This window comes from Aotus nancymaae, unplaced genomic scaffold, assembly GCF_030222135.1.
Source record: "Aotus nancymaae isolate 86718 unplaced genomic scaffold, 86718_ANA_hifiasm-v0.15.2.pri h1tg000049l, whole genome shotgun sequence".
Taxonomy (NCBI): Eukaryota; Metazoa; Chordata; class Mammalia; order Primates; family Aotidae; genus Aotus; species Aotus nancymaae.
The window spans coordinates 23,345,519-23,416,862 of NW_026988463.1; the positions used below are offsets into that span (position 1 = coordinate 23,345,519).

Genomic DNA, 71,344 nt, shown 5'->3' on the forward strand with positions numbered 1-71,344 from the left:
TGACAGAGCCAGACTCTGTCTCAAAAAAAAAAAAAAAAAAAAAAAGGGTATGTCTAACTCCCCAAAGTCTCCAGGAAAACTCCCAGATTGGCCTGATTCTGACCACACGCCCATCCCTGAAGAGGGGACAGACATTTCCTGGGAGAGGAAATGTCTGGTTGCTGGACCTGGGTCTGAAGTGCAACCTTTGAAGGAGTAGGGAAGATAAGGTTGGGGAGCTGAATGTTGCTGGGGAAGGGGGTCTGCGCTACCCAAGTCATGTGAACCTAGAGTGGAGGAGTGGTGACTTCCCCAAGGAAAATCAAGATGCTGTCACCTAAGGAAGGAGGAGTGAGATCTTGAGCAGATATTTATGCGAGATATCCATGGACCATGGGACATAGCCAGAGAGATAGCATCAGAGAGGGAGAGGGAGAGTTAGGTGGACCATTAGGGAAGCCAACCAGTAACACGGGAAAAAAAGAGACGTTTGTAATTTTAAGAAGAAAAGTGATTTAACAATCCAGAAACAGAGCTGGGTGTGGTGGTTCATGCCTATAATCCCAGCACTTTGGGAGGCTGAGGCAGGAGGATCACTTGAGCCCAGGAGTTTGAGACTAGTTTGGGAAACACAGTGAGATCCTCATCTCTAAAAAAAAGTTTTAAATTAGCTGGGCATGGTGGTACATACCTTTAGTCCTAGCTATTCGGGAGGCTAAGGTGGGAGGATTACTTGAGCCCTGGAGTTCACGACCAGCCTGGGCAACATAGGGAGACCCCATCTCATATTTTAAAAAGGAGAGAGAGAAAAAAAGAAACAGTTATTACACGGATGTTCATAGCAGCATTAATCACCACAACCAAAAGGGGGAAACAACCCAAATGTCCATCAACAGATAAATGGATAAACAAGGGCTGGGTGCGGTTGCTTACGCCTGCAATCCCAGCACTTTGGGAGGCTGAGGCAGGTGGATCACGAGGTCAGGAGTTCAAGACCAGCCTGGCCAATGCGGTGAAATCCATCTCTACTGAAAATACAAAAATTAGCTGGGTGTGGTGGTGGGCACTTGTAATCCCAGCTACTTGGGAGGCTGAGGCAGGAGAATTGCTTGAACCCAGGAGGCGGAGGTTGTAGTGAACTGAGATGGCATCACTACACTCCAGCTTGGGTGACAGAGCAAGACTCCATCTCAAAAACAAAACAACAACAACAACAAAATGTGGTCTATACATACAATGGAATATTATTCTGTCATCAAAAGCGAGGAAATTCTGACATATGCTGTGTTGGAAATAGATGCTAAGGGCCACAAATCAAAATCAGCACTGAGACAAAGGATTTTTCAGCAATGCAATTTTTACTTCCTGGACTGCAGGAAGGGTACTCCTGCTAACCATCTTGCCATGAGAGTACAATGAACAAAGGAAAACACACAAATTTATCCCTTACACGTTTGGGGTCGTCCTTACTACTGTGTCTGATCTCCATTGGCTGGAGCCAGACCTCACAATCTAAACTAAAACCTGATTGGCTAACAACTTAAAACTTTTCTAAACAGATAAAAGCAATTGAGAGTTGGGACATGCCTGTGAGCACGTCCAGCACAGATACCTTGGTTAAAGTACAAGGACATAGAAAGTACTACATGCCTGTAAGCATGGCATGTCTAACAGCTACATAGGATAGGGCTTAACAAAGTTATTAGCACACTTATTCTTTAACAAGAAAGGAAACTTTAAAAAGGAACTTTTCTATTTCCCACATGCTGCAACATAGGTGACCCTTGAAGACATTATGCTAAGTAAAATAAGCTAGACTGAGAAAAGTATGTATCATGTGATTCCCTTAGAGTAGTCAAATTACTGGGGACAGAAAGTAGAACAGTGGTTCCCAGGGCCTGGAGGAGGAGGATTGGGGGGTTAACAGTACAGCATTTCAGTTTGGGAGGATGAAAAGTTCTGGAGGTGGATGGTGGTGATGGCTGTACAGCAATGTGACTGTATTTAATGTCACTGACCTGAACTTAAAAATGGTCAAAACAGTAAATTTTATATTATGTATATTTTCCCACAGTAAAAATTAAATTAAAAGAAAGAAACAGTTGCTATTGGGACTGAGAGGAAGGAAGCCATTTCGCCTCACACCTTGACAATATACTTAACTCAGACTTTGCCTAGTGCAGTGCCCTGCAAACAGAAGAAATAAATAAAAATTTCCTGGATATATCAATGAAGCAACTTGAGATGTTCTGGCCCCATCACCAAGCCAGCGATAATTTATTTTCTTTCTTAATTTCTTTTTTTTTTTTTTTTTTTCCGAGAGAAAGTCTCACTCTGTTACCCAGGCTGGAGTGCAAATGGCACGATCTCGGTTCACTGCAATGTCTGCCTCCCAGGTTCAAGCAATTCTCATGTCTCAGTCTCCCGAGTAGCTAGGACTACAGGCATGTGCCACCATGACTGGCTAATTTTTGTGTTTTTTGTAGAGACAGGCTTTCACCATGTTGACCAGGCTAGTCTCAAACTCCTGACCTCAGGTGATCTGCCTGCCTCGGCCTCCCAAAGTGCTGGGATTACTGGCGTCAGCCACCATGCCTGGCCACCAGCAATAATTTCTGAGCAAATGTTAAAATCACCATCCTCTGGCCAGGCGCGGGGTTCACACCTGTAATCCCAACACTTTGGGAGGCTGAGGTGGGCGGATCACCTGAGATCAGCAGTTCAAGACCAGCCTGGTCAACATGATGAAACCCCATCTCTATGAAAAACACAAAAATTAGCCGATCATGGTGGCACATGCCTGTGGTCCCTGCTACTCGGGAAGCTGAGGCAGGAGAATCGCTTGAACCCAGGAGGTGGAGGTTACAGTGAGCCGAAATCACACCACTGCACTCCAGCCTGGGTGACAGAGTGAGACTCCATCTCAAAAAAAAAAAAAAAAAAAAAAAAATCATAATCCTCCACATGTCACGTTACAGCCCTGAATCCTTGAGTCCATGTGGGGACCTCAGCATTGTCTCACGAAGACTTGATCATCACCATGTGTCTGCCAGCCTTCCCCAAATAGCCCAAATCCCTTTCAGTTCTCAACCATTCTTGCCCCTAGAGCACATCAGGCAATATCTTGTTCTGTCGCCAGGCTGGAGTGCAGTAGCACCATCTCGGCTCACTGCAACCTCCACCTCCCAGGGTCAAGCAGTTCTCCTGCCTCAACCTCCAAGTAGCTGGGATTACAATTTTTGGTTGTTATAACTGGGGGAGCAGGGAGATTTCGTAGATGGAAGCCAGAGATGCTGCTAAACATTTCAGAATGCACAGGACAGATCCCTATGAAAAAGTTATTCAGTCCTAAATGTTGATAGTTGCCAAAGCCAAGCCCACCTGGGAGGTCCTCTTACCTGTCCAAAAGCTCAAACACGCACATGCACACGCACATGCCCAGGCACCCACACACATGCACACCCTCACCTATGTCCTCCTAGGTACCTTCCTGGTCTGTGTTAACTTTAAATGAATCACATGAAGTTTACAGCATAGAAATACACTTCTAAAATTAACTTCTTGCTCAATATCCTTTACAGCAAAGGATCACGCAATAAATTTGCCTTGGATTTAATTCTGTGCCTGGGATTTTGCATGACAGGGTGGAGGCAGGAAGAGAAAGGGAAAGGGAGGGGCATTGAGATGTGGTCATAGCCCAAACAATAAGGCTCGATGCCCTCTCCTGCCCAGCTGGGCCCATCTGAACCCTCCTGACCTCAACACACAGATGTAAGTCACCAATCAAGTGTAACACACAAAACGGACTTTCTAGAGGTGGCAAGGAGGGTTAAGGGCTAAGGAAGGGAAATGCATTACTGTTTGAAAAAAATACGTTTAATATAATCATACAGCCAGGCACGGTGGCTCAAGCCTGTAATCCCAGAACTTTGGGAGGTCAAGGCGGGCAGATCACCTGAGGTCAGGAGTTGGAGACCAACCTGGCCAACATGGTGAAACCCCATCTCTACTAAAAATACAAAAAATTAGCTGGGTATGGTGTAGTTCTAGCTACTCGAGAGACTGAGGCAGGAGAATCACTTGAACCCAAGAGGCAGGGTTGCAGTGAGCTGAGATCATGCCATTGCACTCCAGCCTGGGTGACAGAGCAAGATACTGTCTCAAAATATATATATATACATACATACATATATATGTATAAATACATATATGAATATATGTACATGTTTGTATATATAATCATACAGTTTTATTTTTAAAAATAAACACATATGGCCCGGCGCCATGGTGCACGCCTGTAATCCCCGCACTTTGGGAGGCCGAGGTGGGCGGATCACGAGGTCAAGAGATCGAGACCATCTGGCCAAGGTGGTGAAACCCCATCTCTACTAAAAATACAAAAAATCAGCCAGATGTGGTGACAAGCACCTGTAATCCCAGCTACTCAGGAGGCTGAGGCAGGAGAATCACTTGAACCCAGGAGGTGGAGGTTGCAGGGAGCCGGGATTGCGCCACTGCACTCCAGAGGGAGACTCCGTCTCAGTAAATAAATAATAAAAAATTAACACATATTGGCCTTTCTGTGTTTCTCGAGAGACAGGTTAACTTACAGAATGTTGCAGTTTGACACTTTTTATCAGGTCAGAAGTTAAACTTTCTACTTGATTGACAAAAATTCTTTTTGTGAAGCAAAGTCAGAAAAATCAAAACAAAAGCAATGAAATTTAATTACTTTACATATTCCTCCCCTTGTTTTTAAATGTTTTATATCCAGCTTGCTTCTGGGTGGATGAGTTAGCCTAAGCACATTTTTTCTCCCTAGGTTTTTTTTTTTTTGAGACAGAGTCTTGCTCTGTCTCCCAGGCTGGAGTGCAATGGCGCAATCTCGGCTCAGGCTCACTGCAAACTCTGCCTGCTGGTTCAAGTGATTCTTATGCTTCAGCCTCCTGAATAGCTGGGATTACAGGTGCCAGCCACCTCACCTGCTAATTTTTGTATTTTTAGTAGAGACAGCATTTCACCATATTGGCCAAGCTGGTCTTGAACTCCTGACCTCAGGTGATCCACACACCACGGCCTCCCAAAGTGGTGGGATTACAGGCATGAGCCACCACACCCAGCCAATCCCCTTAGGTTTTAAATGTATACTATTGCATTTAAATTTTTTTTTCTGTTACATTAGATATAATAGAATTACAACATTTAACTAATGGATGACTATAGAACTTCGTTTTAAAATCCCACTCCATTAGACCAATGCCTAGAAGTAGAAGAGTGATAGTTATTCAATAGGATTCCAACAAAACATGCCCAACTGGCCAGTCTTTTCTATAATTTTTCAAAGAACAGAATACATATGGCTCTGATTAAGCAAGATGTGCATTCTAATTCAACAAATATGCATTGAACATATACTATAAACAGCTATTAAAGTTCTATGCTAGGTGCTGTCATATGTATTTAGCTTAGTAACCAAAACAATAAAACATCTTATACAGAATATTTTAAAACCCACAGAAATAACCCTTGGAAACAACTAGGAGCACTGCATCATGACTGGACAGGTTTTCCTTTTTTTTTTTTGGAGATGGCGTCTCACTCTGTCACCAGGCTGGAGTGCAGTGGCATGATCTCGGCTCACTGCAGTCTCTGCCTCCCAGGTTCAAGTGATTCTCCTGCCTCAGCCTCCTGAGTAGCTGGGACTATAGGCATGCGCCACCATGCTGGCTAATTTTTGTATTTTTAGTAGAGACGGTTTCACCATATTGGCCAGGATGGTCTCGATCTCCCAACCTCATGATCCACCTGCCTCAGCCTCCCAAAGTGCTGGGATTACAGGCATGAGCCTCTGCATCCGGCATCCTTTATTTTTTTTTTCCTGTCTTTTCTTTAGCTTAGAGGGTCTCAAATGTAATGTTCATAAGAATTGTCAACATTAGGGCTGGCACAGTGGCTTACACCTGTAATCTCATCACTTTAGGAAGGCAAGGTGGGCAGATCACTTGAGGTCAGGAGTTCAAGACCAGCCCGGCCAACATGGCAAAACCCCATCTCTACTAAAAATACAAAAAAATTAGCCAGGCGTGGTGGCACATCCCTGTAGTCCCAGCTACTCCGGAGGCTGAAGCAGGAGAATCACTTGAACCCGGGAGGCAAAGGTTGCAGTGAGCCAACATCACGCCACTGCACTCCAGCCTGGGCGACAGACTGAGACTCCATCTCACTTGATCATCTCTTATTGATCATTTGGATTTTTTCTTCTGTAGAGTTATTTAATTTGGATGTAGATAAAAAGGATACAAGAGATAGAAAAAGAAAACTGAATGCCAAGCTCTTAGTAGGTTCTCAAAAAATGAGAGTCATTTTTATTGTTCAAAACATGCAGATGAAGAGAAGCTGGATCCTTGCTGATGAGAGTTGGAGTTCTTCCTTAGTTCAAGGAATTTCTGGCTGTAAAGCATTCTGAAATAGTCAACATAACTGGTTACTAGTGACTCAAAAGACATTGAACACCTTGACCCTGACACTGCAGGGAAGAAAAGAAAGAGCTGGTGACTTCTATGAGGAAGGAAGTTGCTCAGGTGCAAACTAATCTTGCAATTTGAGAAGACAGAAAGGTGAACACTGGACTTAATGCCCTGAGCTCCAAGTGGAGCTCATTTGCACAGCCCCCCCAAAATTGTGTAAGAAAGTGAGACCCCCATCTCTACAAATTAAAAATTAAAAAGCTGGCCAGCCTTGGTAGCATGTGCCTTTAGTCCTATTTGAATACAATTGCAAATCTCCTTACACAGAAAGAAAGCATTTTCAGGAGAGAATGAGAGGTTCCGCTTTAAGTTTCTGTGGCTGTCCACAGAGCACAGCCTAAATGATCAAGTCTCTGCATTATAAGTGGTGTCCAGTTTTGAGAAGAAATTATTAAGCTGAAACCCAGTATCTCTGGAATTTTGGGGATGATGTATCTGCAAGAAGTGTTCTCTTCTGCAAGTACTTGAAATAGAAGAACATACATTCTTTAACTCAGAGGCCCCCAAACTTTCTTGGTTCACTCTGTGCAGAGGCCCCCCCAAAAATACCCAATAGTTTTTATTTATTAAGGAGTTAGGTTCAAAATACTTAAAAAGTTCTTATGTTCTAACAACTTAGTAGTCATTTGAAAAAAAAAAAACCCACAGGTACAAAAAAAATTCACATATATTGTACACACAGACAATAATACACATACACTGAATAGACATGTACATTAAAACACATATTTTATTTATATTTGTATTCCATTCTTAAATAATGTATGTAACCTCCCAGCAACAGAGACTCCACCTCAAAAAAAAAAAAATTACGATTGTAGAACCTAAGACCAGTGCTTGAGATATTTTGCAGACCCTGCACTTGATGGATCAGCTGGCCCCACCCAGATGGATAAACTGGCTCATCTGATTTTGTGGCCCCCACCCAGGAACTGACACAGCACTGCAAAATATCTCAAGCACTCTGTTGCCCAGGCTGGAGTGCAATGGAGTGATCTTGGCTCACTGCAACTGCCACTTCGCAGGTCCAAACAATTCTCTTGCCTTCCTCCCGAGTAGTTGGGACTACAGGTGTGTGCCACGATGCCCGGCTAATTTTTGTATATTTATTAGAGACAGGGTTTCACCATGTTGTCCAGGCTGGTCTTGAACTTCTAACCTCAGGTGATTTGCCTGCCTTGGCCTCCCAAAGTGCTTACAGGCATGAGCCACTATGTTGGGCCTATATATATGGTCCAAGATGGCTGCCACAGCACCAGCATTGTATCTGGCACAACAGTGCAGCTATCGAGGCAAGAATAAAGGGAAAGGTGAGATGCCAGGGTAAAATGTGACCTGCTTCTACACTCCATCTGGACCTGGTGGGGGATGGCAGACTGAAAAAGATGCAGAGACATCTCGCCAACCAAACAGGGATAAACATTAGAAGCCTTAGTCATGTCAAGAATACCTGGGGTTGGAAAACTAGGAAGTTTGCCAGCCAAAGAATTTCTTAGGAAGACAGTATCTCCTTAGCCCACTGGGTTTTTCAGTGATTTCAAGAGACCAGTATATTGTATATGAGGACACAGGACATATTCCAAAACTCTCACGTAGTGGAAATATGTTGTTTCGCCTAAATGGCTTTCAGGTTTTTCCCGGAAGCCACAAGTTTTGGAGCTATGGAATCAAACTTTACCTTGAATGAGGGAAGGGTGGGTGTAGAGGGCTAATATGTGTTGGCCCAGGCATCAGGGAGGATGTAATATCTGATCTGAGATCTGAATAAGGAGTAGAAGTTGACCAGGAGGGCAAACAGGGACTCCAAACAGAGAGACTGGCATGGACAGGGCCGGGTGAGGGAACATGGCTTATCTGATAAATTGTTTGGGTTCATGTGGAGATGATTCAGGGGCTAGGAATTGAAGAGAACTGGAGAGTCTGGTTTTGTCTTGAAACCATGGGAGACACTGAATCATTTAATTCACCAAAAAAACTCAACTAGAACCAGGCATGGTCTCTAGGAAAGCAACAGTTTTTACTATGTGGCAGAAATTGCTTGATATTCATATAATGCCTTTCTTTTTCCTCCTGGGCACATGGCTAGACTACAATTCCCAGGCTCAACTGCAGTCAGGTGAAGCCATGTGACTGAGTTTGAGCTCATCATATATAGATGAGAGGGAGATTTAGTATTTCTAGGTCCAGACCATAATAGTCTCCTGCACAGCCCTCCACATTCTCTTTTTCCCATTTTGCTGGAGAAGATCTGAGGACCTAGATGGGGCAGCTCCAAGATGGAAGTAGCCTGGATCCCTGAGTCACCATTTGGAGACGAGCCTGCCATGGACTATTATTGAGCAAAGAATCCTTTTTCTTTTTTGAGATGGAGTGTCACTCTGTGGCCCAGGCTGGAGTGCAGTGGTGTGATCTCAATTCACTGCAACCTCCGCCTCCCAGATTCAAGAGATTCTCCCGCCTCAGCCTCCTGAGTAGCTGGGATTACAGGTGCACACCACCACTCCCAGCTAATTTTTGTATTTTTAGTAGAGATGGGGTTTCATTATGTTGGCCAGCCTGGTCTCAAACTTCTGACCTCAGGTGATCTGCCAGCCTTGCCCTTCCAAAGTGCTGGGATTACAGGTGTGAGTCCCCGCGCCCGGCCAGATTCTATTTTTAATATGTGAAGATGTTGAAATGTTGAGGTTATTTCGCAGGGCAGTTAGCCCGCTCTGACTAGTAGAGACCATAGTAAGAGCTACTATTTATTGGGTACTTGCTCTGAATTGGATGCTGTGCCAAGCACATTGTCTTATTTCATCCACACAGCAACCCTATGAGGATGGGTATCACCATTAGCTCATGTTCATAGAAGAGGAAACTGAGACTGAGAGAATGCACAGCAAAGGGACAGAGCACTTGGATTCTCAAACCTAGACTCAAGTGCAGGCTCCCAGTGTTAAAGGAATGGATGACAGGTGAGGCCAGGAGACCAGAAGAGGATATTACCATAGCAACACCAGCAAGGGGTTCCTGCCTGTGCAATGGGGAACATCATCGGTTATTGTTAATTATTAATTGAGAGAATATGTTGGAGTATCCAGTGCAGGGTCTAGCACCTGGCAGGTGTATAATGAGGGTTGGTTAGCTTTTTTGTTGATTTTTTTTTTTTGAGGGAGGGTCTCAATCTGTTGTCCAGGCTGGAGTGCAGTGGAATGGTACAAACGCAGCTCACTGCAGCCTCAGCCTCCTGGGCTCAAGTGAGCCTCCCACCTCAGTCTCCTGAGTAGCTGGGACTACAGATGCCTGCCATCACACCTGGTTAATTTTAAATTCTTTTAATTGAGATGGGCTCTTCCTATGTTGTCCAGGCTGGTCTTGAACTCCTGGCCTTAAGCCATCCTCCCACCTTGGCCTCCCAAAGTGCTGGGATTACAGGTGAGAGCAACTGCGCCCAGCCTAGTTTGTCTTTGTTCAAGGGACTAAGCAAGAACAGATGAAGGCGTGGGTGAAAACAAGAGAGAATTATTCTGGAAGCAGCACTGGCACTACTTGAGCAAATAATGAGGAAGATGGGGAAGCCTTGGGTCAGACTGTGTTATGTTGCTATTTACAGGGACGCGGAAGGAAGGGTCTAAGAAACATCTTGTACTATGTGCTGTGGGATGTGCGGGACATGGAGGAGGGAGAGAGCAGGGCTAAAGATAGCCTTCCCAGAGGTGCAGATGTCCAGCAGAGACGCTGTATTCCTGGGCCTCTCGCTGACATGGGCTGTCAACAAACTGTCCACTCTTGTCTAGATGTATCCACTTCTGCCTGAAGCAGATACTTTTTATGTACACAAGCCTGGGTGAGTTCTTAAGCTTCTTTGTGCCTCGTTTTTATCATCTGATGATGGTGATAAGTGATAGGACTTCTCTCATAGGGGGTTATGAATATATACAGCGTTTAGCACGGTGTTGGAGATGTAGTGAGTAGTTGAGAAATGTCAGAAATGATCATTAAAATTCCTTTAGCTCTAGCATTACTTTTCTGTCAGTGCATGCAAACACTCAGAGACAGAGCTACGAGCGCAGAGCAGAATCTTTGCCTGTCTTGTTCACTGCTACATCTCCAGCCAGCCCTTAGAACTGTGACTGGCTTGCAGCAGCTATTTAAGTGTTTGTTAAATGAATGAATGAATGAATAAGGAACTCATTTCATCTTTATTCCTTCCTTCTTCCTCTCTCCCTTCCTTCCTCCCTCCTCTTTTCCTTTCTTTCTTCCCTTCTTTCCATCCATCCATCCACCCACCCATGTATCCATCCATCCACCCACCATCCATCCATCCATCCACCCACGATGTATATCCATCCATCCACCCACCATCCACCCACCATCCATCCATCCATCCATCCACTTACCCATTGATTCATCCATGTATCCATCCATCCACCCACCCACCCGTGTATCCATGCATTCACCCTCCATCCACCCACCATGCATCCATCCATCCATCCATCCACTTACCCATCCATCCATCCATCCCTCTTAGAAAGGCAGTAGAGTGTAGTGGGTTAGCCCACAAGTATTTTTTTTTTCCAACTGTGGCAAAATACATAAAATAAAATATGCAATTTTAACCTTTTTTTTTTTTAAATAGAATCTCGCCCTGTCACCCAGGCTGGAGCATAGTGGTGCGATCTCAGCTCACTGCAACCTATGCTTCCCAGGTTCAAGCGATTCTCCTGTCTCAGCCTCCCAAGTAGCTGGGATTATAGGCCTGCGCCACCACACCCAGCTAATTTTTCTATTTTTAGTAGAGACAGGGTTTCACCATGTTGGCCAGACTGGTGTCAAACTTCTGAAATCAAGTGATCTGCCCACCTTGGTCTCCCAAAGTGCTGGGATTACAGGTGTGAGCCACTGCGCCTGGCCAATTTGAACTATTTTTAAGTGTACAGTTCAGTGACATTAAGTACCTTCACATTGTTGTGGCACTATATCATCCATCTCCAGAACGTTCCTCCCGAACAGGAAATCTGTACCCACTAAACACAAACTATTCATCCTTCCTTCCCCTTAGGTCCTGGAAACCACCATTCTGCTTCTGTCTCTATGAATGTGACTAGTCTATGTACTTCATACAAATGGAATCATATACAGTATTTATCCTTTGTGACAGCCCACAAGTTCTGTGATCTTATAAGCTGTATAATCCTGGGAAACTCAACCTTCCTGACACTCCATTTACTCATCTGTGAAATAGCTGTAATAGTAGTACCTGCTTCACAGGGTGGCAGTGAGGTTTAAATGAGATAATGGAAGCCACTTAGCCCCAGTGCCTGGCACATAGAAGGTGTTCACTATTAGCTATTAGTTATAGCTAAGCATGTATTATAAATTAGTGGACGCTGGTATTGTGCGTCTAGCACTGTCCTGAGCATTTCACCCATATTAGCTCCTTTAAACTTCCCGACAACCCTATGACATGGGTGCAACCACTAACATCCACACCTAACAGACGAGAAAACAAAGGGCCAGAGAGGCCAAGTCATGTGCCCAAAGGTTACAAGGCTAGTTTACAGCAGAGCTGGGATTGAACTCCAGGCAGCCTGTTTCCAAAGTCCATGGGTCTTGCCGCTGCATTGCCTTACTTGTCGCTAGTCTCCGCTGCCTCGCTCAGTGAAGGATCATCATCTATACACTCAGTCCTGGCTCGGGCTGTCAGGGTGACTGCAGGTGTTTGAGGCCGTGGGAATCAGTGGAAAAATAATTGAAGATGAGTTTGCTGTTTTTTTCTTTCTTTCTTTCTTTTTGTTGAGAGAGGGTCTCACTCTGTCGTCCAGGCTGGAGTGCAGCGGCGCTATCTCGGCTCACTGCAACCTCTGCCCCCCGGGTTCAAGTGATTCTCATACCTCATGCTCCTGAGTAGCTGGATTACAGGCAAACACCAAACATCGTGATTGCCCCTCTAATTCAATCCTCCCTCCCTCCCTCCTTTCCTTCCTCCCTCCCTCTCTCCCTCCCTCCTTCCCTTTTCCTTCCTTCCTTCCTTCCTTGCTTGCTTTCTCTCTTTCTCTCTCTCTTTCTCTCTTTCTTTTGGCAGAGTCTTGCTCTGTCGCCCAGGCTGGAGTGTAGTTGCACAATCTCGGCCCACTGCAACCTCCGCCTCCTGGGTGCAAGTGATTCTTCTGCCTCGGCCCTCCGAGTATCTGGGATTACAGGCCTGCACCACCACGCCCGGCTAATTTTTTGTGTTTTTAGTAGAGACAGGGTTTCACCATGTTGGCTAAGCTGGTTTAGAACTCCTGACCTCAAGTGATCCACCCGGCTTGGACTCCCAAAGTTCTGGGATTACAGGTGTGAGCCACCGCCCCTGGCTGAGTTTGCTGTTTCTTAACATGTGAGGTTCCAACCTGATGGGGCCCACTTACGTGCGCTGGTCTGCTTTGGGCTGTGGGGAGCTGGGGTGCTGGACCCATCTCCCACTTTTTGTGGCATGGAGTGTGCCCCCAGATGGCACAGCCAAGTGGGGGTGTTTTTCCCTCATTCGCAGAAAGTTTAGCAATCTCTGACTCCCTCACCCTGCCCCGTTGAGATTTAAAAAAGTTTCCTCTTCTGAGCCTCAGAGCCACCTCCTACCTGGGCTTTATTGCTTTCTCTGCACGTGCACTGAGCCTCTGCAGCCCTTTAAAAGGGGCAGAGCCTGTAGTGTGATCAGCAGGTCCTGTCCCTAGGAGATAAGAGCGTCTCAGACGGCAGGTGCGGATTTCCCAGCAGCTCAGGCAAGAGCTCGAGGCTTGTGCTGTCCGATCCCAATGTCCGGAGAGGTGAGCCTTCTGCTGGCATCCTCCTTTCCAGGCTGGCAGAGCAAGGGGGGCTGTGAATTAATTCAAGGTTGGGGGCCGGGCCCTTCTAAATCTGGGCTAGCCTCCACCCGTGTCCGCTGTCCCTTTTTCCCTACGGCAGAGAGCCATGTGCGAGCTTGAATTTGGCAATGGCAAGGCCAGGGAGCCGAGCGTGGGAGGCAGATGGCGAGCGTCCTGGTACGAACGCTTGGTGCAGCCTTGCCTGGTTGAACTGCTGGGCTCTGCCCTCTTCATCTTCATCGGGTGCCTGTCGGTCATCGAGAACGGGATGGACACTGGAGTGCTGCAGCCCGCCCTGGCCCACGGGCTGGCTTTGGGGCTCACGATTGCCACGCTGGGGAATATCAGGTGAGACTGGCTCCGAGCATTCAGCCTGGTGCTGACTAGGGGCGCTGTAGGTGGAAAGCAAAGCGGTTGTCAAGGACCCCTGGGTGCATACCTATTCAGGATTTGAAGAAGCACTGTGGATAACTATGGGGTTGGGAGTCATACTGTCTGGGGTCAACTCCGGACCCCGAAGCCTGTGAGCTCATGACTTTGGGCAAGTCACTCTCTTTTTGAGTAGCTGGATCACAGGCATGCACCACTGTACCCAGCTAATTTTTAAATTTTGTTGTAGAGATGGGGTCTCACTGTGCCCAGGCTAGTCTTGAACTCCTGGTCTCAAGTGATCCTCCTGCCTTGGCTTCCCAAAGTGCTGGGATTACAGGTGTGAGCCACCATGCCTGGCTGGTAAGTCACTCTAAACCCCGAATTCCCCATCTATAAAATGGGAATAGTAGCTTGCTTGCTTATTTATTTATTTATTTGAGATGGAGTCTCTCTCTGTTCTCTCTGTCACCCAGGCTGGAGTGCAATGGTGCCATCTCAGCTCACTGCAACCTCTGCCTCCCGGGTTCAGGCGATTCTCCTGCCTCAGCCCCCTGAGTAGCTGGGACTACAGGCACACACAACCACGACCAGCTAATTTTTGTACTTTTAGTAGAGATGGGGTTTCACCATGTTGGCCAGGATGGTCTCGATCTCTTGACCTCGTGATCCGCCCGCCTCGGCCTCCCAAAGTGCTGGGATCACAGGCGTGAGTCACCGTGCCCGGCCAGTAGTGTACTTTTAAATGATTTTTTTTTCAAACCAACATGTCTATATTGCTAACCATGTACCAGGCACTAGTCTAATTACTTTATAGATATTAGTCATTTAATCCTCATAAAAGCCTTGTGGGGTAGGTCCTGTTACTAGCCCCATTTTGCAGCTGCAAAAGACAAAGACTGTGTAATCTGTCCAAGTTTAGAGGACCAGAAAGTGGCAGAGCGGGAGTCAAGAACAAGCTGTCTGGCTACAGCGCTCAACTCCAAGGACCGCATGGGGGAGGCATGAGAATTAAATGAAGTAGAGCACCTGGCGCACACCAAACACTCAATAGGTATTGGTTGCTGCTGATTGTTACCGCTAGAAGGGGGTTTTAGGCAAAGCAGAGATGTGCAGAAGACCTGAGCCAGGTTTTCCCACCTGGGTATACAGGGATCTGCAGTGGTCCCGGATTGTCAAGAGGTGATCAGGAAGGAGGGGCAGGGAAAGGGACAGGCTCTCTGGCTTAGCTCTCGTCTGCGTAGAGGCTCCATGGGGAGATCTGCTAGTTCCCAGGAGAGCCAGCCATCACAACGAAGATCTTGAATGGGGCGCCTGGCAGGGTGATCTGGGACATGGTTGGTCTGTATTAAATCTCACTCAAAAATAGATCTGAATGAGGAAACGGAAATACTGTTTCTCAGAAAATCAGAATGGAAAAGAGCTTTAACATCTCTTTATGCCGGTGCAGTGACTCACACCTGTAATCCCAGCAGTCTGGGAGGCCGAGGCGGGTGAATCACCTGAGGCCAGGAGTTTGAGACCAGCCTGGCCAACAGGGTGGAGCCCTGTCTCTACTAAAGATACAAAACTTAGCTGGTCGTGGTGGCAAGGACCTGTAGTCCCAGCTCCTTGGGAGACTGAGGCAGGAGAATCGCTTGAACTGGGAGGGGGAGGTTGCAGTGAGCCGAGATCATGTCACTGCACTCCAGCTTGGGTGACAGAGTGAGACTCCATCTCAAAAAACAAAAAACAAAACACCATATCTCTTTAGACATCCAAGGGAGGTTGCGAGTGAATCAAAAAGTACATGATCTTCCCTTTGGAAGGATCTGAGATTGAATGGAACCTCTATCACTTCTTAGCTGGGTGACCACAGCAAGTTGCTGGAGCTCTGTGTGCAGGGGTACACATGTGAGCAATAATAATGGCTGATGTTTACTGAGTGCTAACTACATAGATAGTACTATGGGCTCTGCACATACTAATTCTTTATATCTTTGCAATAGCTTTATCAGGCAGAGATCCTTGAGGTACAGAGAGGTTATGTAACTTGGCCAAGGTCACACTGCTCTACAGTGGCAGAGTTGGGCCTTGAACCCAGGCCAGGGTTCTCAATGCCATTTCCAGCCTGAACTCCGAATCTGCATTTTACGCCCATCACACTTTCAGACCACAAGTAGGGTTTTCATTGGCTGAGCAGTTCAACCGATCGATCAGAAGCTCTGATTCAGGGCCTAGCTACTCATGAAGGGAGGCCTGGGCCAGGCGCGGTGGCTCATGCCTGTAACCCCAGCACTTTCGGAAGCTGAGGTGGGTGGATCACTTGAGGTTAAGAGTTCGAGACCAGACTGACCAACATGGCGAAACCTCGTCTCTACTAAAAATACAAAAATAAACTGGCATGGTGGCACATGCCTGTAGTCCCCAGCTACTTGGGAAGCTGAGCCAGGAGAATTGCTTGAACTCAAAAGGTGGAGGTTGCAGTGAGCTGAGATCACGCCCGTGCACTCCAGTCTGGGTGACAGAGCAAGACTCTGCCTCATAAAAACAAACAAATCATAAGGGGAGGCCTGGATACAGCTCTTGGGCTACTAACTTGGAGCCTTGGTGTCTCAATCTGAACTGTGGCCACATCTCTAGAGGACTGGAGGGAGGCTCAGAGGGAGCCGGGGAGGAGTTAAGGGATGGTCTCCCTACACGTTCCTCCTCCAGGGCCATCCTGGGGGCTGGGCTTAGGGCTTAGAGCCTGCCTTTTATTTCTTACCCCTCACCTGGCATCTCAGGGAAAATGGAAGCAATCTGGTGCCTCTTTGTATGTGAGCTGGGCCCTAGACTGACTCTCACCCTGCAAGGCCAGCCTGATGGGCTGGCTGGGACACGTTGTCTCAAGCGCCAGTCACGTTGTCAACCCTGGGCTCATGACTTCCTCTGCTCTTGTGGGTTACAGTGGTGGACACTTCAACCCTGCGGTGTCCCTGGCAGCCATGCTGATCGGAGGCCTCAACCTGGTGATGCTCCTCCCGTACTGGGTGTCACAGCTCCTCGGGGGGCTGCTCGGGGCTGCCTTGGCCAAGGTGGGTGACTCCCAGGGGCTAGTGACTTCCTCTCTGATGGGGCTGCTGGAGGTGCATGTGTGTGTGTGTGGGGGGGGGGCAGTGGGGAGTGGGGAAATGCCCAGTCCTTTGCTCGTTTCTGCCAGTGGAAATTGTGGACCCTTTTCTTCTCTCTTTCTTTCTTATTGCATTTTATTTTATTTTTTCATTTATTTGTTTTTTTGAGACAGAGTCTTGCTCTGTCACCCAGGCTGGAGTACAGTGGTGTGATCTTGGCTCACTGCAGCCTCTGCCTCTCAGGCTCAAGCAATGCTCCCGCTTCAGCCTCCCAAGTAATTGGGATTACAGGCACCTGCCACCATGCCCGGCTAATTTTTGTATTTTTAGTTGAGACAGGGTTTCACCATGTTGGTCAGGCTGGTCTCGAACTCCTGAGCTCAAGTGATCTGCCTGCCTTGGCCTTCCAAAGTGCTGGGATTACAGGCGTGAGCCACTGCGCCCAGTCTCTCTTTTTTATTTTAGAGATGGGGTCTCACTCTGTTGTCCAGGCTGGAGTGAGGTGGTGCAATTACAGCTCACTGCAGGTTTGACCTACTTGGCTCAAGTGATCCTCCTAGCTGGGACTATAGATGTGTGTCACCACATCCAGCTTACTTCTAAAATTTTTTTGTAGAGATGGGCTATCACTATGTTGACCAGATTGGTCTCCAACTCCTGGCCTCAAGTGAGTCCTGCCTTGGCTTCCCAAAGTGCTGGGATTACAGGCGTGGGCCACCGCGCTTGACCAGTCACAGAGTTTTCATAGCCCAATGCATAAATCTATGGATAGACTTTCTCCCTCCATCTCTCGCTTTGCTTTGCCCTTTCCTTTCCCTTCCGTTCCTTCCTTCCTTCATTCCCTCCCTCCTTCCTTCCTTCCCTCCCTCCTTTCTTCCTTCCTTTCTTTCTTTCTCTCTTTCTTTCTCTTTCTCTCTCTTTCTTCTCTTGTTCTCTCCCTCCCTCCCTCCTTCCCTCCATCTCCTTCTCTCTCTCTCTCTCTCTCTCTCTTCCTTTTGCCCTTAAGTCTCAGTTCAGCCAGGGACCCTTCAGCTCTTCCAGATGTGGGCCTTGCTTGGCATGTGTGTGGGTGGTGGTGGATGGGAGAGCTCAGCCATAAGTGCTGACCCACTGCACTTTGTTCTCAAGCCTCACTTTGCTGTCATCCCCTGCCCTGGTCTCTCCATGCCTCGACTTGAGAGCCACAGCCTGTTACCCTGTCTGTGGAATGTGCCTGGGACCTTCCTGCTCTGCTTCTTTATGAAAAGCAGTGGCCAGACTCTAGCTTAAGTCCTACCACTTAAAACCTGCCAAATGTGGTTCTGACAGTTTCGGGGCAGCAGGGTTCCCTAAATGCATTCTTCCTGCCAAGCGCTTCACACATGTTCTCTTACTTCATCTCCCAGCAATTTTATGAGAAACCACAGTCAGTTCATAGAGAGCACTTACCTTGTGCCAGGCACACCAACAGCCTTGTCTGTGAGCTAGGAGCTGTTAGTATCATCCCTATTTTACAGATGAGAAAAAAGAGTCACAGAGAAGCGGTAACTTGTTCGAGTTCAGACGTGCTTGGAAGCAGCACGGCCCCATTGGGTCCAGAGTCCAGAAACTTGTGCACTGCCCTGGCTTTCCCCTTGGGGACTGTGATAGACCTGAGGCCGATTGCCTGCAGAAATAATTGAGCTCAGGCTTCAGGACTCTCTGGCACATGCCCCTTCCAAGGTCCTATGGGGACCTAGCGAAGAGCCACCTGACCGTATGTGTTTGCAAAGTTTGTAAGAGTAAGGTATTTTTAGTTGCATGTGGTGGCTGATGCTTGTAATTCCAGCATTTTGGGAGGCGGAGGCGAAAGGATCACTTGAGCCTAGGAGTTTGAGACCAGCCTGGGCAACACAGTGAGACCCTCCATCTCTACAGAAAATTAAAAAGAAATACAGCGGGCATGGTGGCATGTGCCTGTGGTCACAGCTACATGAGAGGCTGAGGTTGGAGGATCACTTGAGCCCAGGAGGTCAAGATTGCAGTGAGCTATGATCATGCCAGTGCCCTCCAGCACGGGTGACAGAGCAAGACCCTGTCTCAAAAAAAAAGTAAGACAGTTTATGTTCTTTTTCTCAAAGAGGGTCATCTAAGTTATGTAACATTTAGACCTGTAACTTGGAGCCACGACTAGGTTATCCCATTTTCCTTCTTTCCTTCCTTCCCTCCCTCTTCCTTTCTTCCTTCCCTTCCTCCCTCCCTCTTCCTTTCTTCCTTCCCTCCCTCCCTCCCTCTTCCTTTCTTCCTTCTTTCCTTCCCTCCCTTCCTCCCTCCCTGCCTCTCTCCTTCCCTCCTTCCCTCCTTCCTTCCTTCCCTTCTTCCTTCCTTCCTCCTTCCCTCCCTCTTTTCTTTTCTTTCTTTTTTTCTCTTTCTTTCTTTGACAGAGTCTCGCTCTATTGCTCAGGCTGGAGTGCAGTGATGCAATCTCACCTCATTGCAACCTTGGCTTCCAGAGTTCAAGTGATTCTCATGCCTCAGCCTCCTGAGCAGCTGGGATTACAGGTGCCTGCCACCATACCCTGCTAATTTTTGTGTTTTTAGTGGAGATGGGGTTTCACCATGTTGGCAAGTCTGGTCTTGAACTCCTGGGCTCAAGTGATCCACCCGCCTCGGCCCCTCAAAGTGCTGGAGTTGCTGGCATGAGCCACAACACCTAGCTCCATTCTCATTTTTCAGCTGAGCAAAGTGAGGCCCAGAGAGGTTCAGTAGCTCACACAGGGTCACACAGTAAATCTGGCAGAGCTGGGATATGGTTCCAGGTGTATCTGACTGAAATTGGACATAACCCTTCACCTGGCCCTTAAGGTGGGAGGGTATGCGTTTTTAGGCCCTCTCCCCTCAGTTTCCAGCTGTCTCTGCTCCACTGTGAGGCTGAGCAGCTTCTCTGTGCAGGCGGTGAGTCCTGAGGAGAGGTTCTGGAATGCATCCGGGGCAGCCTTTGTGACGGTACAGGAGCAGGGGCAGGTGGCAGGGGCATTGGGGGCAGAGATCATCCTGACGACGCTGCTGGCTCTGGCTGTATGCATGGGTGCCATCAATGAGAAGACAAAGGGCCCTCTGGCCCCGTTCTCCATCGGCTTCGCCGTCACCGTGGATATCCTGGCCGGGTGAGTGTCCCTTAGCAGTGGGGTGACCATGCCCGGATCTGCGCTGGTCAGCTCTGGAGGAGTTCAGGCCTGAGGGCTGCAGATTCAGTTGCTATTAGGGGCCAGGGAGGTGCTGCAAATGGGGAGGTGGGCTGGCATTAGGCAGACAATAGGGAGTGGTGGGGACTGCAGTGTCAGAGGCGCTCCAGCCAATTCAGCTTTCAATGATTGCTGTGTGGGAACATGGGTCTGGGGTTTTGCTGCTTCTGATTTCATTCAAGGGAAGTCAGAAATTTAAATCTGCATGTGACGTTTTCCAATTTTGGTAGTGAAAACATAACATTTCTGTGTACGGTGTTCATTTGGTGGCGGGTAGCCAGGTTTTAGCCTCAGGCCCTCAGGCTTACAAAGAGCATCTGTAGCTGTTGTCTAATTTATTTTGAGTCTCCCAGGAGGCTTTGGAAGGGATTAACTGGACAAGATTGGGGTGACAGCTCCTGTTTTATTTCTTTTTTTTCTTTTCTTTTCTTTTTTTTTTTTTTTTGAGACAAAGTCTCACTCTGTCGCCCAGGCTTGGAGTGCAGTGGTGTGATCTCGGCTCACTACAACCTCCGCCTCCTGGGTTCAAAATTCTCCTGCCTCAGCCTCCTGAGTAGCTGGGATTACAGGTGCGTGCCACCACGCTAGGCTAATTTTTGTATTTTTGGTAGAGACGGGGTTTCACCATGTTGGCCAGGCTGATCTCAAACTCCTGACCTCGTGATCCTCCTGCCTTGGCCTCCCAAAGTGCTGGGATTACAGGCATGAGCCACTGCACTCAGCGATGTCTCCTGTTATATAGGTGAGGAAACTGAGGCTCAGAGAGGACAGAAGTGACTTATTTAAGGCCAGTGAGCAGTGGCAAACTAAGTGACAAATTTGGGACAAGAAGATGAATGAGCCCTTTCCTTTTTATTCTTCTTGTAGAGATGAGGGGTCATGCTATGTTGCCCAGGCTGGTCTTGAACTCCTGGCCTCAAGCTTCTCCCCCTCCCCCGACCCCGTGTTGGCCTCTCAAAGTGCTGGGATTACAGGGATGAGCCACAGTACTTGGGCCAGAGAGTCTCTCCCTCATGTCTGACTGTTTCCTTTGTTTTGGACACAGGACCAAGTCTAACCTTTCCCCCGGTCAGCTCTCCCTCAACTTCGGGAGGTAGAGCCTGGGGTAGGCTGGGGAATGTGTGTGTAAAGCGGCGGCCGTGCTTTGCTGCCCCCTAGTGGCCTTTGATTCACTTTTGAATCAAAGTCTTTTGACTTTGAAGCTGGACACAGGGTGGGGAAGACGTCTACAGGACCCCAGCTTGAGAGATAGGGCCCCAGAACGAGAGAGGGAGACCTGGGGAAGAGTCTCCCTGTAGGAGATTCTGGGCCTTAAGCTTGTGGTGCAACAAGGGCCTCCTCTGGGCCAGCTAGATTAGTTAATGCTTTTTGTACATTCATTATATTCAAGGTGTGGGCTCCATTTGCTTTTTCTCATTCACTCCTGCCAACAACCTATGGGCTAGTCACTTTCACCTCAGTTGAACACAGAGAGGTTCAATGAAGGTTCCCACAACTAGAACTATCTGGGCTGGTGTTTTCTTTCTTTATATGTTTTTAAATTTTTATGAGTGACCCCAGTAGGTGTATATGTTTCTGGGTTACATGAGATATTTTGATACAGGCTTGCAATGCATAATTATCACATCAGGGTAATAGGGTATTCATCTTCTCAAGTATTTATTCTTTGTGTCACAAACAATCCACTTATACTCTTCATTATTTTATTTTAATTTTTTGAGACAGAGTCTCGCTCTGTCACCCAGGCTGGTGTGCAGTGGCGTGATCATGGCTCACTGCAACCTCCAACCCTTGGGTACAAGCAATTCTCCTGCCTCAGCCTCCCCAGTAGCTGGGATTACAGGCACGTGGCACCACACCCAGCTAATTTTTGTATCTTTAGTAGAAACGGGGGTTCACCACGTTGGCCAGCCTGGTCACGTACTCTTGACCTCAAGTGATCTGCCTGCCTTGGCCTTCTAAAATGCTGGGATTACAGGCATGAGCCACCGTGCCTGGCCGAGGTTACATGAAATGTTTTGATACAGGTATGCAACGTGTAATGACCACGTCAAAGTAAATGGGGCATTCATCCTCTCAAGCATTTATTCTTTGGGTCACAAACAATCCAGTTATACACTTTTCATTATTTTATAGTGTGTGGGTCGGATTTTGAATCTAGGTCAGCTTGACTTGAAACTGATTGACTTTGCTTTGTAGAGTTTAGAGCAGACGTAGATCAGCTTCTCTTCCTGACATCGCCATGCAGGCATTTTTGCTGGGCATTCTTGAAGAGTTTGTGGGGAGTCCCTGACTGCACGCCCGGCAGGGAGCCACGCCTTATGCTTCCTAGTGCTAGCAGCCTCTCTACCTTCTTTAGGATCTACCCAGGAGCCCATGATGTGGGAGTTTAAAGAGAGTTTCTGGGTGGCGTGTGACCAGGCCTGGTTGGGGACATGAGTGTGAGGTGAGGTGGGGCCTGGCTGGGATCCTGGTGACCGGGGTGCCTGGATGTTTGCAGGGGCACTGTGTCTGGAGGCTGCATGAATCCTGCCCGTGCTTTTGGACCTGCGGTGGTGGCTGGCCACTGGGACTTCCACTGGATCTACTGGCTGGGCCCACTCCTGGGTGGCCTGCTTGTTGGACTGCTCATTAGGTAGGAGGGTGACACAGGGTCACTGGCCCATCGGATGGGCACTTGGCAACATCTCCCGGAGAGTCCAGGGCTGGAGGGCTAGGCTGTCACTTGGGTTTGGGAGAGGAAAGAGGAAGCCTCTTCAGAGGCAAAGAAAACACCTCAATCTAGGAGCTTTGGTTGCAAGTGACAGATCTATTTCAAAACAGCGTATGTCATAAAAAGGAATTTATTTGCTCACATCATCAAAAACTTCACAGGTAGCAGTGGCTTCAAGGGTGTTTAAACGTCTTTAGGACTTGGTCTTTCTCCTTTTTTTTCTTTGTTCTTTTTCTGTTGAGACAGAGTCTCCCTCTGTTGCCCAGGCTGGAGTGCAGTGGTGTGATCTCAGCTCACTGCAACCTCCACCTCCTGGATTCAAGCAATTCTCTTGCTTCGGCCTCCAAGTAGCTGGGATTACAGGTGCCTGCCACGATGCCTGGCTGGGTTTTTTTGGTATTTTTAGTAGAGATGGGGTTTCATCATGTTGGTCAGGCTGGTCTCGAACTCCTGACCTCAAGTGATCCTCCTGCCTAGGTCACCCAAAGTGCTGGGATTATACGCATGAGCCACCGTGCCCTGCCTTAGTCTTTCTCACAGGCTCTGTTTTCCCCTGTGTGGATTTCATGCTTAGACTCTCCAATGGAGGTAAAGATGCTTACTAGCCACTCAAGGCTTGGATCTTAGCAGCTTGATAACTCTAGAGGAAATAGAACAACAAGCTCTAGCAAAAAGCCAGGGTCTGATGTTCACTGGTTTGAACTGGCCCACTGTGTGTAGGTTATTTGCCCATTTCAGAATCAATCACTGAGCCATGGGGGTCAGGCACTGTTTTTTTTTTGAGACAGAGTCTCACTTTGTCACCCAGGCTGGAGTGTAGTGGCTCAATCTTGGCTCACTGCAACCTCTGCCTCCTGGGTTCAAACAATTCTCCTGCCTCAGCCTCCTGAGTAGCTGGGATTACAGGTACACGTCACCATGCCTGGCTAATTTTTGTATTTTGGTAGAGATGGGGTTTCACCATTTTGGCCAGGCTGGTCTTGAACTCCTGACCTCAAGTGATCTGCCCACTTTAGCCTCCCAGACTACCTGCATGAGCCACTGAGCCTGGCCAGTCAGGCACTCCTATTGGCTATGTCTGGAGCATGAGCCTAAGCCTGAAGTTGGGGTGAGGTCAGCCTTACCCAAACACTGCCAATAGGACTGAGAGTAGGGGAGGAGTGTTCTCTGTGGGGGTACTGTACAACTCCAGGAGATCCCATTTACATGGGAAAGTCATGTAAATGGCACCCCCATGAGCATGCATGTTGGAAGACGCCATTCACAAGAAATACAATGTGAACGGTGCTTCCCGGGGTGCAGCAGTGGATAAGAAGGTTGCTATTTCCAGAAGGGTAAGTGTAATCCACGTGGAAAAGTCTGGAGTTCCTCTGCATCCCGCTTGCCCTCTTCTCCGTGGGCTCTCTTTTCATGTTCCATTCCTTCTGGACTCTCAACTCCAGGAGTCCAAAGATCACTGTCTGGATTTAGTAAACAAAGTTGGGACAACCTTGCACTGTCTGGGCAAGGACAGGTACTGGGCCAGGCCAATCTAGACTACTTGCTCCACTGCTCACCAGCAGTCCTGGGGTCTACAGGACCCAGTCTGTAGTTCAGTGAAAAGCATCACTATTTTCTTGAGATGAAGTCTCGCTCTGTTGCCCAGGTTGGAGTGCAGTGGCACGATCTCAGCTCACTGCAGCCTCTGCCTCCCGGGTTCAAGCTATTCTCCTGCCTCAGCCTCCTGAGTAGCTGGGACTACAGGTGCATGCTATCATGCCCAGCTAATTTTTGTATTTTTGGTTTTGTTTTTTGAGATGGAGTCTTGCTCTCTCGCCTAGGCTGGAGTGCAGTGGCATGATTTTGGTTCATTGCAAACTCCCCCTCCCAGGTTCAAGAGATTCTCCTGCCTCAGCCTCCCAAGCAGCTGGGACTATAGGCGCCTGCCACTACACCCAGCTAATTTTTATATTTTTAGTAGAGATGGGGTTTCACCATGTTGACTAGGCTGGTCTCGAACTCCTGACCTCATGTGATCTACCTGCCTGGGCCTCCCAAAGTGCTAGGATTACAGGCATGAGCCACCGCGCCCAGCCAATTTTTGTAATTTTTTAGTAGAGATGCGGTTTCACCATGTTGGCCAGGCTGGTCTCCAACTCCTGACCTCAAGTGATCTGCCTCCCAAAGTGTTGCATTATAGGTGTGAGCCACTGTGCCCGGCCATCACTATTCATTTTTTTCTGGGCTTTTAGAGTGGCAGCAATGGGCATCTTCAGGAAAAGTGTTAGAAGCCAAGCAGGACCCAGGCATGTGGCTCATACCTGTAATTCCAGTACTTTTGGAGGCTGAGGCGGGTGGATCACTTGAGGTCAGAAGTTGGAGAACAGACTGGTCAACATGGTAAAACCCCGTCTCTACTAAAAATACAAAAATCGGCTGGGTGTAGTGGTGCCTATCTGTAGTCCCAGCTACTCGAGGGGTTGAGGTACAAGAATTGCTTGAATCCAGGAGGTGGAGGCTGCAGTGAGCCAAGATCATGCCACTGTACTCCAGCCTGGGTGACAGAGTGAGACTCTGTTTCAATTTAAAAAAAAAAAAGATAGAGACCATCCTGGTCAACATGGTAAAACCCTGTCACTACTAAAAATACAAAAATCAGCTGGGTGTAGTGGTGCCTATCTGTAGTCCCAGATACTCGGGGGGCTGAGGTACAAGAATCGCTTGAATCCAGGAGGTGGAGGCTGCAGTGAGCCAAGATCATGCCACTGTACTCCAGCCTGGGTGACAGAGTGAGGCTCCGTTTCAATTTAAAAAAAAAAAGATCAAGACCATCCTGGTCAACATGGTGAAACCCCGTCTCTACTAAAAATACAAAAAAAAATTAGCTGGGCACGGTGGTGCGTGCCTGTAATCCCAGCTACTCAGGAGGCTGAGGCAGGAGAATTGCCTGAACCCAGGAGGCGGAGGTTGCGGTGAGCCGAGATTGCGCCATTGCACTCCAGCCTGGGTAACAAGAGCGAAACTCCGTCTGAAAAAATAAAAAAAGGAAACCAAGTAGGAAGAAACAGTGTCTTCCTCTCCCCAAGGGGATCTGGCTATTAAGGCTGGGGAGTCTCAGGAAGTCATCTCTCTGGAGACTTCAGAGCCTGGAGACATAAGACAAAGGGCAGGGTCTCTCCTCCGGGGCTGAGACCTTTCTGGGTCACCTTTCTTGCAGGTGCTTTATTGGAGATGGGAAGACCCGCCTCATCCTGAAGGCTCAGTGAAGCCGAGCTCATGCTTGTGGAATTCCTGCTCAGGCGAGTCCTCAGCTCTTCTGTCCTGGACTGAGAACAGGAGAGTTCCTGCACTTCCTGCCATGGCACAGGCCCAGAGGAGACACCCACTGCTTCCACTGCGTGGGCCTGGTTTCTCAGATAGACAGACTGCTGAGGAGGCTCTGGGTTCTTGGAATTCCTTTGTGCTCATCAGAGACCCCAGCCTGGGGAACAGGTTGCCTGTGCTGCCCAGAGAGCGGTGGAAACGGCATGAGAATTTTTCTCAAGAGGAAAGTCCTGAGTTGGAAGAGGAGGCTGTTTCTGTACATCAGCTCATTTCCTGCACCCCGTTTCTTTCTCCTTCTCTTGTTTCTTGATAGCTCTGTTGTACAAGGGCCTTCTGGGGTCCAGCCACTTCCTTGCTTCTCAAGTTGACAATTCTCACTTTGTAATAAATAGTCCAATATCTCCTTCCATGCGTTCACTGGTTTGCCTTTCATTTGAGAAATGGGCACTACTGAGGAGAAAGCAAGCAAAAAAGAAAAAAAAAAAAAAAGGCCTAGGGTTAGGCCTTGGCTGTCCAGAGAGGCTGATCCTACAGCCCAGCTTGGAGTCCTGGGTCATGGCAGGCACTTGGAGCTCAGGCCAGCCCAGAGCCTGTCTCTACTTGGACAGGCCCATCCTGGAGCTCTGTCTGGAGCTCAGAGTGCATTCTAGAGTCCAATCTGGACTCTACTTAGAGTCAGTTTCAGATCACAGACCATGGGACCCTGCTGAAAAGCCCCAGGCAGAGTCCAGGGTCTGGCTGAGTGGCCACTGCTGTCCCTAGTTGAGGGCTCAGTACTATCCAGGACATGGGTCAGCCCATTCATTCACTCTAGCTGGGGAAGTGTGTGTGTGGGGTGTGGGCTTGGGGTGGGCTGCAAGAATCCCCCGAGGAATATTAGGTTTGTGGAAAAGATTTTTTTTTGAGACAGAGTCTCACTCTATCACCCAGGCTGGAGTGCAGTGGCGTGATCTCAGCTCACAGCAACCTCTGCCTCCTGGATTCAAGTGCTTCACCTGCCTCAGCCTCCCAAATAGCTGGTATTACAAGCATATGCCATCATGCCTGGCTAATTTTTGTATTTTTAGTAGAGATGGGGTTTCACCATGTTGGTCAGGCTAGTCTTGAACTCCTGACCTCAGGTGATCCACCTGTCTCGGCTTCCCAAAGTGCTGGGTTTACAGGTGTGAGCCACCGCACCCGGCCAGTTGGTGTAAAAGTAATTGCGGTTTTTGCCATTACTTCCAATAGGAGTATAACAAATAAGAAAGGATGGAAAGACACACTCTGAAAGTCATCCCTTCGAAGCAGAGTGTGTGTCTTCTCCATAAGAATCAATGGGTCATTTACAAAAGCTGATCATTATAACACCATGAAGCAGCACCAGGGAGAAATCACTCTCAACAAGCGGAAACACCCACTTCAACAAGATGAGCAAAATGCTCACTTGAGCAAAAATGAAGAAAACCATCACTACAATATGAGAGACTGCCCATTGAGAAAATAGATTCACGATATATCCACACATCCAAACCATTCTCAGCGAAAAGGAGAATAACAAACAAGAATAACAATGACAACTGAAAGAACAGAAAAAGGGAGGAAAAAATGTGATACAATCAGAAACAAACAAAGTAGGACATTTACAGAGAGTTAAAAATGGGTCGGGCATGGGGTTCATGACTGTAATCCCAGTACTTTGAAAAGGTTGAGGCAGAGGATTGCTTGAGGCTAGGAGTTTGAGACCATCCCACGCAACACAGCAAGACCCCGTAACTTCAAAAAATAAAAAAAATTAGCTGGGTAGGTGGAAAATGCTTGTGGTCTCCTCTACTTGGGAGGCTGAGGTGGGAGGATTGCTTGAGCTGGGGAGGTTGGGGCTGCAATGAGCTATGACAGCACCAGTGCACTCCACCAGCCTGGAGACAGGATCTTCTGTCTCCCAAAAAAAAAAAAAAAAAAAAAAAAAAAGACTGGGCATTCTGACTCATGCCAGTAATTCCAACACCTTGGGAGGGTGAGGTGGGTGGATCACTTGAGGTCATGAGTTCAAGAGCAGCCTGGCCAACATGGTGAAAATACAAAAATCAGCCAGGCTTGGTGGCATGTGCCTGTAATCCCAACTACTTGGGAGGCTGAGGCAGGAGAATTGCTTGAACCTGGGAGGTAGAGGTTGCAGTGAGCTGAGACCCAGGGCACTCCAGCCTGGGCAACAGAGTGAGACCCTGCCACAGAATAAAATAAAAAGAGAGTAAAAACTGTTAAACGTTACTATTTTGTTTGGGGAAATAAACCTTTGACAAATCTAAATAACAAAAGTTATATATCCATATATATGTATACCGACACGTATATAGCTAACATTTATGGGGCGTTTGTTACACAGGCACTGTGCTGAATGCTTTGCACGCATTAAGTAATTTACTCCCTATGACAATCCTATGAGATAGTACAGTGGGTTGAATAGTGTCCTCTCGAAATCCATGACAGTCTGTAGTCTCAGAGTGTGGTGTTATCTGGAAACAGGGTCTTTGCAGATGTGATTAAGGTACGAGTCAAGATGAGATCCTACTGGATTAGGGTGGCCTTTCCTTGTAAGAGACAGAAAAAGGAGGTGCAGAGACACAAAGGAGAAGGTGACATGAAGATGGAGGCTGAGGTTGGGGTTATGCTGCCAAAGACAGCACCAGGAGCCGCCAGGAGCTGGGAGAGGGAAGGAAGGGTTCTCCTCTAGAAACTTCTTGGGAAGCCTGGGTCTGCTGACATTCTAATTTCAGACTTTCTGGCCTCCAGAATGGAGAGAGAATATTTCTGTCATTTTAAGCCACCAAGTTTGCGGTGTTTGTTCAAGCAGTTCCAGGAAGCAAATACAGGTAGATTCTTTAATTATTCTCATTTTGCAAAGGAGCCAATGGAGGTTCCAAAGGGTGGTGTTATGCTAAGCTACACAGTTAGTGCATTGGTGGGGCCACTGTTGAAGGTCAGGTATATCTGGCTGCAGCGTCCATGATCTTTGTCATCATGCTTTTCTGTTTCTGAATAAAGGACAACATTATGTTCTCTGCCTAGTCTCCTACTTGCCTATTAGTTCCTCATTAAGGGGACAGAGCCATGGCGGCACGTATCTATAGTCCCAGCTACTTGGGAGGCTGAGATGGGAGGATGGCTTGAGCTCGGGAGGCTGAGCCTGCAGGAAGCTGTGATTATATTATTGCAGTCCAGCCTGGGAGACAGAACAAGACTCTGTCTGAAGGAAAAAAAAAAAAGGAAGACAGAAAGACATGCATTGTAACTCTTCTCATTTCAAACTTGCAATTGGATTTTAAGTTCTGGCTTTCATTTCAATTTCTAGACTCTCAAGAGCAAGATGGATATAAATTCATCTTTGTATTAAATAACTGCACATTATGTGTTTAGCGTTCGCTGAATAGAAGGGACTCAGTAATCTCTTTTTTTTAAGACGGAGCCTGGAGTTCAGAGATGTGATCTTGGCTTACTGCAACCTCCGCCTCCCGGGTTCAAGCAATTCTCCTGCCTCAGCCTCCCATGTAGCTGGGATTACAGGTGTGTGCCACCATGCCCAGTTAATTTTTGTATTTTTAGTAGAGACGGAGTTTCACCATGTTGGTCAGGCTCGTCTCGAACTCCTGACCTCAAGTGATCCACCTGCCTTGGCCTCCCAAAGTGCTGGGATTACAGGCATGAGCCACCGCAACTGGCCAGAAGGGATTCAGTACTCATTGACTGAAAGAACGGCATAGGCTGATCCCAGTGACTCCCAAGTTCATTCTGATCCTACAGAGTGAAATCCCAAACTGGTCCAGATCACCAGGTTCACCTCTACCTCAGCTCCCTTTTTCTCAGTAACAAGGAGGTCACAGAATTTTTGGGTGTTAGAGCTAGAAACTCTATTACAATAGTAAAATATGGTGGCTATGTTTACATCCTGAGGAAGATACAAGTTTAAATCTCAGAACTGTTACCTTTTTGCTGTATGTACTTGAAGAGCTATTGAGCTTCTTTAGCCTCAGCTTTCTCATCTGTAAAATGCAAATACTGCCTCAGAATGCTTATGAAAATTAACAATGTTTATAAAGCATTAGCACAATGCTCAATGCAAAAGCAAGTATACAATGTATTAGCTCTTATATTTATTATCATCTAATAAAAGGTTTTGCAATTTGCAGGTATCAGAATCATAGCAAGGGGTGGAGTTTGGCAAGAAATTTCTTTCTTCTTCTATTTAGAGACAGCATCTTGTTCTGTCACCCAGGATGGAGTGCAGTGGTGCAATGACAGCTTGCTGCAGCCTCGACCTCCTGGGCTCAAGTGATCCTCGAGCCTCAGCCTCCTGAGTAGCTGGGACTACAGATGTACATCACCACATTAAAAAAATTTTTTTTTTTTTAGAGATGGGGTCTCACTATGTTGCCCAGGCTGGTCTTGAACTCCTGTCTTCAAGTCATCCTCCCATTTTGGCCTCCCAAAGTGTTGGGATTACAGGTGTGATTACCAACCTCGGCAAGAAACTTCTGAATGGACATGGCACATATATATTTTTTCTGTCAAGTATTATCATATAGGGACCTTTAGGGCCTCCCAAGGGGAAAAGGTTGGAACCCATTCATCCTGTCCAACACCAAATTTAAAACCCAGAGAAGCTAAATAATTTGACTGTAATTACAGAGTTGTCAAGCAGCAGAGCCCAGTTAGAATCCAGGATCCTGGACACACAGTCTAGTGCCCTTTCTACTGAAACAGGTGTGTACTTAATTCTCCAGACCCTGGGGGTACAAGTACCGAGCCATTTCCTTTCTCCAGTATTGTATTGAGGTCCTCACATGCCATGTTGTTGGGAATCCTAGTATCCCTACTAGGGTTATATTTCCAAGAACTCTGGGGGTTTAAGCAAGCCAAAAGGGAAGTGTACCAATCTTTTATTAATACTTCATGGGCCGAGAGCGGTGGCTCATGCCTGTAAACCCAGCACTTTGGGAGGCCGAGGCAGGTGGATCACCTGAGGTTAGGAGTTCAAGAGCAGCCTTTTCAACATGGCAAAACCCCATCTCTACTAAAAATACAAAAATTAGCCGGGTGTGATGGCACATGCCTGTAATTCCAGCTACTTGGGAGGCTGAGACTAGAGAATCTCTTGAATCTGGGAGGTGGAGGCTGCAGTGAGCTGAGATGGTGCCATTGCACTCCAGCCTGGGTGAAAAACAATCCATCTCAGACAACAACGACAACAAACAACAATTTTTAGGAACAAAAAACCTTGCATATTGTTGCAGGGAAATTTTTACTTCGTGCCTGCAGCTGCTGTTCTCACCGCTGCCACATGGCGCCGCTGCTGGAAGAGGTTCTCAGAGATGCTGTATACTATAGCAAAGTCACAAAGAGGGCTTTGGAGACTTTGTCTTCAAAGAGGGCTCCTTTACATATAATTCCACAACTTCCATGCCAGGCACATTTGTATGTGCCATGGACTCTGCACATGTATCCAAGTGAGGCTTATGGCCTTTTACGTCCCTCCTCTCCCCTTGGCACTCCCCGATACCTACACATACCACCACCACAACCACTGGTATTTTCCTTCCAGAGTCCGACCACCTCAGAGTGAGTTAGACATTTACCTGTCTTGGAATCCAAAGCCACTGTTCCCCCTCCAATCCCTGGACCCATCATGGAGTTTGGGGGTTATGATGAGCTATGTTCCTTTTAGTGCTTGAAACACAAAGCACTCATTCTCCTCCTTTAATGTCTAATTGCCTCAACTGATTTTTAGGAATTGAAAATTTGTAATCTTTAGAGATTTTTTCCCCCCTTAGAGACTTAAAGTCTTTCAGACCTGAGTGAGTTCACAGACTTAAGTCTCTGTGAAGGAGTGGGAGGTTAGGTAACCCTGTGGAAGAACCCTTCACGGCAGGTGAAGATGATGATCTTTGCTTTCGCCAGAAAGGTTTGTGGTCATTTACTGAAGGAAAATACAGAAACCTACAGGGGGACTCATCTAGTTACAGATACTCTGCAAAATCTCTACCTTGCCCTTACGACCATGGAGCTGGAGTTGTTATGGTAGGAAGGGCTAAGTGGAAGCCACTGGAACACTTCCCGTATGCCGTAACTGTCAAATCGAAAGCAACGCCAAAGGATGACAGATGATGTCATCCCCATATGTGCCACTTTTTGGAATAAGGGTTATCTTGAGCTAAAGGGACTTGAGAAACAGCAGGTACCCCAGGGCACTCTCACTCCCCTTTTACTTCCTGGAAGCAGGAGATGAAACTCCAAGACACCCTCCCTGTCCTGGGAAAAAAGAAACATTCTTAACACGAGATGGGGAGGTAAGCCGAGGGAAATCTGTACAGGCCTTGTTAAAATAATCCTTATCTTCCTTTGGTCCTCCCATATATTTTAGGTGCTTTGCCACAACTGACTCTTTGTTCAATCCATAATAGTTAGGTTTTGCTACTCCTTTGTGTCTTAATTTCTTGTGGACACGCCTGTGTATGTTTTTCTCTTATTTATTTTGTGTTACTTCAATCCTCAGGCCTAGCCAGAGACCCTACAAGAGTAAAGTTTTGCCTCTCTTGTTACTGCATCTTTGAAGAAACTTCAAGACTTCTTCCACCATTAGGCTATGGGGGAGTGCCTCAGGAAAACAGGCAGCATGTGTATCTAAGACTAATTACCTCCTAGCACTGGAGACAACCATTACTGGGACAATGGCAGGGACACCTGCGAGAGGACTGCTGTACATAGACGGCTGTGGACTCACAGAAGACCCCTACTACTTGTTGAGGAGAGCAGTGAACTAGAATGAGACTGGAATTCTTTTCTCTGGCTATGAGGATCAGCTTTTATCAACTTCCTGGATACATGATCTTTTCCCTTAATAGAAAGATGCCCTTCAAATTATGGCAGAAACCAGTGGGAGTCATTTATTTTAGACATTTATTCCACAAACAAGTTTTTCAAGAAGACAGCTAAGTGAACACTGATACAAAACAATGAATCGACATCCATTTGCACTGGGCCTTGGAATGCATTCAGAGGCAGAGGCTTACAGTTTCACAAGTTACTCAGACACTCCTTTAGCTGGGGCTGCCCCAGCTCCCTCACAGGTGAATCTTGTCTGTCACTGAGCTCCAGACCTCCCGACAGAGGCTTCCTTCACTTCAACTACCTGCCACTGGCTATTGAGGTGCCTGGGGTGCTGCCTGCCTGCGGACCACGAGGGACTTGCCCTTTCTCCTTCCCAAACAAGGTCCTGGGCTGACTTTGCTGTCACAGCATACCTTCCCTTTCCTGAAGCATGAAATGGATTTGGCATGGCCAGATGTGGCAAGCACAGGTAAGCCGGGCCGGCAGCCTGGTCTTCTAACCTCTTTGGCATCTATATCACACTCCCCAGCCTCATGAAACATTAGAGCCGGAGCAACTTAGCAATCAAGTTCAACTTCTCTTCAGATGAGGAGCTGAGGCCCAGAGAGGCTATGATGTGTCAAACAACACTCATTAAGTAACGATAAGACTAAAACTTGGCTCTTTCAGCCTCTGGTCTCATGCTCATTCCACCAAAGTAGGCTGCCCTGAGCTGTTTATGTGTGAGGTTTTCCTCTTTAAAAAACTGTTTTTTTCCAGATGAATGAATTAGGTTGAATGCATAACATCACTGCTAAGAACTGGAGGTATCTGTGGCAGTAACAAAGCAAGCCTAGGTAGGACATACAAGCCCAGTTTCCAAAATGCCTTCGATGATAGTGAAAAAAATGTCAGTTTATACTGCTTTTCAAAAACAGGATTTGACACAATTTCCAAAGAAATAAGACAAAATTAAATAAATATAGTTTGGGGTAGTTGGTTGAGGTGGGCTCTAAGTTTTGTTGAGCTTTCCAGCAGCCAGAACAAAGAGAGAAAAAGCAGCTTAAGTTATAAAAATCACAGTGTTTGTAATACATACATACAGATCTACACACATTTTATAGACATATGTGTGTTTGTGTATGTATGTATGTATATATATATATACTGCGCTTAGGATCAAAGCTTTCCTTGGTACTGAGATCTAGAAAAAAACCTTTTTCTATGAATCTTCATAAAGGCAATGCTATGTGGTATAAAAAACACATTGATGAGAACACGATTGTTCATTCTGACTTACATGTACCTGGTGAGAAAAGATAAAATGCAGAGAGACAAGTAGTGTTGGTCTAGAATGGTGGGTAGGCCTTCTATTTCTTCAGAACAAAGTTCATCAAAAGTCCAGACAGCCCGTTTACAATTAGGAAAAGCAGTAGGGGAACTCAAATTCCGCCTCAGCTTGCTCCCAGGCATATGAGAATTAAATAGAATTAGTTTGTCCCACTAGAGAAGGAATGTGTCGTGTCTTGACCCTTTCCTGCCACTGGGGAAGGCTGACGTGAAGGTACAGAATATGATTCTGGGCAACTTAGCAAAATTCTTCTGCAAGTGAAAGTGATGTTCTCATGACTGAGCTCCTGGCCTTTTATAACGGCCATAGTGTAAGTGGCCCTACCTTTTGCTGTGATGCTTCCTCTATCAAACTGTGAGTTTCTTGAGTCCAGGCACCATGCCCCTTTGTTCCTTTTTTTTTTTTTTTTTGAGACAGAGTCTTGCTCTGTCACCAGGCTGGAGTGTAGTGGCATAATCTTGGCTCACTTCAACCTCCGCCTCCCAGGATCAAGTGATTCTCCTGCGCCAGCCTCTCAAGCAGCTGGGATTACAAGCCTCCACCACCACACTTGGCTGATTTTTGTATTTTTTTAGTAGAGACAGGGTTTCATCTTGTTGCTCAGGATGGTCTTGATCTCTTGACCTCATGATCTTCCTGCCTCAGCCTCCCAAAGTGCTGGGATTACAGGCATGAGCCACCACAGCTGGCCCCCTTCATTCCTTTTTGTATCCCTCACTGTGGCTAGAACATGGCCTTACATGTAACAGTGCTTCATATTTATGAATAAGTCATCTACTTTCCTGAATCATGCTTCAATATAATATCAATCCTGTGTACATATTACTAAGTGGTGATTTCTATTAATGTGCATCTTCGCTAAAGCTGGAATTCCAGAACATCTACACAATATAAACACAAGCCCACTGGCACCACACACATCTTACTGTGTTAGGCACACTACCAACATGGAACTGCATTTAGCATTAGAAATCTGTAATTTAGACGACACAGAAAAATCAACCTATTGAGATGTGATCATAACATTTCCAACAAACATAAATCAGAAACATTTAGCAATGTTTACCTGAGTCACCTGCCTTCCAACAGGCCACACCCTATTCTGGCACCATAAATTTTTTTCTACAGTGCCTATCCTCCTAGGTACTTTGATGAACAAGTTTCAAAAGATTGAAACATACTGAAAGGAAAAATGTCATCTCCAGATGGCTTCAAATAAGAGCATTTGACAAGAAAGGGAGAGATAAGAGCAAAATAATCACCTACAAACAGCCCTGACTGGTTCTCTTTCCACTCAACTTGTGATTTCTCCCTTGCCAAAGCAAAGCCACCCCGGGTTACCTATATACTAAGGGAATAAATGTCACTGGCTCCATCCTGAAGCAACTGCCCCCGGAAAATCAAATTCCTAGGTTTCATCTGTAACTTCAAAAGTGAAGTAACCATCCCCCATCAGAAATTTTCCTTCAGTGTTTACTGGGTTACTGCAGGGGGTTCTCAAAGAGATTTTTCAGATGAACAGGTAAATGAGGAAAACAAAGAGTGTTCTGGGTTTCTGGATTCAAGTTTTTAAAAATGTTCCCACTTTTCATCCAGTGAGCTCTAGAATTGTGTGACTTGGGGAGCTACAGTTAGGTTTCTGATGTGGAGAACAGGGACTAGAAGCCTCAGGAATAGAGACTGGGAGATTTAACAGCAGGCCCTGAGAGCGCCGGTCTGAACTGAGGTGGCTCTCTGATCTACAGCAGGCCAAAGAAGTTCAATCAGTCTTAGAAATGTTTCAGGTGTCTATTACCTCTTCCCTATTCCCTTAAAGTTTTAGAAACACTATTAAAATATTATACTGCAGCAGGGTGGTGGGAGGTACAAAATATCCCAACATACCAGTCATGTTCTAGATAAGAGCCAGAGAAGTCAGAGGATAGAACTAGAAAGTATCTGAAATTTTGCTTTGCTTTAGTAAGACATACCATGAACAGGTCTCCTATTCCATCTGAGAAGGGCACAGTAATTCAGAAGAGGCCAGCAGGAGCACCCAGAGCAACTGAGAGGTAAGTGCAGGGCTATAAGAAACAGTACAAGGACCTGGGATTACTTATAGGCCAGAGAAGCAGCAGCCAAGGGGACTGAAGTCTTCAAGTACAGAAAAGGATGAGGGGTGAAGAACTGCTTCTCATCTCCATGGAGGGCAAGGCATTAGTAACAGGATTTTAGTGACAATACAGGGATTCTGCCCTAGCTACTTGGATCAACTTCTTGACATGAAAAAAGGTACACTGTAACAGACTTCTGAGGAAAGCTATAAAATCTTCACTCTTCTTTTGTGGATATCTCCAAAACCAAGATGGATTTGATGTAGTTCTGATTAGACTCCTCAAAGTTCTACCCAAATGTGAGAATCTTATCAAGTTGCATCCAGGATCTCATGGAGTAGGTAACAACAACAAAAAAACTTTTGGCATTTTTTATATCCTTGAAAACAACTGTCAACCACATGGAAGCATCTTGAATGTTGCCAAACTTAGCAATCTAGTAGCAGTGGCCTCAACATACTGAAGAGTATTTCATTTTAAACTCAGAAAATGTATCTTTTCCACATTCTTAAAGGAGAAGCTGAGACACAGAAGAAGAGGAACAGACTGATCAAGTTAGAGGCAGAGGTGAGAACAGGATGAAAATGTCTAGTTTATTTACATTCTCAAGTTTATCTTGGGAATTACACTCCATAGCTAAGAAAAAATTGCTTCCAAGAATGAGATTAGGGTAGGATGGCTAAAGGGGCATTTAGGAAGAGAAGATCATCATCAAAAAGTTTTCCTAAATTCATCAGTCTTTCCCTTATGTGGGTTCTCAGGGCAATACAGAGATGGAGGGTGCGGCAGAGGCTTTTCTCTCACATGAACTTCCCGGTGTTTGGTAAGAACAGAACTCTTACTGAAACGTTTGCCACACTGAGCACATCCATAAGGCTTCTCTCCAGTGTGTATTCTCCGATGTTCTCGAAATCTTGTACAGTTATTGAAACTTTTTTCACAGTCCACACATTTGTAGGGATTCTCCCCAGTGTGGACTCTCCGGTGGGCACTGAAATGAGAACTGTTGGTGAAGCTTTTCCCACACTCTCCACACTGATAGGGCTTCTCACCAGTGTGGGTTCTCTGATGTATAATAAGACTAGAGCTTTGACTAAAGCATTTTCCACACTCTCCGCATCTGTAGGGTTTCTCTCCTGTGTGGATTCTCTGGTGGGCACCAAAATTTGATGAGTCATTAAAGCTTTTCCCACAGTCAAGACATTTAAAAGGTTTTTCTCCTGTGTGGATTCTTTGGTGCCTGATCAGGCTCCTGCTTCTACCAAAGCTCTTCCCACAGACACCACACTTGTAAGGATTCTCCTTGTGGTGGGTCATCCGGCACATCAGACGAGCACTCCTTCCAAAGCTTTCTCCGTATTTGAGAAGTCTGTAGGGTCTCTTCCCCACAAAAGGCCTCTGATGCACAACGGCTTTCCCTAAATCTCTAGGCTGAGACATCAGCTTTCCCTGTCTAATTCCTTGAAGATTTTCCCATTGTCTTCCTGAGATGCATTCCCTTTTACGATATTTGCTGGGGTCGGTATTCTGGGAAACAACTCTTTTAGACTTTTCTATTAATGCCCTATGCTGTTCCATGTCCTTATATACTATCTGTGTTGGGTCCTCCTTGATGCTACTTCCAATTTCAAAATCTGAAAAAACAAAAGACAATACAAATTTCATACAAGTCTGATATTAACATCAACAACCTGGCCCGCAAGACTTGATCAGTTATGATCTCCATACACTTCTCTAGTCTCAGATCCTGTGACTCTTCCTTGATTCATTCTACTGTATTTCTTTCCATTCATAAACAGGCCAATAACAGCCAGTACAGAGTAGGCCTTCAGAAATGTTTCCTGCATTATAATCCAAGCCATGATTCCCCATCCATATCCCAACTGACATGGGGGCAACCTGGCTTATCTCCCTGAAGTTCACTCTAATTCATCCTACTTTCATTATTTCACCTCTATACTAAAGTATACTACACCGCACTGGTCTTTAGATTCTGACCAAGTCCAAGTTCCTTGAGAGACTTGAGGAACTAAATTTCTCTATGTATCTAATCATATCCCCATCAAGAATGCTTTTTTCTCAAATGTTCTTCTTTCTTTGTTTTTCAGGCTGTCCCATAAACCACACTAACTGAAATCTTAATTCTCACTGTCCCCCAAATCGGAATTATTTTCTCACTCTTTTCATCTACATTCCACGTTCACTATAAAGTACATCTTGGATCTAGATTTTCTGTGAAGTTTTCTGGACAGAGAGCATGACATGGTAAGAGACAAGCTTTGGAATTACACAGTTCTGGATCTGGTCCCATCTTGGTCAGTTACTAACTTTTATTATCGAAAATTCAAACACACAGAACAGTCCGGAGAACAGTATGCATAAAAAGCTCCCACGAACCACTTAACTACATTTAACTACGACCTATGCATGGCCAAGCCCATTTCATTTCTGCTCCCTCCACCCAGACTACTTTGAAGCCATTTCTAGACATCACATTATTTCATCCATAAACATTTCACAAACTGTGCAGCTTAGGCTCAATCCAGGCTGATTTGATTACCAAACCCTTATTCTTAAGCATCTGCTCTCCTGCCTTGTTTCTATTGCCAGTTTCAACATTACTTTTCTTCTACACATTCAGTGGGAACCACAGATAACTCTCAATCCCAAGTGGGGAAGCATGGAATGGGGAGAGGAGGGCAGCCATCAATCTAATCACTTAAATAAAAAGCCCTAATGATTCCATCTTTCACTTATTAGTACTTTTTTTTGTCACCCAGGTTGGAGTGCAGTGGCATGATCATAGCTCACTGAAGCCTTGCCCTCCCAGGCTCAAGTGATGCTCCAACCTCAGCCCCCCAAGTTGCTGGGATTACAGAAGCACACCACCACACCCAGCTAACTTTTTAGTTTTTGTAGAGATGGGGTCTATGTTGCCCTGGCTGGTCTCAAATTCCTGTGCTCAAGTGATCCTCCCACCTTGGCCTCTCAAAGTGTTAGGATTACAGGTGTGTGCCACCACACCTGGCCTGTCAGTACTTCTTTTGAAGTTTTCTGATTGAGTCCAACATTGTTCTGGGATTTGGAGGAAGACACAGTCCAGCAGTTGGCTCAGAGGAGCTTGATAATTTGATGATAGGTCTGGAGCTCACCTTAAAAACGATTCACAAGGACTTTGTTTCCAGAGTTATTAAAGCCATGATTCTATAGGACTTAATTCAAGCCTTCATACATAATTTCCCATATTTATACTAAACTAGAGTCACTTGCTTCAATAAACTAGTCCTGAATTATCCCACATACTCATTCAACTGATTCCTGGGGGCTTAATGTAGTATTATGGGAAGGTGGAGCTCCTGTCCTACAGGTTGGGAGGTAAGAGAGAATTTGGACATGGAGATATGTAGAGCCAAAGACATTCAAGGTAGAGGGAACATCACAAGCTAACATCTGATGTGAAAGGGCTTGAGGTGTGTTGGAAGTATCCAGTAGTTTTGCTTTGAATAAACATAGGGTTGAGGAAGAAAATACTAACATGTAGGCTAGAGGAGTAAGATGAACTCAGATCAAAAATGGCTGTGAAATCTTAGTAAAAGTATGGGTGGGGAAAACTGGTTTGGAGGCTTTTACAACAGTCTAGGCAAGAGAGAGAGAACACTGAACTAGACAGTGGCTAATGGTAACTGAAGAGGGGACAGATAGATGTGACAGTCTACAACAGTTGACAAAATATGTCATCTGCATGGATGTTAAAATGATGAGCAAGAAGGTGTCAAGATCATCTCTAAAGTTTTCAGTCTGGATGAGGGCAGGAGACCACAGGGAAGAACCATGGTGTGTTAAGGAAGAGGGTGATGTTAGTTTTGAACACCTTAAGCCTGAGTTACTAGTGAGAGGCCCACAAAGGCATAAGTCAGTGGGAAACATGCAGGTGGAGCTCAGGACCAGAATAGTCTCTCACGTTGTCTCTGCCTATCTTTTTTTGTCTTGCACACGATACATAACTGTAAAATGTTATTGTTTTGTGCTTACTGACACACTTCTTTCATTCAAGTTTTTTCTCATGTGTAATTCCAAGTTTTTCTTCCCCATGGTATTTCCAGGAGATACAAAACACTGTCTGACCCATACCGACAAAAACCAAGGCTGAGATCCCAAGGACTGAGTTATTCCAATGTGAGTTTCTCCTTTGGATAGAAGAACTATGAGAACAGGAACTGTTTGTTTGTTTTTTTCAGATGGAGTCTTACTCTGCTGCCCAGGCTGGAGGGCAGTGGCACAATCTTGGCTCACTGCAAACTGTGCCTCTGGGGTTCAAGTGATTTTCCTGCCTCAGCCTCCTGAGTAGCTGGGATTATAGGTGCCCACCACCATGCCTGGCTAGTTTTTCTATTTTTAGTAGAGACAGGGTTTCACCATGTTGGCCAGGCTGGCCTTGAACTCCTGACCCCAGGTGACCCACCTGCCTCAGCCTCCCAAAGTGTTGGGGTTACAGGTGTAAGCCATCATGACCGGCCAGGAACTGTTTTATTCATTACTATATCCCCTGTTCTTCAAGTAGCACAGGCACTCAAATATTTGTTGAATCAAAGAATATTCATGAGCTATGGCCAAGATATACTGATTTTTCAGTAAATAACACTCCTCTTTTAGACTAAAACTCCTTGGTTTTGCACCTTACCATTTGGGCTCTGCAGCAGACCCACCTGGATGTCCCTGGAATTCTGGCTCTTGTACAATTTCCTCCTCGCTCATTCTCTCACTGCAAGAGTCTTCTATTACTGCGTCCTGTGAGGTCTCTTCAGGTTCCCAGCCTGTAGGTTCCTGGGGTTCAACCTCAATACCCTCTCTTTCTTGCCTTGAAGGTGATGGGACTTCTTCTGGGGTGCTGGGGGAAGAAGCAGGTGCCCGAGAGTTAATCAGGGCATCCATCTCCTTGTAGAATGCACAGGACTCTAGCATGTGGCCATTTTTCACCTTGCGGTAACTCTTCTGAAGACTTTTGAACTTGGTTCGGCACTGTTCTGGTGTCCGAAGGAAGCCACACTCTCGAAGTTGTTCAGCTACAGCCCCATATAATTTGCTCTTCCGATGACAGGCTTGAAGTGCTTCGTAAAACCGAGTCTCACGGAGGATATCGAGAAAAGTCTTGGTTTCTTCATAGCCCCAGTGCACACCTGCCATTCGGGAATAAGTTTCACAATATAAGAAAGAAAAAAAGTCTGTAACCTCTATACTATATGCATTACAAAAATGTAGAGGTAAAAAAAATCTCATTCACAGTGGCAATAGGAACTACCATATGCCTAGGAATAAGCTTTGCAAGAAATGAGAAAGTCTGTATAAAAATGTGCAATATCATAAAACTAGAAAAAAATGATGAGACACTGTTTATAAATAGGAAGACTCAAATAGTACGGATACCATTTCTCATATGACTCTATAGTCAAAATCCCAATCGGATTTTTAAAATCGAAATCAGTAAACTAATCTCAAAGCTTATTTGGAAGAATAAAAATGCAGTCCCCCAAATCTGCCACTACTATGGTGATTAACTAAATGATTTAGTTCTCTAAAAATGCCTTTCCAAAGTGGTTAAGAATAATGACTAGAAATACAGAAAATTAGCTGGGCATGGTGGCGTGTGCCTGTAATCCCAGCTACTCAGGAGGCTGAGGCAGGAAAATTGCCTGAACCCAGGAGGTGGAGGTTGCGGTGAGCCGAGATCGCGCCATTGCACTCCAGCCTGGGTAACATGAGCGAAACTCCGCCTCAAAAAAAAAAAAAAAAAAAAAAAAAGAATAATGACTAGAACTTCCAATGGGAACTTTCCCCTCAAATTTCCTAGCACTCCTGTAACCAGTCTTCCTTGAAGAGCAGAACTATGTTCAGAGTGGTTTTTCGATGTCATTGAGTGTTCTACTTTGAGATCAAATGATCTGCAAGACGAAATTATGTTCTGCATTTATAGCAGAATAAAACTTCTCAGGGCATGTCTAAATATAATTTGTAAGACATGCTTTTTGTATGTTTTTGTAATCTATAGTGGGAAAAATCTCTATCCTCTATCTTACTAGGTGGTCTCTTCCAGGCCTATGACTGGATTCCCATATTTGAGACCTCCCCAAGAGTCCCAGCCTCATGCTTATGGATTTTCTGATTGGTGAGACCTGTCTAGGCATAATGCTTCTTCCCATCTTAGCAGATGTTTATTTTTTATTTTTTTAGACAGAATCTCACTCTCTTGCCAAGGCTGGACTGCAGTGGCATGATCATGGCTCACTGAAGCCTTAACTCCTGGGCTCAAGCGATCCTCTCACTTCAGCCTCCAGAGTAGCTGGGACTACAGAAGTGTGCCACCACACTTGGCTGTTTTATTTTTTGTAGAGACCGAGTCTTGCTGTGTTGCCCAGGCTGCTCTCGAACTCCTGGCCTCAAGGTGGCCTACCAGCTCAGTCTCCTGAAGTGCTAGAATTACAGGTATGAACCGCTGCATCCAGCCAGTTTCTTTTGAACAGGGATAGTCATGACTATGTTCCTTAGCCTGATTTAGTTTTTCATTCTATGTAAGAATATATAGGCTGGGTGTGGTGGCTCATACCTGCAATCCCAGCATTTTGGGTGGCCAAGGTGGGCAGATCATTTGAGGTTAGGCGTTTGAGACCAGCCAGGTGTGGCTAAGTTTTGGTGATGTTGGGCACCTGTAAGCATAGCTACTCAGGAGGCTGAGGCAGGAGAATTGCTTGAACCCATGCAGAAGGCAGAGGCTGCAGTGAGCTGAGATTGTGCCACTGCACTACAGCCTGGGCAACAGAGTGAGACACTGTCCCCCTCCAAAAAAAAAGAATTTATCTCTAGCTGGAGTAAAGAAACATTACTAATAACAGTAATACCAGGCAATGCCATATTGTATTTTAGTATTTTCACAGTGTCTTCATTTATATGATCCTATTAAACACTAATAACAACCCTACGAGGTATTCTTTGTCATAATTTACAGATGAGAAAATAGAAACTCAAAGTAGTTAAGTGATGTGTCTACTGTCACACAGTTATTAACTGGTGATTTAATTCTGCATGTCTGAGTCACAAAATATTTAATACCAGTTTTCTTTTACATGTTCTCTGCCTTTTTAATTTTAATGTCTCTGTATTATATCTAAGATGGATCTCTTATAAGCAATTAATGTCTGATAATCTTCCATCTGACTAATCTATTTTGTATTCTTTTTTCAGGAAAAAAAGTTTGTTTCATTTTTGACTCTCTTTGAACCTGTTACATAATTTTTTACTGGTTATTTTAGATAATGTAATAATGCCCATTTGACTAATTATAATCCAATAAAATTGATTGCTTTATGCCAATTATCAGATAATAATAGATCCTAAGAACCCTTTAACTCCAATTATCTTCCTTCCACAAAGACCCAAATACTCAAAATCCATGCTGTGCTGTAAAGTGAAAATAACTCCTCCATGGCTGCTTGGAGCTGTCACTCTGATGCACTGGGGGCAGCACCTGAGAGCACTTCAGTTATGTGGCCACTGGACAGTGAAAGTGGCGTGGTGTGTGTGACAGCACCACCCGGGTTTAGTCACTTCTGGTCTACTCCTTTTTCCACAAGACCACACATCTGTTTTCTTACCAGATAAAAAAGCACAATTCTTACCACTTAGGTTCTGAAACAAGACAGGGGCACCACGGATTTCAGACTTGCGGATAAATTCAACACCTATTTCATCACCATCAGAATCTTCTGCGGCTTCCTCCTCCTCCACCAAGCTGATGTGTTCCTTAGCTCTGATGGCAATTCTCTTCAGTCTAGGGAGTGGTATCATCTCCTTTGGCTTATCAGTGGATGAAGCATGGGCTGTGGGGTTCAACAGAGCATCCATGTCCTCAAAGAAGGCGCAGGGTTCTAGCATGTGGCCATTTCTCACCTTTCGATAGCTTTTCTGGAGACTTTTGAACTTGGTTCGACACTGTTCTGGGGTTCGAAGGAAGCCACATTCTCGCAACCACTCAGCCACAGCACCATATACCTGGCTATTTCGGGGACAGGCTTGAAGTGTTTCATAAAAGCGAGACTCTTTGAGAATTGCCAGGAAAGTCTTTGTTTCCTCATAGCTCCAATGCACACCTGCTATCTTCTCATCTTCTAAACCCCACTGCTGCTGCTCTCTCCATGTTTTTCCTGCACTCCTTGCAGGGACCTGAATAGTATGAACTGACTTTTCCTTGATGTAGTTGCTTCGTAGGGTACTTCTCTTATTAGAGGAATGCAGACCTAGAGTCCATGGCTCCTTTCTCTGTTCCAACCGGGTTATCCTGTTAGATGTAGACACTGTACTTCCTGTAGTAAAATAAATATATTTCATGGAAGATACAGAAGTCATTACTGCATGCCTCAATCTTCTGCTGTCGCATGCTCTCCTGGGCTGCTTGTTCACAACCAAACCTTCCTCAACTATGACACTGCTTTACTTTTACATGACTTCCTTGGTACAAACGTCTACTAACTTACACTATTATTTTACTTCTCATGTATGTACCATTTCTTTTCTTACCTAGTTCTTACAGGAAAGCTTTTAAGGGTAAGAATATATATATTTAACCTTTGATTCTCTCTCAGTGGGTAACACTGTGTTAGGTTCAGGGTATGCTCCTACTCAGTTATTTGTTAGTTATAAAATAAAGCATATCTCTTCCCCACAACCCCTCCATGCCCACGCCAACATCCATATACATATACATACTGGTACTGTAAGAGATGAGAAGTCAAGAATTTTTTGATATTACAAAGCTATAGCAATCAAGACAGTATGGCACTGGCATGAAAACAGACACAAAGACCAGTGGAACAGAATAGAAATCCATGCATATATGGCTAAATAAACTTTAACAGAGTGCCAAGAACACATCACTGGGAAAAGGTCATCTTTTCAATAAATGGTGCTGGGAAAACCGAATATCCAGATGCAAAAGAAACTGGACCCCTGTCTTACATGAGTCACAAAAATGAACTCAAAATGGATTAAGCCTTAAATGTAAGACCTGAAACCATAAATATCCTAGAAGAAAACACAGGGGATAAAGCTGCTTGATACGGGTCTTGGTAATAATTTTTTTGGATATGACATCAAAGCATAGGCAATGAAAGCAAAAATAAATGAATGGGACTACATCAAACTACAAAGCTTCTGTACAGCAAAAAAACCTAATCCAAAACAACAACAACAACAACAATAACAACAAAACAGTCAACAAAGTGATGAAACAATCTATGGAATAGAAGGTTTGCAAACCACTTATCTGCTACGGGGTCATTATCTAAAATACACAAGGAACTCCTACAATTCAGTAGCAAAGCAACAACAACTAAACAAATTATCTCATTAAAAAATAAGCAAAGGACATGAATAGACATTTTCCCAAAGAAGACATACAAATGGCAAATAGGTACATGAAAAGGTATTCAACACCACTAATCATCAGGGAAATGCAAACCAAAGCCACAATGAGATACCACCTTTCAGAATGGCTGTCATCAAGGGGACAAAAATAAGCAGTGTTGGTGAGAAGAAAATGAAACCTCTGAATACTGTTGGCAGGGCTGTGAATTGGGAAGAGTCATCATGGAAAACAGTGCAGAGGTTCCACAGAAAACTAAAAACAGAATTACCATATGATCCAGTAATCCTGCTACTGAGCATATATGCAAAGGAATTAAAATCAGTATGCCAAAGAGGCACTACCATGTTCACTGCAGCATTATTCATATATAGCTAAGATATGGAAACAACCAGGAGGCTGAATGGATAAAGAAAATGTGTTCTAGGCGGGGTGCAGTGGCTCACACCTGTAATCCTGGCACTTTGGGAGGCTGAGGAGGGCGGATTATGAGGTCAGGAGTTTGAGACCAGCCTGGCCAACACAGTGAAACCCTGTCTCTACTACACCACAAAAAATTAGCTGGGCGTAGTGGAGGGCACCTGTAATCCAGCGACTTGGGAGGCTGAGGCAGGAGAATCACTTGAACCCGGGAGGTAGAGGTTGCAGTGACCTGAGATCGCGCCACTGCACTGTAGCCTCGGTGACAGTGCAAGACTCCATCTCAAAAAAAAAAAAAAATGTGGTCTATATACACAATGGAATACTATTCCACCTTAAAAACGAAGAAAATTCTGCCTTTTGCAACAATGTGGATGGAGGACATTACGTTAACTAAGGTAAGCCATACACAGAAAAGACATATATCACATGATCTCACTTTTTTGGCGGAATCTAAAAGTCCAACTAATAGAAGTAGAGAGTAGAAGGTAGTTACCAGAAGCTGGGGGAGGAGAAGGGAGGATGGGGAAAGTAGAGATTTGATCAAAGGGTGCAAAATTTCAGTTAGATGGAAGGAATAAACTTTAGTAATATAGAGTAGTGACTATAACATGTAATAATGCTTTGTCTATTTCAAAATTGCTAAAAGAGTAGATTTAGTTTTTGAGAGAGTCTCACTCTGTTGCTCAGGCTGGAGTGCAGTGGCACAATCTCGACTCGCTGTAACCTCTGCCTTCTGGGTTCAAGTGATTCTCCTGCCTCAGCCTCCAAGTAGCTGGGATTACAGATGCCTGCCACCACACCTGGCTAATTTTTGAATTTTTAGTAGAGAAGGCATTTTGCCACATTTGCTAGGCTGGTCTCAAACTCCTGACCTCAGGTGATCTGCCTGCCTCAGCCTTCCAAAGTGCTGGGATGACAGGTGTGAGCCACTGTAACTGGCCTAAAAGAGTAGATTTTAAATATTTTCACCATGAGAAAATAAGTATGTGAGGTGATGGGGTTTGTTTTTTTTTTGAGACAAAGTCTTGCTCTGTCGTCCAGGCTGGAGTACAGTGGCTCGATCTCAGCTCACTGCAACTTCCACGTCTTGGGTTCAAGTGATTCTCCTGCCTCAGCCTCCTGAGTATGTGGGACGTGGTTTCACTATGTTGGCCAGGTTGTTCTCGAACTCCTAACCTCAGGCGATCCACCTGCCTCGGCCTCCCAAAGTGCTGGGATTACAGATGTGAGACACTGTACCTGGCTGAGGTGATGGATTTGTTAATTAGCTTGATTTAGCAACTCCTCAATGTGAACATGTATCAAAACATCACACTGTACCCCATAAACATATATAATTATTATTTGTCAATTAAAAAAAGACAAATGATAACAAGGTTGTGGAGAAAAGGGAATCCTTGTGTACTGCTGGTGGGAAGGTAAGCAGGTACAGCCATTATGGAAAACATTAGGAAGACTCCTCAAAAAATCAGAACTACAATATGATCCAGCAATCCCATTTATATTATACAACCCAAGGAGAAAAAATCAGCATCTCGAAGAGACAGCTGCACTCCTGTGTTCACTGCAGCATTATTCACAAGAGTCCAGACAGGGAAACAACCCAAGTATCTGCTGACGAATGAATGAATATTGAAGTGTGAAAATACAGGAAAAAAATATAATGGAGTACTAGTCAGTCATAAAAAAGGAGGAGGCCGGGCACAGTGACTCATGCCTGTAATCCCAGAACTTTGGGAGGCCGAGGTGGGTGGATCACAAGGTCAGGAGTTTGAGACCAGCCTGACCAACATGGTGAAACGCTGTTTCTGCTAAAAATACAAAAATTAGCCAGGTCTGGTGGCAGGCGCCTGTAGTCCCAGCTACTCAGGAGGTCGAGGCAGGAGAATTGCTTGAATCTGGGAGGTGGTCGTTGCAGTGAGCTGAGATTGCGCCACTGCACTCCAGCCTGGGTGACAGAGCAAGACTCCATCTCAAAACAAAAATAAGAAGGAAATTATGCCATTTGTGACAACACAGATGAACTTGGCGGGCACTGTGCTAAGTGAAGTAAACCAGACAGAGGAAGACTAATATGATCTCACATGTGGAATCTAAAATCCTGAGCTTGCAGAGAGTGAGAAGAGAATAGTGGTTGCCAGGGGCTTGAGTAAGGGGAGATACTGGTCAAAGGGTACAAGCTTTTGGTTATAAGATTAATAAATTCTAATTATACACCACGATGGTTATAGTTAATCATGCTATAGTGTATACTTGAAGTTTACTAAGAGAGTAGATCTTAAATGTTCTCAACACACATGTACACAACTATGTAAGGTGATGGATGTGTTAGCTCAAATGTAATTATTTTACAACGTATATGTACATAAAATCAAGTTGTAATATGACATTCTTAAATATACACAATTTTATTTGCACATATATATGTAGATATATTTTTTTGTCTTTTTTTTTTGAGACAGAGTTTCACTCTTGTTGTCCAGGCTTGAGTGCAATGGTGTGATCTTGGCTCATCGCAACCTCCGCCTCCTGGGTTCAAGCTATTCTCCTGCCTTAGCCTTCCAAGTCCCAGGTAGCTGAGATTACAGGCATGTGCCACGATGCCCAGCTAATTTTGTATTTTTAGTAGAGATGGGGTTTCACCATGTTGGTCAGGCTTGTGCTGAAATCCTGACCTTGGGCGATCTGCCTGCTTTGGCCCCGCAAAGTGCTAGGATTACAGGCGTGAGCCACTGCACCTGGCCTTATTTGCATATATTTAATAAATATTAAATTTATTTGTACCCCAATAAAGCTGAAAAAAAATTTGGCAGAAAAACCTAATTTTCAAACAAAAACTTACAGGAACCCACAAATACATATATCAAAGAAATAAAATCCAGTTGTTTTGCTTAAGGAGGTTGTGGGTGGGGGAAAAAAAGCCTTATAACTTATTATAGCTTTGTGGTCCTGAGATACATCAAAGATGTCTTTCTCCTCAAAAGAGACTGAAAGCCACTCTTCCATTACATGAAGGGGAAAAATAATCTGTGACTTCACATTTGAAAAATTATTGGTACAGATATATTTTCATAAATATTTATTGAAAACAGAATATTTCATTAATAAAATATTTCATTAATTTTAAAAAAAGAACTTCTGGAGACATTTTGGTAAGGTTAATAGGAAAGAGTTGTTACGAATAGAAAGCAAATTGAGAATTTGCTAGCTTACGATACAAAAGAGATGAACATGTTGTAAATTTGAATCCTAGCTACGTTGCTTACTTTCCTTTTTGACCAGGGAAAGTTTTTTAAGCTCTCTAAGCCTCAGTTTCCTAGGGAATAATACCATTCACTGTACTATCCCATTTTATAGAATACAAATATGATAGTCATTTGTAACTCCTCTCTAATGTCTTAATCACTAAATTATGATTTTTTTACTGGAAGAAGGAATGGGTGAGGGAAGAGAACCTGACTAAGTGATTACACTAGACAATCCTTAGAGATCCTTTAAGTGTTAACATTTATACCTATCTTCTAATCAGTAGAAATGAATATATTAGAAAGCCCCAAGTCTTTTATTTGGAAAGGGAAGGAGTCCTTACCCAGGGAGACCATGTTCCCAACGTTCTCCTTCCTGAAATCCCGGTAGAGGCCCCTGTGGACAGGAATCTGATGCACACTCTTTTTGTAGGAAAAGCCTCTTGCCACGTGGACATCTTTCACAGCTTCCTGTAACGACACTAACACCAATGACTACCAAGATAACTGCACAGATCTTCAAAGGATGAACAATCATGGATGAGGCAGAGAGGGACCCTGAAGAAGAACTGAAATCAAGGAACAAGTGGATAGTATGAGCCAAATAAAGCAGAAGATAAAGAATCATAAAATGACAAGATAAGCAAGATGATCCAGCAAGAAGTCTCATTACTCAGAAGACTGAGTCTCATCTTTTCGGGAAAAGGAATAAAGGGGAAAAAGTCTCTTGTCGGGAGTATAAAAATCTGAGGACAGTGAAGGCACAGAAAGGCATTGTGCTAAACACCGTAGTAAGGAAGGCCAGAGAAGATAATTACGGCCAGGCATGGTGCCTTACACCTGTAATCCCAGCACTTTTGGAGGCCAAGGCGAGCAGGTCACTTGAGGTCAGGAGTTTGAGATCAGCCTGACCAACATGGTGAAACACCATCTTTACTAAAAATACTAAAACTTAGCTGGGTGCGGTGGCATGCATTTGTGGTCCCAGCTACTCAGGAGTCTGAGACAAGAGAATCGCTTGAACTTGGGAGGTGAAGGTGGTTGCAGTGAGCTGAGATAGCACCACTGTACTCCAGCGTGGGTGAGAGGGTGAGACTTCATCTCAAAAAAAAAAAAAAAAAGACAATTACAATGTACCTGGGACCCACTAGGAAGCCGTGTGGTTGTCACTTCCTGATCTAGGATGTTCCATTCATCAGCAAGGTCAGGAACCCAGGGAGAAGGCCGAGCTGTAAGAATAGAAAGAAATGATTAGCATTCTTTGACCCTTTAACTCATGTGGTTTCTTTTTAAGAGATGAGTATGTATTGAAACACCAGCAAATATAAATTGACCATTTTCTCTGTGAGTTCAGAACAATGCCCAAAACCACAGTACCCTAAAGCTGGTGATCACAACCTTGACTGCTTTCTGGGGGGTAAGCAGGTAAAGTACAAGATTGAAGGGGGCCAGGAAAGGACTGTAGGAACTGGAGAGCACATATTTGATTGAAAGGGCACAGCCAGTGCTCAGGTCCTGCTCATGTTTCAGTGTTAGACTATGGCTCTGGTACAGCCAGAGCTTCTCCTTTTTTCTTTCTTTCTTGAGGCAGGGTCTGGCTCTGCTGTGCAGGCTGGGGTGCCACGGTGTGACCATAGTTCACTGAAGCCTCCAACTCCGAGATTCAGGTGATCCTCCCAAAGTGCTGGGATTACAGGTGTAAGCCATGGCACTCGACCCTACTTTTTTTCCAGAGAAGCTAGAAATCTAAACTTTATGTGAAATCTCAGAAGTCTTAAACTTTGATAATTAAAAACAAACACAAAACCCTCAAACAGAAACTCTTTGTAGGGGTAACAGTCTGACTTGGCATGCAAGTTACCAGCTTGCAATCTCTAGTATAAATGAATCCCCTAAGAGTGAATATTGTCCTAAGAAATGAGCATATAGATAGATACATGGTAATGGACACTATAGGCAAACACACCCCTCCAAGGGTGGAAGAAAGATATATAAATTTATATATAGCACAATCTGTGGTCTAATTTCTTCCCTGGAACATCTTAGGAAAACATCAAGAATAACTATCACTTGTGACCAGCAACTCAAAAGCTTGCTCCACTACTTTCTACAGAAGGAAATTAAGTCATTTCCTTGGAAACATTGTATTCCCTGAGGCACACATGGCTGAAATTATGGAGTTTCCTTAAATTCACCTTTCTGAGGTATCTAGCCCTCAAATTTTGTCCTTCATTCCCCCAATTAGTATTCAACTTTTCCACTTTCGGAATTCCTTATCACTCTGGGATGGCAAAACCCAGAAACAGCGTGAATAGGTATTTAGCAGACTTAAGCTTATCAGGTAAAGTCGCTGGGGCCATCTAATCCATGTGAACAAGGGAGCTTTGATGCTAATGAACACACTCTGGGTGATTCATAAACCACGAACATTTGCAATGCATTCCATCATAATATGAATTTGGGGAGGCATAAAAAAGTAGAGTATAGTAAGTAGTTCCACATCTTGCCTCTCAGTAAAAGGCTGTATAAGTCAGACAAACTTGAGGTTTAAAAATAATTGTGCCATTCTGGGAAAAAGGAAACTAACATTTATTGAGCACTATTTTGCACTGGCTCCTTTACGCTGCCTCATTTAATCTCCACTAATGGCCTTGCTATTTCCCTTTTAGAGATGAGAGGACCGGGTGTGGAGAGGCTCACACCCGTAATCCCAGCACTTTGGGAGGCCAAGGCAGGCAGATCACTTGCGGTCAGGAGTTCAAGACCAGCCTGGCCAACATGGTGAAACCCCGTTTCTACTAAAAATACAAAAATTAGCCGGGCGTGATGGCACATGCCTGTAATCCCAGCTACTTGGGAGACTGAGGCACGAGAATCGCCTGAACCCAGGAGGTGGAGGTTGTGGTGAGCCAAGATCATGCTACTGCACTCCAGCCTGGGTGACAGAGCAAGCCTCCACCTCAGAGGAAAAATAAAGAAAAATAAAGATGAGCGAATGGAAAGTTTGAGAAGTATCCTGACCAAGGCCACACAGATAAAAAATGGCAGAGCTTGGTTCTGAATCTAGGTTGGTCTGGGTCCTTTTCATATTATTTGCCTAAGATCACAGAGAAAGGGTAGCAGAGACAAGATGTAAGACTTTTGACAGAAGGTCCAGTGATCTTTCCATTCTTCTCTTTAAGTCTGAGATGAAGCCACACTTCAAGAGATGGAGAGATCACTGTGGACTGAGAAGGACAGCATATTCATTTCCTAGTATTGGACCTCATTCATTAATGTGCAGGGCAGCTATGAATGTCAGTGGTCCCTTCTCTGTGAAGACTTAATGTTTATCTCTCTTGTATGCCACTTCTGTGATGCCTTGAGTCAAATTTTGAATACAAATGTCTTGTTCCCTTCCAAAAGGCTTTTTGACTTTATATATAGTCAGCCAAGAGCACATATACATGGCAGGACTAAAAAACACAAGATGATTGTAGAATGCAGACCTTATTTAATTTATTTTTTTTTTAAGAGAAATGGGTTTGTCTCGTTATATTGCCCAGGCTGATCTTGAACTCCTGGTTTCAAGAGCTCCTCCTGCCTTGGCCTCCCAAAGTGTTGGGATTACAGAGTGGGCCACTGTGCCCAGCCATGGAGAGTTTAAATAACACCACAAGATCTCAAAGTTGGCCCAGGCAATCTAAGTTTCCCCAGTTTGGATTTATTTATTTATTTATTTTTTTGAGACAGAGTCTCACTCTGTCACCCAGGCTGAAAATACAGTGGTGTGATCATGGCTCACTGAAGCCTCAGCCTCCTGTGCTCAAGCAATCCTCCTGCCTCAGCCTCCTGAATAGCTGAGACCAGGTGAATAGGTGTATGCCCTCACACCCTGCTAATTTTTTTTTGCAATTTTGTAGAGACTGGGTTTTCCCATGTTGCCCAGGCTCACCTTCCATCTTTAAGATCCGTTTTTACTTACATTGCACATGTTCCTAATTCTTGAAGTGAATGAAGCCTTTCTTCTTCAATACTCTTATTTCAAATATGTATCTAGGGGGCCCTCCACTGAGCATTCACAGCGTTGGGGGTACCGTAGAAATCTGCCCCAGCTTCTGCACTGGGTATGCTCCGAGTCTTCCTTCTTACCATTCTTGGGTAACGGCCGATGTTCTCGCTTTCGGTTCAGCTGTTCCTGGTGTCCTGAGTGGAGGCTTCCAGCTTCCTCCCGAGACACCACCCTGGATTGGGTCTCTACCTGTTCTGGCTGGAAGTCTGCCACCTCCCACACTGCTCCAAGTGGGGAGTGCTTCTCTGGGTGCACAGGGCTGCTGACCTGGGAAATGAAGTCAATACCATAAGGAGTAAAACAGGCCCACATCAGGGCAAAATTCTCCCAGGAAAGACATCAAAGAAGGACAGAACGTGAGAAGAAATGAAAATTCCACTCTATTCCCAATGGAGTCGCTGAGAGCACTGGGCTGAGTACTGTCCAGCAGTCTGCATATAAGGGAACAGAAGAGTATTCTTCTTTTTCTTTTTGAGGCAGAGTTTCACTCTTGTTGCCCAGGATGGAGTGCAATGGCACGATCTCGGCTCACTGCAACCTCTGCCTCCCAGGTTCAAGCAATTCTCCTGGCTCAACCTCCCAAGTAGCTGGGATTATAGGTATGCACCAACATGCCCGGCTAATTTCGTATTTTTTTTTTAATAGAGATGGGGTTTCAGACTGGTCTTGAACTCCTGACCTCAGGGGATCAACCCGCCTCTGTCTCCCAAAGTGCTGGGATTACAGGCATGAGCCACCAGGCCTGGCCAAAAATAGTCTTTATTACTAAACAGAGGGGGAAATCTGTCAGGAGTGAAAGACAGAGCCTCCTTGTTGTTAGAATAGATATTTCACTCCTTATGTCTGTTAAATTCGCAGAGAAGTAAAAGTTACCAAGACATGAATATGTTCACTAGTGAACTGAAAACTTATTTAATCCCCATATCTTGTCTATCCCTGACCAACACAGCAACCTGCCGATATAGATCTATACACAATGCAAGTCCAGTGCAAGGTGAAACTGCAAATCTTGCAAATGCTGCAGGATTCCACGAGATTCATGAAAGGGAGGTTGAAGAACAACTAGAAGGGCATGCAAGCCACTGAGAAATGAAGATGTGGCAGTTAGACTGGAGAAAAGTGACAGAAATGATGGCATGAGAGCACTTCAGAAGACACTGAGTGGTACAGTAAATGCTTGGAGAGGGCTCTGGGATGACAGATGATGTCTTTTTTTTTAAGGGGGAGCAGAATAGCCTTTTTTGATCAAAATGTATAAGTGAACCTCTGTGAAGCAAAACGATATTGTTCTCTCATATTGTTTTGTTGCAAACATGCCAAAGATGAAATCAAATGCTTAGGTGAAAAATGTTGGGTTCCAATTGCAAGATAATATTTCAACCAAAGCTTTTGTTTTTGTATTTCATTTGCATTTGAAATTCCGATCCTCTTTTAAGTAGATTCACTTAAAAGTGAAAAGACCTCCCTTAAAGGGTCTTTTATTAGTACGATTTATCTTTCTCTGAAGAGCACTTGTCTGCAATACATCCCCACCCACGTCTTTCCCCTTCCCTTTTTTCTAAGTACAAAAATGTGGAAAATCCTCTCTCACCTGCTGCCTTAGTCTTCCAGTCTCTTTCTCCAAATGCACTACCAGGGCCACAGCTTCCTCTCCACTTTGCGGACACTGCTTCTGTGCCCAAGCCTGAATCTTCTCAGGTAAAATGGTGAGAAACTGCTCAATCACCAGCAGCTCAAGTATCTGCTCCTTGGAACGCATTTCTGGCTTCAGCCACCGGCAGCAAAGTTCCCAGAGTTTACTGAAAGCTTCATGCGGTCCAGTCACATCCTCGTAACAGAATTGCCTGAAGCATTTGCGGAAGGTCTCGGAGCTATCCGACCCTTCCAGAATGGGCTCTGATGCCCACTCGGGGTCCTTTTCCATCTTCATTATTAGGCATCCCTCAACCTCCAGGGGTGCGTCGATCTGAGAGTCGAGGGCTACAGCCATGCTGCAGCCCAGGGGTCAACTTCACGTCTAGCTCAAGGTAGGGGCTCAAAGAAGACTCCAGGCGCTTTCTACTTAATGTTCCTGGGAGTGTGGTAAGATAGTAAAAACGGCCGGGTCAGCAGGAACAGGGTACTTCAGGCTGATTAATCAAATCCATCCCAGGCCCTTGAAAAGGTGAATGTATACCCTAAGATGCAAAAGCCCAGCCTCTTCTCCAAACAAGATGTGACCCCGCAATGTGGTTTTCCGGGATGCATCCCTTTTAGTGCAAAGTCGAAACCGGGAGGCTGGAAGACGGAGAAAAATGAAGCTGGTTAAGGAAAGGATGGGAGGAGGCGGACAGCGGGCCGGGAGGGGGTGTGTCCGCTACCCCGCGGTTGGGCTCCGAGAGGCTAGGCCCCGAGTGGGTGGGGCCGGATGTGCAGGCCCCGCCCGGTGCCGGGTTTCGGGCTCGGGTCACGGCCGCACGCCCAGGCCGCTGCGGAGGCCGCTGCGGTTGGCGCTGGGAGTCGGCGGTGTCCGAAAGCGGCACCGGGCTCTTCGAGCCCACGGCGACCCCGACAGTCCTCAGGAAACCTGCGCCCGCCGAGGAAAGGCTGCAAAAACCGTTCCCCCAGGAGCGCAGAGAAGCCGCGGGCCGAAGCCAGACCTCGCAGCGGGGCGGCGGCCAGCTCCTCGCGTTCGGCCTTGTCCACTGGGCCCGCGGAGAGCGCGGGGTGCGCTGGGAGCTGCGGCCACGCATGCGCTGCCCGCCACCGAGCGCCGCGGGGCCCGCGAGAGGCGTCCTCGCGGGCGAGGGGCTGGTGCCGGGGGAGGGTGTGTGTGGGGGGGTGTGGACTCTCGCGAGAGCATGCGGCGCGGCAACTTGGCTCTGAAGGACTTGAGGACTGTGGAGGGGCGCGGAGGGTCCTCCCTGGGCGGAGGGACACAGAGGGACTCGAGGGCACCGGCCGTCGCAGACAGTAGAACAGCACGGGAGTGGGAGGCGAGTCCCGCTTCAGGCGGAAATCCTGAGGTGGAGGAGCCCCCGTCACCGATGCCTGGCTGCAGGGGAAAGAGGGCACGGGAGCGTGGACTTGTGTGTCTGGCGGAGGGACACTGCGTTCGGGCGGAGGGATCTGTGTCTATTCCCGGTCCGGGGATGCGCTCCAGAGCGGCGCGGGTTCTTTCCCTTGCGGAGGCACACGGCGCGCCCTCGTTCCTGCCTTGCGGAAGGATCTGTGCGTGGTCCCAGGCGTTTCCCTGCGCGGCCTCAGCCCTGGGGCTTCTTGTTGCATCTGGCGTTGGGAAGGTCGACGTGGCCGACCCTGATCAGAAGGGGTCAGAGGGGTCTCGGGGTCAGGGTTCAGGGTTCAGCCAGCCAGTTCCCAGCTTGCTGCTCTTGGTCCCGAAATCATTGAGCCGGCGGTCTCTCTCTTGAGCACCTACTATGTGCCATGTTGCTTTTAGGCACTTGGCAGAGGCAACAGTGTCACCAGGGGATGCTGGTTACCCTCAAAGCGGCTCTTGTCTGTCCAGTGTTGCAGACCCAGGGCAGTGCAGCCTTCTTCATTCATTGGTCATGGAACTGGAGAAGGGGAGCGTAGCTTGCAAATCAACCTCTCAGCCCTTGAAAACTGGGAAGTTACAGGTAGGAGCCTGTTTTGACGAAAAGTAAAACTCTGTAAAATATTTGAAGAGGTTTATTCTGAGCCAAATAGGAGTGACCATGGCCCATGACACAGCCCTCAGGAGGGTCCTGAGAACATGTGCCCAAGGTGGTTGGGGTGCAGCTTGGTTTTATACGTTTTAGGGAGACATGAGACATCAATCAGATACATTTAAGAAATACATTGGTTTGGTCCAGAAAGACGAGACTACCTAAGGGGGAGGGGGCTTCCCGGATACAGGTAAATTTATAAAATTTTCTAGTTGACATTTGGTTGAGTTTGTCTGAAGACCTGGGATTGATAGAAATAAAATGTTCAGGTTAAGATAAAAGACAGTGGAGACCAGGGTTCTTTTGAAGGCTTATGGTGGCTTCCCTTAGAGATAATAGATGACAAATGTTTCCTATTCAGATCTTCAAAAGGTGTTAGACTTTTAGTTAATCTCTTTAGGATTGAGAGGGTCTGGAGGAAAAAGATCTAGAGCTATGTTAATAGATGTTCTTTAAAGATACGTATTTTCCCCCACAAAGGACAGCTTTTGGGGTAAAATGCTGTCCTTTTTGTGGGAAATTGCAAAACATGGCAAAGAAGCATGTTTTGGGGTAAAATATTTTGACCTTCTTCTTTGTCATGTAGCGTTATGCCAGAGTCAGATTGGAAAGCAAGTCACATATAGGAGCAAATAAAACCCATCTGATGAGAACTTATGTTTTGTAGAGGCATGACTCCCCAGATCCCTTAGATAGAAATTTGGGCAAGATTTAAAAAATCAGAGCTTAGGCTGGGCACGGTGGTTGGTGCCTGTAATCCCAGCATATTGGGAGGCCAAGGCAGGTGGATCACTTGAGGTCAGAAGTTCGAGACCAGCTTGGCCACCATGGTGATACCCCATTCTACTAAAAATGAAAAAAATTAGCTGGGCATGGTGACGCATGCCTGTGATTCCAGCTACTCGGTAGGATGAGGTATGAGAATCGCTTGAATCCGGGAGGCAGTGGTCACAGTGAGCAGAGATCATGCCATTGCACTCCAGCTTGGGTGACAAAGTGAGACTGTGTCAAAAACAAACAAAACAGAAAAATACAATAAAATCAGAGCTTAGTCCTCAGGTGTCCTTAATGAAAGGACAGGGTATTGAGAGCAAGTTGAGGAGGCAGAGGTCAGAGGAATGCTTTAGCCCAGGAATTGGAGACCAGCTTGGGCAACATGGCAAGACCCTATCTCTAAAAAAATAAGAAGAACATGTTTTTTATTGAAAAGGGAGGTAGAATTTCCTGGAATCAAGAAGCTGCCTCTTTTTTTGTCCTTTTTTGGTCTCTTCAGGTAATTAAGGTGATTGTCAACTGTCATAGCACCAGTGGGAATGTCATCTAGTACTGAAGTTGGATTATAATGAAGCTAGACGTTCTTCAGAGGTGGAGTAAGCTAAGAAGGAACCTATGACTACAGACATCCTATTTTCTAAAAATAAGCAGAGTTAAAGCTGAGTAGGAATTTAGCTATGTCATGGAGGCATTCCATTGGGCTACAAAAGCCAGGTAGGCGTCCAGCTAAGTCCCCAGGCACTGCAATGGGTAACAGCAGTAGTGACTCTATGTTAGAGAAGAGCTTTCTTGAGTATAATTATTATTTTGCCTGAGTTTGTAAATTATTCACTAGAAACAGCCTCAGAAAAAAACAAGACCTTCTTCAACAGATAGAACAGACCTGCAGCTCCATGGCCCCTGCAGAATCTAGTCACAAGGCATTGACCAAAAAAGTAATGATTAACTGCCCATCTGAGACTATGCATGATTCACAAGAATTTTGTTGTTGTTGTTTTTTGAGACAGTCTCGCTCTGTCATCCATTCTGGAGTGCAGTGATCTTGGTTCACTGCAGCCTCTGTCTCCCGGGTTCAAGCAGTTCTCCTGCCTCAGCCTCCTAAGTAGCTGGGACTACAGGTGTGAGTCACCACGCCTGGCTCATTTTTGGTAGGGATGGGGTTTTACCATGTTGGCCAGGATGGTCTTGAACTCCTGACCTCAGGTTATCTACCTGCCTCAGCCTCCCAAATTGTTGGGATTATACGGGTGAGCCACCGTGCCTGGCCCACAAGAATGTTTTGATCATTATTTTCCCGAATTTCCCTTAAAATCCCTGGATCTAGAGGCACAACGAGAAAGGTGGTCTTTGAACGCTAGTGCACTGCCTTTTGCAGGGTGCTGGTTTCTCGAATAAAGCTGGCACAACGAGAAAGGTGGTCTTTGAATGCTAGTGCACTGCCTTTTGCAGGGTGCTGGTTTCTCGAATAAAGCTAACTTTGCTTTCACCAAAGTTTGTCTTTTGAGTTTTTGGCTTTCAGGTGATGAGTGGCCTGGACTCCAGTTCAGCTACATATATGTCACTGGGCAAAACAAAAATCCTTATTCTGGGAGGTAGATAGCTTATTAGAAAACACACCCTAATCACTTCTTTCCCAAATGTTAGTTAAAATTGAGTCAATTTTAGCAGCCCCAGAATCTTAGGGTACCATGTACATAGCAGTACATAGCAGGCATTAGGTGAGGGTGGGGCAGAGAGAATCAGTGGGGCACCTCGTATATGCCAGGGGTTGTATGAGCATCTTTACATAACTCATTTTTCTTTCTAAATAATACTTATTGAGGACCTATTTTATGCCAGGTATGGTGGGAGGTAGGGAGCAAAAGCAGGATCCTTCCCATTATTGAGTTTTCAGACTGGTGGGAGAGGCAGGCATTAATCAGGTAATCCACAAACTAATGTACAGTTGTAAGGGAGATGGGTGCCACCAAGAAGAGAGACATGGCGCTGAGAACCTATGTCTGTCAGGGATTTGATCTAGTTGGGAGGTCTGGAAAGGTTTATCAGAAGCAGTGCTAGAGCTGAGATCCAGAGGAGGAGTAAGAGGTAATTAGGCAAAGCGTAGTCCTCACAGAAATCCTATGAAGCAGATATGATTACCTCCATTTTAGAGTTTGTGATTGCCCTCCATTTAAGGCATTGAGACTTCAGCAAGGTGATGTCACTGCCCAAGGTTACATCAGATTAAATGGCAACCCAGGATTCAGATAAGAGTGGGGTCCTTTATATTCTCTTTGGGCTATTTACTGGTTTTAGGAGAGGCAAGTATCACAGCTTGGGGACATGAGGGAGCAGGGGTCACAAACTTGAAAACCTGCCGAGCTCAGGCAGATAACATGGAGCGAAGTAAGGCAGAGTGTAAGACGAAATGGTGGGGAGTGTGGTGAACTGCAGGCCACCTTTCCTGTCTATAGGAAGCAGCCACTAGTTCCAGCCTCTTGTTGCCATGCAGGAATACAGATCAAGCCTTGCTGGGTCTTCTGATAATTAATATTATTATTATTTTGAGACAGAATCTTGCTCTGTCACCTAAGCTAGAGTGCAGTGGTGCAATCATAGCTCACTGCAGCTGGGACAGCAGACACATACCACTGCCCTGAAAGTTTTTGTATTTTTTGTAGAGACAGGGTCTCACCTTGTTACTCAGGCTGATCTGAAACTCCTGAGCTCAAGTGACTAGCCTGCCTTGACCTCCCGAGGTGCTGGGATTACAGGCGTGAGCCACTGCGTCCGGCCTAGATCTTCTGACTTCTACAGAGAAGCTGGCAGTATTTTCACACTTAAAAAAAAACTTGCAATTACATCAGTTTGCCTTACTACAATGTTAGCTCAGTGAAGCAGGAAATTTTATGTTTTTAACCACTATGTACTAGGAGCTTATAAAGTGCCTTGCACAAAGTAAGCACTCAACCTCATCTGTGATATGTAGCCTCTGAGCAGTTCCTCTCGTGTGTCCATGGTTCCACAGTTTTAAAGCAGTTTTATATTCATTAGTTTATCTACCAGTCTCTGTTGGCACCTCATTTGTTCCTGATATGGCTGGTGCGTGAAAAGTCCCCCAAAAGGCTCCCTAGGGAAATAACTTCCTTTCATACCTTTCCACCCTCTTTGTATTTTACGTATTCTCCATCCTAATGTGTGTAGCATTATGTCTCGGCTCCCCCTAGTTATCCCCCCATTTTATATTTAATATTTTGTTATTGCTTTGGTTCTCACCTAGACGTTATGTATTGACCTGGGGCTGATGAACACAATCAGGTATGCTTTCACTTACACTTGGCCCAGCCCCTGCTCCAAGCTGTTTGTCAGGGAGAAGTGCATGAAAAGGTTTCATTTCTTAGAAATTGCTGTCCTTGGCCGGGCGGTAGCTCACTCCTGTAATCTCAGCACTTTGGGAGGCCGAGGCAGGTGGATCACCTGAGGTTGGGAGTTTGAGACCAGCCTGACCAACATGGAGAAACCTGTCTCTGCTAAAAATACAAAATTAGTTGGGCATGGTGGTGCATGCCTGTAATCCCAGCTACTTGGGAGGCTGAGGCAAGAGAATCGCTTGAACCTGGGAGGCTGAGGTTGTGGTGAGCTGAGATCGTGCCATTGTACTCCAGCCTGGGCAACAAGAGTGAAACTCTGTCTCCAAAAAAACCAACAAGAGCAGCAACAAAAAAGAAGTTGCTGTCCTGAGACATCTTGCTCTAGAAGAAAGTGATCATCCCTGGACATCTGAACTTCCTACTGCATAACGTGGACTTGAGCAAAACAATCTTAGGTCTGCATGGGGCAGTTATAACTTTGCCTCCTGAAAGCTACTCAGGGAGCAGAGGGAATCAGACTTGCTCTTTATTATTTCTTAGGTGCAGGATCATAAGTTGTTCAGGAATTATTGTTACAATTTTTTTGGTAACCTCTCAGTAACATGGACATGTGTGCACACACAGACTCATATATGTGCATACGTATATATACATTTGCATATGTATATATTTAATGGAAAATTTCAGATGTAAAGTAGAATTCTCATGTTTCTGTCCTCCAGCTTTAACAATGAGCAACTCATGGCCAATCTTGTCTCACCTGCTCCGATCCTGGATTATTTTGAAGCAAATTCTGGGCATGATTATTTTATTTGAAACTATCAGAATGTATTGTGGAAAAACAGGAACTCTGACTTTGTTTGTTTTCTGACAGAATCTTGCTCTGTCACCCAGGCTGGAGTGTAGTGGTGCGATCTTGGCTCACTGCAACCTCTACCTCCCAGGTTCAAGTGATTCTCCTGCCTCAGCCTCTCAAGTAGCTGGGAGTACAAGTGTGCACCTCTACTCCCAGCTAACTTTTTGTATTTTTAGTAGAGATGGGTTTCACCTTGTTGGCCAGCCTGGTCCTGAACTCCTGGCCTCAAGTGATCCGACTGCCTCAGTGTGCCAAAGTGCTGGGATTATAGGCGTGAGCCCCTGTGCCCGGCCAGGAACTCTCATTTTAAACATAGCTTCAATATCATCATAAGCCCTTCTCAATTTTATCAACAATTCCTTAATATCATTTAAATAAAAAGCTAAATTGGGCCAGGCGTCATGGCTCATTCCTGTAATCTCAGCACTTTGGGAGGCTGAGGGGGGATGATCGCTTGAGGTCAGAAGGTCAAGACCAGTCTGGGCAATACAGTGAGATTCTTATCTCTAAAAAGATAAAAAGCAGGCATGGTGGCACACACCTGTAGTCCTAGCTCCTCAAGAGGCTGAGGTGGAAGAATTGCTTCAGTCCAGGAGGTTGAGGCTGCACTGAGCCATGAGGGAACCACTACTCTCCAGTGTGGGTGATAGAGTGAGATCGTTTCTTCAAAATAAAACAACACAACAAAAAAACAAAAAGAACAAACAGGACAGCTAATTTGTTTGAAGAGTTGTTTGCAAAAGAAAGAAGTGTTATAGATGCTGGACATGTAAAAAGAACAGATGTCTTCCACATTTGCTAACTAGGTGTTTACAATTTAGTTCAGCATGAAAATAGTGTCTTGGGAACAGAGGAGGAGATTGTCGAAGAAGTAGTGAATCAATATAGGTCAGTAAATGAAGCAGGTCATGCTACTTAGGGGTATCTTTAAGGAGTGGTTATTTTCTTAAGACCCCGATCCTCTGAATTGATCCAAACCCAGAGGCATTCTCTTCCTTTGATACCAAGAAGAACATTCACACTAATCTTTCCTTTGTAGAACATCATATATCACAGCTGTTATTTTGTAAGTAGGCGCATATCCACCTTATGCACCAGATTTCTCTGTTCATGGTGCTAAGGCACCAGACCTTTGGCTGGCAATCTGATGAACTATAACTTGCTTTTGGCCAAGGTATAGGGTCACCGTAAATATGATAAATATGCATTAAAGTCCTTAGAAGTTATATCTATGCTTATGTTAGGTAAAAAATAAAAAAATAAGAACTCCGAGATAGAGAATTTTTTAGTGATGCCTGTTATTTCTCATTTCTTTTCTTTTCTTTTGAGACAGAGTCTCACTCTTTTACTCAGGCTGGAGTGCAGTGGTACAACCTTGGCTCACTGCAACCTCCATCTCCCAGGTGCAAGCAATTCTCCTGCCTCAGCCTCCCGTGTAGCTGGGATTACAGGTGCACGCCACCATGCCCAGCTAATTTTTGTATTTTTAGTAGAGACGGGGTTTTGTCATGTTGGCCAGGCTGGTCTCGAATTCCTGACCTCAAGTGATCCACCCGCCTCAGCCTCCCAAAGTGCTGGGTTTGCAGGTGTGAGCCACTGTGCCTGGCTATTTTTCGTTTCTTTTCTTTTTCAAGACCCCGGCTATTCCTTCCTCCCTCCCTCCCTCCCTCCCTTCCCCTCCCTTCCTTCCTCTCTTCCTCCACTTCTTTTCCCCTCCCTCCCTCTCTTTCTCCCTCTCTCTCTCACTGTCATCACCCAGGCTGAAGTGCAGTGGTGCAATCTTCAGTCACTGCAATCTCCACCTCCCAGGTTGAAGTGAGTCTTGTGCCTCAGCCTCTGGAGTAGCTGGTCACCACATCTGGCTAATTTTTTTTTTTTCTTTTAGTAGAGACAGGGTTTCACCATGTTGGCCAAGCTGGTCTTGAACTTCTGGTCTCAAGTGATTGACCCACCTCGGCCTCCCTAAGTGCTGGGATTACAGGTGTGAGCCATTGTGCCCAGCATTCTCCTTTCTTTTATGCCAAATCTGATACACTTCTTAAAAATTGAAAAGTGGAAATGAGAAAATTGGGTATGGGTGTTCTGGTGTTTACTTCAGACATAGTATTAATATTCTCAAATATGATTTCTTAACTAAGCTACATGCCTCTTTAAGGCATCATGCTAGGCACTAATGGGATAGGCAGATGCATAAGACATGACCCTTTTACTTAAAGTGTTAACAATATTAATGGTAAAGTGGAAAAAATTAGTCATAGAATTGTCATACGTTAGAATAAATGTTATGATAGAGGTATGCATGAGGGCCTGTGACAACAGAATAACAGCCCCTCTGGCATCAGGAAAAGTTCTGTAGAGGGAATCTTGGAGGATATTTAGCAGGAAGGGGAAAGAGAAAGACATTCCAAAGAGAGGTAACACTGTGAGCTTGAGTTGTATTTTTGTGTAATGGTATGAAATTGAGTGTGCTTAGAATTTAGCATGGATGAAGGAAGTGATGGATTATGAAGTTGTGCACACAGGTTAGAGGGAATTTGGACTATAAGATGAATGGGAAATGTGCTCATTGCTATAGAAAGGCAAGGACCTCTCTGTCTATGAGAAAGTGTTCTTTCCCATGTACACTTCTGGGCTGGAACTGCTACGGAAATAGTAGCTGAGAGAGTACTTGAAAACATCATGAATTTTAATAAGATGCTTTCTAGACTCCATTAATTTTTAAATTCATCTATTTATCTGTCCATTACATACATATCTAGGAGCTAAATATGTATCAGGTCAAGTATTGAGTACTAAAGACACAGTAGTAAGAGACAACCCAATTCCTGCTCTTAAGGAACTTACATTCTAGTGGAGATTAGAGAAGGAGACAAATAACAGACAAGCAAACACACAAACAGGATAACTTCAAGTAGAGAATGCGAAGAAACTGGATAGGATGATGGGGCAGAAAGCAACTTGGTAGGGGTACTTTAGAAAGTTTGATCGGAGGAAGGTTTTTTCAAAGTTAGATATTTCAGCTGAAGTCCAAAGAATGATCAGGAGCCAAATGCAGGCAGAGTTCGTGGAAGAGCATTCCTGGAAGGGAAAATAGAAATTATACATAAAGGGCCTTGATGTGGCCAGGCACGGTGGCTCACACCTGTAATCCCAGCACTTTCGGAGGCCAAGGTGAGTGGCTCACTTGAGGTCAGGAGTTTGAGACCAGCCTGGCTAACATGGTGAAACCCCATCTCTATTAAATACAAAAATTAGCCTGGTGTGGTGGTGGGCGCCTGTAATCCCAGCTTTCTGGAGGCTGAGGCAGGAGAACTGCTTGAACTCAGGAGGCGGAGGTTGCAGTGAGCTGGGATTGTGCTGCTGTAGTGAGACTCCGACTCAAAAAACCAAAACAAATACAAAAAATAGAAAGTGTACATAAAGGCCTTGATGTCGCCAGGTGTGGTGGCTCATACTTGTAATCCCAGCACTTTGGGAGGCCAAGGCAGGCAGATCGCTTGAGCCTAGGAGTTCAAGATCAGCTTGGGGGATATGAGACCCTGTCTCCATAAACAATAGAAAAAAAATTAGCCAAGCATGGTGGTGTATGCCTGTAGTTCCAGCTACTTGAGAGGCTGAGGTGGGAGGATTGGTTGAGCCCAGGATGTCTAGGCTGCAGTGAACTATGTTTGTGCCACCGCACTCCAGCCTGGGCAATGAAGCAAACCCTGTCTCAAAAAAAAAAAAAAAAAAAAAAGGCCTTGATGTGGGAAATAGTGGGAAGTGTTCTACACACTGAAAGAAGACCGAATGCTCATTATGGCTGCAGCATAATGAGCAAGGGGAAAGATGGGACCAGAATCAACTCATGGGAAGGCAGGGGCCAGACCACATTGAAGGAGCTTTGTAGGCCATAGTAAAAGGTTTGTAATTGATTCTGAAAATGGACACTGAATAGTTTTAAGCTAGTGAGTGAAACGATTTGATTTATACTTTACTAGCATCACTCTAGATGATGTTGAGATTGGATTGGAGGCGTACAAGAGTAAAGGAAGGGTGACCAGATACAGGCCTATGAATTTAGTCTTGGCAAAAGATGAGGACAATGGTTTTGACTTGGATGTGACAACAGAGGTGGAGAGAAGTAGATATAGAACTGTCAGGACTTTTAATAGCTTGGTTTTGAGGGCGGGTGCGGTGGCTCACACCTATAATCCCAGCACTTTGGGAGGCCGAGGAGGGTGGATCACCTGAGATCAGTAGTTCAAAACCAGCCTGGCCAACATGGTGAAACCCCATCTCTACTAAAAATAAAAAAATTAGCTGGGTGTGGTGGTGGGCACCTATAGTCCCAGTTCCTTGGGAGGCTAAGGCAGAAGAATTGCTTGAACCTGGGAGGTTGCAGTGAGCTGAGATGGTCCTACTGTACTCCAGCCTGGGCAACAGAATGAAACTCCGTCTCATAAATAAATAAATAAAATAGTTTGGTTTTGAAGCATATGAGAAAGGGAGGAATTGAGGGTGGTTCCTAGGCATTTTTTTTTTTCTTTTCCAGCTCAGGCTGGTCTTGAACTCTTGGTCTCAAGTGATCCTCCCACCTTGGCTCCCAAAGTGCTGGGATTATAGGCATTAGCCATTGCATCCAGCCTCCTAGGCTTTTGATTTGAGCAACTGGATTGATGGTACTACATTTTTTGTCATGGAGAGAACAGGTAGAGGGCTGTTTGTGGGGTCGGGGTAAAGTGATAATGGGGAAAATCATTAATTTTGTTTCAAACACAATACTTTTGTGATTTCTAATTGACATCTGAGTATTGAGTACATTGTTGGGTATACCCCAATGGAGAGGTCAGCGATGGAGATATATATCTGGAGGCCATCGGCATATATTTAAAGCCATCAGACTAGATAAAAACATAGAGGAAAAGAGTATAGAAGGGAAGAGAAGGTAGGCCATACCCTAGAGCACCTCATCATTTATGTGACAGTAGAGAATTATTATGGGTTGAAATGTGTCCCCACAAATTAACACATTGAAATCCTAATTCCCTAGTACATAAGAATGTGAACTTATTTGGAAATAGGATGATTGGAGGTGTAAATAGTCACCTTAAGATGCAGTCATACTGGAGTAGAGTGGGCTTTACCCAGTATAACTGGTAGCCTTGTAAAAAGGGGAAATTTGGACACAGACATACGTGCAGAGAGAATGCCATCTGAAGATTAGAGTTTTCCTGCCACAAGCCGTAGAACACGCAGAAGTTGGAGAAGAGGCCTGGAACAGATCCTTTCCTAGAGGCTTCCGAAGGAGGATGGCTTGGCTAGTACCTTGATCTTGGGCTTCAAGCTTGCAGAACTGTGAAATGATCAATTTTGTTGAAGCCACTCCATTTGGGGTACTTTGTTATGGCAGCTTTAGCAAACTAATATGAGAATTTAGCATTGCAGACTAAGTATTAGTCACCAGAGAAGTAAAAAGAAAGCCAGTACAATATGGTGTCATGGTAGTGTAAAAACAAAACAGTTGTTTTTTTTTTTTTTTTCAAGAAGGAAAAGAAAGAAGGGGTGAGAAGGAAGTGGCCATTTTAATGAAAGCCTGTTGGGAAATTAAATAAAAGGAGGATAGAGAAGGGACCAGTAGATTAGACTTTACAATATCTTTGGGGATGCTGGTTCCCCTCTCTCATATTTGAGATTGAAATCCCATATTCACTTTTTTTTTGAGATGGAGTCTCACTCTGTCACCAAGGCTGGAATGCAGTGGTGCAGTCTCTCCTCACCGCAACCTCTGCCTCCCAGGTTCAAGCAATTCTTGTGCTGCAGGCTTCCTAGTAGCTGAGATTACAGATGCGTGCCACCATACCTGGCTAATTTTTTGTATTTTTTTTTTTTTTTAGTAGAGACAGAGTTTTCCCATATTGCCCAGTCTGGTCTCGAACTCCTGAGTTCAGACAATCTTGCCTGCCTGGGCCTCCCCAAGTGCTAGTATTACAGGTATGAGCCACCACACCCAGCCCCATAGTCACTGTTGACAGTGATTGTGATTACATTAGCTTATCTCCAACTATTAGAAGGACCTGGCTGTGCTGCCAAGTAGGGTGAGCTGGTAGCTTTTCTTTTGGTTTGAGTGTTTCCTGTCTTAGGAGTTGTAAAATACTTGTGACACCATCCTGTGCCTCCCTCCTTTGTGTCTACTATCAGTGCTTTATTCTGTAGGAAAAGGTAGTAGCTACCTGCTCCAAGCAGCAAAGGTGTCTCAGTGGACAGGTTGAGCCACTCAATTGCCCTGAACTCAGTTCTTCAATTACCTTATTTGCCATTCACTACCCACTGAATTTAGACTACCTCCCAAAACCACTCCCCGTTTCACAACTAGTCCTCCTCTTGTGCACATGCATGTGTTTTTACTTTTTTTCTTTGAGTCAGAGTCTTGCTCTGTCGCTCAGGTGCAGTTTTGGCTCACTGCAACCTCTGCCTCTCAAGCTCAAGCAATTCTCTGCCTCAGCCCCTCCAAAGTAGCTGGGATTACAGGTGTGTGCCACCATGCCCAGCTAATTTTTGTGTTTTTAGTAGAGATGGAGTTTCTCCATGTGGGCCAGGTTGATATCAAACTCCTGACCTCAAGTGATTCACCCACCTTAGCCTCCCAAAGTGCTGGGATTACAGGTGTGAGCCACTGTTTCCAACCATATTCTCAATGAGTTTATAATCTCCTTGGGAAAAAGAGACCCACATGAGGAAAGTTTAGTAACAATGGATTAATTAAGCAACATGAAATCTTTGTTGACTAGGGCTATTTCAGGTGCAAGTGAAGAAACTTAGCTTACATCTTATTAAGTAAAAAAAAAAGTTATGTGATGTATTCTAGTTTCTAGAACAGTGCTTGGTACACAGCAGACCACCAATAAATATTTGTTGGCTGGGCAGGTGGCATGTGCCTTTAGTCCGAACTACTCAGGAGACTCAGGTGGGATGATGGCTTGAGACCAGTTCAGCGCTAGCCAGGGAAACATAGACTTTGTTTCTAAAAAAAAATTTTTTTTTTAAATAAATGAAAGGAACTTACTGTTTCATATAACTGAAATGTTCAGGGAAGGTTTAGGCATAGTTGTAGTCAGAGATCCAGATGATGTCCTCAGGCAATTGATTCTCCTCTATTTTCAGCCCTGCTTTTTCCTGAATCAACTCTATGTTCAGTAGGTTCTCTCCATGTAGTAGCTGCTGGTCTGCTGAAAGAGAATACACTCCCCTCCACCCCCAATAGTTTTAGCAAATGTCCTGGGGCTGACCCTCATAGGGTTGACTTGGGTCATGTGCCCATCCTGAGCCAATCACTGTGACCAGGGAGAGGGAATTCCTGATTGGTGAGGCCTGGGTTACATGTCCACTCTGCAGCTGTGGGGTGTTGTCAAGTCCTTCTGAGCCACCTGGTCCAAGAGTTTGGAAGGGTTTTTATTTTTTTAAATTTGTTTATTTTTTATTTTTTTCCCAAAGAAAAATTGGGTGGATGCTCCTACCAGAAGAAGGGATAAAGGATGCTGTACAGGTAAAACCAAGGGATGTTCACTCTCCCTCAAGGCCCTAGTAGAAGAGGTGTCATAAAACCGTATATAATTCCATCTGATTATATTGGGCCATTAGAGCTGTCAGTTTAGATGGTTTGGAAGTGGTCAAAACAAACTTCATGGATGAGACTGAAATTTATGCTTGAGAAATGGGCAGGAATTGATAAGAGGAATTCTAGAGGTGGGCAGGATTAGAATATATTCAGTGGACCTGGGAGACATGAGTAGGGAATTGGGTGAAGGGAGAGAGGTTGCAAATGCTAGAACTTTGATTACCTTGATAGGATAACCTTGGCTACGGCAGCTGCAAGCAAACCTTTGACAAAATTTGCTCGAGCCAGCCTGTGGTCTAATCCCTATTCTTGTCTGTGATGCATGTATAGCCCTTTGGGTTCTAGCTGGCCTTTGTCTTCGGGGTTCTGGGAACACCTGTTACTGACCCCAATGCTTACTTTGTGATGAGCCTTCTAGTTGTTGGAAAAATCTGAGGTCTATGTATGCCCTTCTGTGACCAATCAAGTTCACTCCTTGTAGTTGATCGTGCCAAGTCATTTTAGCCTAGGGCAAGGAAAATATGCTGCAGGCCTTTCCCGATTTTCAGAGCAAAGCCTTGAGAGAGCTTGCTGCAACACTGTCAAACAGAAGAAAAATCCCTTTTAATCAGAAGATCAAATGCAGCTGTCTTCAGTAGCAAAGTCGTGGAGGTAACCTAACTGCCAGGGGTTGACAGGCAGAAAATGTGATGGGCTGAACATGGTGGCCCACACCTGTAATCCCAATACTTTGAGAGGCTGAGGCAGGAGGATTGCTTAAGGCCAAGGCCAGCCTGGGCAAATTGACAAAAATAAATATAAAAAATTACCCAGGTGTGGTGGCGTGCACCTGTAGTCCCAGCTACTTGGGAGGCTGAGGTGGGAGGAGCACTTGAACCCAAGTAGTCATGGCTGCAGTGAGCTTTGATGGTGCCAGTCCAGCCTGGCTGGTGGAGTGGGACCCTGTCTCAAAAGAGAAAAAAAAGGAAATGGAAAAAAAAAAAAAAAGGAAATGTGGCAGATCTACAGCAAGGACTATTACACAGCCATAAAAAGGATGAAATCACATTCTTTACAGTAACATGGATGGATCTGGAGGCAATTATCCTAGGTGAACTAAACAGAAAATCAAATGCAGCATGTTCTCACTTATAAGTGGGATCTAAACAAAGGTTACACATGGACATAAAAATGGAGAGAATAGATTTTGGGGATTGCTAAAATGGGGAGGGTGAAATGGGGGTGAAGGCTGAAAAATTACCTATTGGGTACAATGTTTGGTATTAGGTGATAGGTACACTAGAAGCCCAACCCAACCATTTTGCATGTAATACGCTTGTAACAAACATGCACATGTACCTCCAAATCTGTGCAAGCCACACTTCTATTGGGTGCTCCCTTTTTGCCTCTGTGAGTCCCTAGAGAGGTCCAGTGTTCCTCTTGGGGGATTCACCCAATCAACCATCTGCATGTAGACAAGGGAATTTCCCTGAAGACAGGGAGTTCAGGTTGCTGCTTGTCTAATAGCTAATATGTATTGAATTTTTATTATGATCCATGCGTGGTTTTGACTATTATATATGCAACACCTAATTTCCTTCTCATGCCAACACTGGGAGGTAGATGCTATCAATATTCCCATTTACCAGTAAGAAAACTAAAGCA

The 71,344-nt window shown here is 45.3% G+C and overlaps 2 protein-coding genes across 2 annotated transcripts; one reads left to right on the plus strand and one right to left on the minus strand.

Annotated features, from left to right (window-relative positions):
• Positions 1-13,186: 13,186 nt before the first annotated feature.
• AQP8 (aquaporin 8) lies at positions 13,187-26,425 on the plus strand. The gene is made up of 6 exons (XM_064362881.1): positions 13,187-13,297; positions 13,437-13,684; positions 16,635-16,761; positions 19,708-19,922; positions 22,501-22,635; positions 25,910-26,425. Exons 1-6 carry the CDS (start codon positions 13,286-13,288, stop codon positions 25,956-25,958), a joined length of 786 nt encoding a protein of 261 aa, XP_064218951.1. The 5' UTR covers positions 13,187-13,285; the 3' UTR covers positions 25,959-26,425.
• A 7,778-nt stretch (positions 26,426-34,203) lies between these two features.
• On the minus strand, positions 34,204-55,731 carry ZKSCAN2 (zinc finger with KRAB and SCAN domains 2). The gene is made up of 7 exons (XM_064362588.1): positions 55,026-55,731; positions 53,515-53,701; positions 50,521-50,612; positions 49,728-49,854; positions 43,974-44,657; positions 41,010-41,480; positions 34,204-37,937 (listed from the first exon to the last, which is right to left on the minus strand). Exons 1-7 carry the CDS (start codon positions 55,422-55,424, stop codon positions 37,015-37,017), a joined length of 2,883 nt encoding a protein of 960 aa, XP_064218658.1. The 5' UTR covers positions 55,425-55,731; the 3' UTR covers positions 34,204-37,014.
• Positions 55,732-71,344: the final 15,613 nt, after the last annotated feature.

Coding starts and splice junctions, on each gene's coding strand:
- AQP8 (XM_064362881.1), top strand. Junction 16,762..19,707: donor TCGGGGCTGCCTTGGCCAAG/GTGGGTGACTCC, acceptor TTCTCTGTGCAG/GCGGTGAGTCCTGAGGAGAG. Junction 22,636..25,909: donor CTTGTTGGACTGCTCATTAG/GTAGGAGGGTGA, acceptor CCTTTCTTGCAG/GTGCTTTATTGGAGATGGGA.
- ZKSCAN2 (XM_064362588.1), bottom strand. CDS start 55,424: ATGGCTGTAGCCCTCGACTCTCAGATCGACGCACCCCTGGAGGTTGAG. Junction 50,613..53,514: donor TCGGCCGTTACCCAAGAATG/GTAAGAAGGAAG, acceptor CTATTCTTACAG/CTCGGCCTTCTCCCTGGGTT. Junction 37,938..41,009: donor AGAATTCCAGGGACATCCAG/GTGGGTCTGCTG, acceptor TTGTTTTTTCAG/ATTTTGAAATTGGAAGTAGC.